General features: G+C 45.9%; 1 protein-coding gene across 1 annotated transcript; it reads left to right on the plus strand.

The window, feature by feature from the left end:
* The first annotated feature begins 6091 nt into the window (after positions 1–6091).
* On the plus strand, positions 6092–35767 carry LOC125532822. Its single transcript, XM_048696720.1, has 10 exons — positions 6092–6280; positions 32762–32901; positions 33192–33321; positions 33911–34037; positions 34123–34169; positions 34254–34554; positions 34630–34742; positions 34908–35102; positions 35369–35401; positions 35501–35767. The coding sequence occupies exons 1-10, from the start codon at positions 6092–6094 to the stop codon at positions 35591–35593; spliced, it is 1368 nt and encodes a 455-aa protein (XP_048552677.1). The 3' UTR covers positions 35594–35767.
* Positions 35768–72089: the final 36322 nt, after the last annotated feature.

Genomic DNA, 72089 nt, shown 5'->3' on the forward strand with positions numbered 1-72089 from the left:
CAGCATGGGAGACTCAGACCGGTCGTTGCGCCGCATTAATAGTGAGTAATGAGCAGTCAAATCATAAGCCCCACATTTCTCACTATAAGTTGCTCAGAAGAAGCAACCATCAATACGCTCTTCTTTGAATCCGCTCATACTACTCCATCCGTCATTGTTTATAGAGCGCGCTTCAGAAAAAGAGAAAATCTCTGGGACCAAGGCGACTAGCGATCGGCCTAAAAAATAGCATTGGTAGTTATAGCACAGCGTCTATTACTAGAGGAAATAATGCGTACACACATGCATGCAGTGCTTCCACCCCGGGTACACACATGCATGCACGTACTCCACTCCGTAGTACTACATCGAGAGAAACTGCGGTTACCACGCCCTAATTAATTGAGCATTAAACCAAACGCGTCTAAAGTCTCTATGGTGGTGGAAATGCATTGAGAGAAATGCATCATAATGAAGCATGCCCTGTAAACTGTGACGAAGGGAGGAGTAGTATGAAGGTGCAAAACCAAGTATGCGTATGGCCAGTCGGTCAACGCACCTCCTCTTGGCATATCACTGACATGTGGGACCGGAGTGTGAGCAAACCGTCTCAATTGACGGCAAAATGGCCAACCCGCCGTTCCTTGAGAGAGACGAGGAGTGAGAACACACAAACGAGCTTGCACGGAGGCCAAGATATATTCGAACATGGTTGATCGATATCATCATTACATGTTGCGCTGTCGTTTTCCGGCCTTCTCCAGAATAAATGTGTACTTTATCAAAGATTAAAAAAAAGAGTACAGAGGCTCCACCATGCGGTTCTAGTAGTAGTACTACTCGTACTACTAAACCTTGCGCTTGGCTCTTCGCCTCTTCGTGAAGTCAAACAATGATGGTACTCCGCATGTTCGGTACTACAGTGTATGCCTCTGGCAATCTGACACCGAATGAACTGATGCATGTCCACCGCCTGGGCGAGGGTATGTTGCGTTAGTCAAAAGGCGCAAGCGAGCTTCACCTTATCATGCAAGCTTCTCCTCGTTCTACGAGTTGACGGGACACACCAACAAGTAGTGCTAGTCCATACTCCCTCCTTTCCGGTTAATATGGCTTAATCTTTTTTGCGGGTAAATGAGAGAGCTTTATTCATATATATATAAGCATTCTTAGGACGATCAGCCAAGACACTGGTCACTAGGAAGCGAGGTACCCCGCAAAAAAAGAAGTAGGAAGCGAGGTGTTTCATCAAGCCAGCTCTCGGCCACATTCAAAGTGCAGCAAGCACGGTTCGCACAAAGATGTGCCGCAAGGTTTGCTGACCTGTTTACATGCTGAATAACAAAAAAAGAGGAAATATTACCGAGCGCTCCTATTTGTAACAGGATATGAGCCAGAATTAAGCGAGAATTGTGGCGAGTGTTCCATGGAATCAACTTCCATTATCACATGCGAGAACCCTCAAAGAGAACCAAATGTGTTGAAGATTGCTTTATCACATTTTAAAAATATAATATGAGTGCAGACGCTCCTCCATCCGGTTCCTAGTACTACCTCTATAGACTATAGTAGTAGTAGTAGTAGTACTAGTACCAGTAAACTTTGCGCTTGGCTGTTCGCCTCTTCGGGAAGTGCAACAATAATAGTACTACTAGTATAGTGTATGCTTCTCGCAATCTGACACCAAATTAACTGTTGCACGTCCACCGCCTGAGCGAAGGACAGTTTGCATTATTCAAAAGTTTCTCCTTGTCCTACGAGCCACCGCGCGCAAGCTTCTCCCGTCCTGCAAGCTTCTCCTCGTTCGGCAAGTTGACGAGACACAGCAAAGTAATGCCAGTCCATACTGCCTCCTCTCCGGTTAATATGGCTTAATTTCAAACGAGATAAATACACTATCTGTCACTGTATATTTGTAAAAATACGGTCAGTGGACTTCATAATACGCTCATTGCACCCAATATATACATTTTCCGGTGTTTATACGGTCACTAGCTCACCCTGGCTGAGTATGTGTGTGCATGCACTTGTAGGTTGAGCACTTGAGCGTGGCCGTGTGTGTTCCGTCATGTGCTCGGACATGCATGCATTAGGGCATCGCGCATGTTTTTGCGTCCATGTGTATGTGTGACTTTTGCATACACGTAGGGGAAGTACGTGTAGGGGCCAGTAAAGGAGCAGTCAAATCACACAATAAGTTAGTCGGAACAAGCAACCATCATTTCACTCTTCAATGAAACGTACGCAATATAAAATGGTTGATATGGAGAGAAAAAGAAAACCACTATAGATACACTAGTAGGAGCCTAAGCTACAAGCCTACTTGCTTGGGTTGCTCTCTTCACAAGCATAGAACGACGGTGGCCACACCGCTGGTCACATATCCGGCCTGATCCCGCAGCTGGGGGAAGGGAACAATGTTCTACGTAGACGCGGTCGACGTCGGCGAGGGAGAAAATCCACAGTCGGTGCGTCCCAATCGGGGGTCACCGCGGTATGGGCTGATGCCGCGTCCCAACCACCCTTCTAGCTACAGCCCAACGTCCGTTTGAAAAATATTAGTGCATGTCAACAAAAATTCTGTTCCGTTTCGAAAAAAAGCATATAAGTTGTTACTTCTTACCCAAAGGATCTTTATATCCAACAGACACAAAATATCCATTCGACTGTTCGAAATTACTTTCATTATTGATCTGATGTCAAGGTAATTGCTGCATCGCCACTAAAACCCACCATCTCTTAAGCTAAAGTAGACCGAGCTAATCCCTATATTAGCATATTACTAAGATAAACAGAAGGCACTGTAGAATCATTTAGGACGTGAGCTTGTCAATCTGAATGTGGAGGGACACCATCTTAGCCCCAGCCAGCAGCTTGGGCGGAACTGTGAAGAAGGTCAGCTCCTGCATGGCGACGTCGCCAGGATCCCTGCTGCTTGTCACCTCCATTTCCACCTTGACAGCGTCGGTCCTGCCTTTGGGCTCCCCCGGCGGGCCATTCGCCCACAGCTTGGCCATGTAGTGTGGCAGTGGGGATGCCTCCGCTCTGATGCAGGCGAATGACACGGTGATAGGCGCGCCGATGTTGAGCACGCCGCCTACCAAGAAAAACACGCAGCCGTCCTCCTCCACGAACAGCGAGAGTCATGGCTCCGACAGTGGCACTTGCAGCTGGAGCGCTTTGCCGTACTAGATCCTGTGCACGAGCATGGGATGCACGGTGCTGATGTGGTGGGAGAGCACCGGTGGCGGGCCTTCATAGCCGCAGACGGGCACGGGGCATTTGCAGGGCGTGAGCGGATACACGCTCTGGTGATCGGTGAGCTTGTGGTAAGTGACGTAGAGCCCACAGCCTTCGTGCGGGCACTCCATCCTCACCGAGGAGAGGACAGCATCCACCGCCGTGTTCAGTACGTCGAAGCCACCGCCGCGCTCGCACTTCTAGCACTGCCGCTGGTTCTCGGGGCGCTCGACGCGGCAGTCCATGCAAGCCAGGTGCCCTCCCTTGCACTGCACAAATCAATCGAACAACACATCAATCAAGAAACATGTACCTTGCTCGATCAGCTGAACGGACGAGGTGTATTCGAACCTCATACACTGGAGGGTTCAAGGGGAGGAGGCACAAGGGGCAGTGGCGCAAGGTGAGGTCCATCGAGACCATAGAGAGCTCCATCGTCGGGTCCTGTTCCGTCTGCATGATCTCGCCCTCCTCATGCACAACCATCTCTCGCTTTATTAGGGCTGGGGCATTACAAAGCTTTACCGTCACATATTCATACTACTTCAAGGTGCATTAAATCAACACATGCAAGTATCAAAAGGAGAGTCACGGCATGCATGCATGCGTTGTAATTAATGCATCGGTAAACGCAAATTATTGAAATATATCGAGTGCAGTGCTTTGATGTGTTGCGTCAACTCGTACAAGACCGAGAAGTTTGATTACTACAATTCCCTCTCGCCTTAACCGCACATGTCTTTGGCTGCATGACAGGTGGGCCACCGACCTGTTAGGCCCACCTGTCATGGATGCAAAGGCAGGAGCAGTAAGTCAATGAAGCTGTGTCCCTCCCTTGCCCATGAGCGTGGTGGCTGGCAGGACTAGGAGAAGCTTTCGTTCGCTACACACTCTCCCTCCTGTACGCGGTGGACATGCAGCAGTTCAATTGGTGTTAGATGGCCAGAAGCATACTGTAGTACTCCTCCACTGTAGTAGTACTCCATCATTGGCCCTGGTTGAATCCACGGATTAGAGTTAGTTTGGGTTAGTTTGGACTCAACTAACCCAAAAATATCCAAACAGGACGGTTAGTTTGGGTTAGATGCATCTAACTCATCCAAAAAATCTGACCCACCCAAGAGGTGCTTATTTGGGTTAGTTCTTCTCAGGACCACTAAAAAACACCTTTTTCTCTCGCTCTTCCCGAGGCAGATCCCTCCTCACTTCCTCGAAGCTTCTTGTCCTCTCCCTCCCTCCCTCTTGCACCGCCCATGAAGGCGCCTCGCCGTATCCGCGCTCCATCTAACCCTGCTATCCAAACACCTTTTTGGTTAGAGTTAGCTCAGGGTTAGTTCTGGGTTAGAATCTAACTCTAACCTCTAACTGAGTTAGAGTATCCAAACAGGGCCATTGTTCGACTTCCCGAAGAGGCGAAGAGCCAAGCGCAGTCCGGACGCTCATGTGGCAGTTTCATGTGTAGAGTAATCTAGGATAGCGTGTACCATGCCTGTAAGCTTAAGGGCCTGTTTGGTTCCAAATAAGTCACCAACTTATAAGTCGAAAAGTGAAAAAAGTGACTTATTTTGCCAAACAGACCCAACTTATAAGTCACCCCCTTTTGCGTGTGTCCCATCACCTTTACATAAAAAAACAAGGTGAGAAGGTGTGGTCAGGTGACTTATAAGTCAGATGACAACCAAACAGGCGTGACTTATAAGTCACTGGTTTTAAGTCACCTGACTTATAAGTCAGGTGACTTATTGGAACCAAACAGGCCCTAAAATTGTTGGGGTCAGCTCCATGCTATATTTTTTGGTTAAAATAATCTTTTGGCCCTACCTGTCAACCTGGTGATTCTAGTTTGCACACTCATCTGGTCAAGACAGGAATATATATTTTAATTTGTGGTGGGGTAAATGTTAGAGGTTGCAGCAAATGGAGTATTGTACATTGTGGGCCTTTCAGCCAAGTTTAGAGGCAACCATGTGGGGCCAGTGCTATGATGTGTCGCGTCAACTCGTATAACGAGGAGAAGTTTGATTTTACTACTACTACACGCCTTCTCCCTCGCCCATGCGCGCGGTGGCTCATAGACGAGGACAGGCTTTTGCTTATCCCTCCCGCTCGCGGTGGACGGACATGCAGCAGTGGATTCGAACATGCAACAGTGGATTCGATACTGTAGAAGCAGCAGTAGTAACACCATTGTTCGTCTTGTCGAAGAGGCGAAGAGCCAAGTGCAACCCGAACATGGCAGTTGCGAACCTTGGAGCACGCATATAGCCAGGCTCTTGCATGAGACAAAATTGCTATGTGATCCCACCATTGTAGTACTACTTGCTAGTATAGCCCTGTAAACCAGAAAGGAGTATTTTCCTTTCTAGAGATTTCAACAAGTGACTAGACTACACCGAGACGGAGTACATATGGAGCAAAATGAGTGAATCTACACCGTAAATAAATACGTAGTTCTCTCATTTTTCCTCTCGGCCTTGGTCGCGGTGCACAATATTGAGTATACTAGTAGTATCATCTTGAAATTTATGAAGTCACCATAGGCACCTCGTCATCGATGGGAACGTCACCCGACACGCGATAGACGTGAGCGGCAGTCGCCTCGCCTCCATAGGTGCTTGAATGCCAAGGAGGGAGAGGGTAGCGGTTCCCAAGATGTTGAACGGTCAATGATGCATCCTCAAATTACTCTACATGCAGAGGGAATTAATTGGAGAACCAGAATAGAGACAGCATGATGTGAATGCAACAGAGTTTGGATTCGCATATAAAGGCGCCCCACCACTCCAATCCATCTACTCCTTAGTCTCTGCGCAACACTGCTCACTCCAATCCAAGACCAAGTGACCAGGAGCCAGAAGCACCTATGGAGGCGATGGTCGTGAGCAGCAGTCGGTTGTGCCAAATCATCCAAGGCGCCGGCCTACGGCCCTGCACCGCGCAGCATTTCCAGACGGTGCTGGCGACCGCCGGCGTCGTAGCCCTCGCCGACGCCGGCTTCGCCTCTCGCATGGATGACATGATGGTCAACTCCATCCGCAAGTTCACCGCCGTCAAGAAGCGTGTAGCGAAAGCTCCTACTAGTCCTGCCAGCCACCACACTCATGCGCGAGGGAGGGACACAGCTTCATTGACTTACTGCTCCTGCCTTTGCATCTATGACAGGTGGGCCCAACAGGTGGTTGGCCCACCTGTCATGCAGCCAAAGGCAGGTGCAGTTAAGGCACCGGAGCTCATCCCGCGAGGGAGAGGGCATTGTAGTAATCAAACTTCTCGGTCTTGTACGAGTTGACGCGACACATCAAAGCACTGCACTCGATATAAGTCTTTTTACACATTTCAAATGGACTACTACATACGGATGTATGTAGACATATTTTGCTTCATATGTAGTCACTTGTTGCAATCCCTAAAAAGACTTATATTTGGAAACGGAGTGAGTACAACACATGCATGCATGTCGTGACTTCCCTTTTGATACTTGCATGTGTTGATTTGATGCACCTTGCCAAATTTTGACTACAAATTTAACTAACCAAATTTTCATGCATGTCACAAAAAATTAGGGTTGTTTGGATTGTGACTATGTTTGTCTTATGTTGCCACATTATTTTTCCCACACTTGCCACACTTGCCTAACTTGAGTTGCTCAAATTGTTAGACACACTTTGGCTTGCCTAAGGGAATCTTGCCACACTTTTTGTGTCTATGACATGTGGGGTTCACTGCTAATAAAAAATTATTGTCTTAGGTGTGGCTAATAAAAAAGACTTATATTTAGGAACGGGGGAGTAGAAAATATAAATAATAATGCATGTTGGGGCAACCCACGTTTCCGATCATTTTAGCCGTTGGCTTGTTCACAATTTTTACGAGGGGGTGGTTGTTCATTTAATGGAGGGACTTGTACCATACTTGAACGATACAAAGTGCGACCTGGCACACCGTAACACCACTTGGAACAAGCGGGTAGCTATCTCAAAAAACAATCAACAACTAAAAAAATGGCGACCTGGCACGTAGTACAAAATTTTAAACGATTGTTTTGATGGAGTGAAAAAGGAAAAGTACCCCACTACGTATATATAGGCTAGAGCCTCCGCGCTTGCTTGCTAGGGTTGCCCTATTCACACACTCTCATCCTCTCCAGATCTAAACAAGATAGAGGTGGTAACACTGTCTTTCTCCCTTCAAAAAACACCGTCTTTCTATCCTCACCGCTGGTTACAGATCTGGACGTATCCCCCTCCGCCGGTGAAGGGGAGGAGGGGCAGCGTTTAGGCCGTCGTCGACAGCGAGGGAGGAGACCCGCTGCCGGCCGCACCGTTATCTCTGGCCAAGCGCCGGCGCGAGAGGTCCTCTGATCCCTTCGTCGTTGCCCTAGTGTGGGTGGATCCGGCCTCCCGCCGCCCACCTATCCACATCCCGACGACCTTCAGGTATATCTTCCTTCGAAACCACCTTAGCTCTACTTCCCCAGCTTGCTACGTCGCTGCATGTGCATCATTTTCTACCTCTCAGACCCTCTCGATCGGATAGTCCAATGTCACCTATTTTTTTCTTCTATTGTTAGAGCCTCTTGTACTTGGTTCAAACAAGAAATAAAGTGGGGGTGGGGGAATTTAGTATGTAGTACATCAGACTTGGTACAAACAGGAAGGAAAGGGGGTGAAAGTAGTACAGACTGGTCATCCAACCGGTCTCTTGGTCGAAAAGGGAAATATAGGGGTAACGTTGTACACAGTGGTATGACCAGGACTAGATTTGCTATCCACACATAGGAGTAGGTGGCTAGAGTGAACAAAAATGGGACCAACCCAGATATGTTTCTTGGATGTTTGTTTCTCAGGGCAACAAACTATGAATCACCACTTTATGCCCCTGTTTAGGTACATGGTGCTGGACTGCTGGTGCACCCATTGTCCCATGCCCTTATACCAAATATTTAGCAGTTCTTAATCTAATGCCCCTGGTAAAAACGAAGCCATGCCACTGTTATAAGCCATGACAAGTTTAGCCAAATGTTTTTGCCTGTAATTGTTTGAGACTCTGATTGTTTCCTCTGTGCTTTTTGTGCAAACAGGGATATCCATTTCACCTGGTTGCTGTTGTGACCTTTTGGTGCACTACACAAAACTCTTCTTAAAAGAAGTGACTTGTGTGCTGTTTAACTGGAATGTCAGAATGGGATAGTTGGTTCATTTCGGTGGAACTGCACAAAGGGAGATCTGTGTTCCAATCCTCATCATCCATATTGGCACCATAACCTTCCTTTAGGTAAGAATGATATTTAATGCATGTTTTCATCTCTATTTTGCGACTGCCATGAGAAAATAATGCTATTTTTACTAGTACACTTGTACTCCCTCACTAGCAAAACCAATTCTGAAATAGAAGGCCAATCATGTACTTGGTTTCACCAACTGGTGAGGAGACTGAGAAACAGAGCATGAAGAGGAAGAAGAAGAAGAAGAAGAAGAAGAGGAAGAGTAAACAGTGCCAAGGCGATCTTGCTAAAGCCAGAGGCCTCGGTGGAGAACATTCAAGGGCTCCGGCAACGACTACCTTACATGTGAGACGATCCTCCAGGGAGCCCTTCCACTTCTGCTGTCTCACTTAATTAATTAGGAGTACTTAAGTACCACTAATTTATTGCTGCCTAATTTTCCTGTCGGAGTTAAACAAATCTTTAGTAGCACCCTATGCTGAATCATGTACGTGTGTATGTTTGTCTATGAGGTGAATCATGTGGTGGAGCAGGGAGGGAATGCTAACTTTACCCATTAAGATAATGAGGGTGCTTCTATTTGTTAGTGTATGTTTCATCAACTAGTCCCACTATTACAGTAATCTCACTCTCTCAATATATGTGCCAACAGGGATGCTCGATTTTGGTGGAACTGCACAAAAACTTTGGGTGCTTCATTGCCTCAACAGATTTCTTCCTTTCCTGTTAGTCGCTAATCTCGGCCTGCATTCTTCCTTTGTTGTCAGTCGCTTGGCTTGTCTCAGCTTCCAGTCAAAGGAAATAGTAATTGATATGCTACCTCACACAGGTTGGTACTGGTCTTTATCCTGATTATTGTGCTTGTCATATGTATTGGTAATTTGGTATTGTGCTACTGTTTGCCGATTTCATAAAGGAGTAACTTGGAGCCTGAACTCGCAGGCAAATCATTACATCGGGTGATTTCAGTAGAACTGCACAAAAAGATCAGATGTACAGGTACTTATGCTGCTGCTATGTACTCCAAAGTTCACTCAGACAAGCATCAATGTTGACAAGAAGAAGTGCCTATATTCATTCGAGTATCAACCGGCGTCAACCAATTGTCAAACTCCAAGTATTAGGAGAGTGAACGCCAAAAATATTGCTTGGTGCATAGCCCAGAAAAACGTAGTCCAGTCTTTGGTCCCAACTTGTGCCTTTTGGTTATCTGCACATATCGTAGCAAACTGTATGGCATGGAGTCGAAATATTCCAGACAAGTTGGTTGACGCGTATATTCATCTGGCACTTAATCAGTCTACACGCCAGGGATGCTCCATTTCAGTTGAACTGCACAAAAAATTTGGGTGGTTCATTTTCTCAACCGCCTCCTTTCTCGTCTGCAATGTAGAATTTTGGCGAGATACAGGACCAAGATGAGCCAGTAAAGTAGTTGGATGAAAGTAGTGGCCAAGTTGCTCAAACCTCCCTCGGCACAAAGCCACTATTTGAGAATAAACCTACAAGCAAAGTTTAGATTGTCGGTGCTGCCTCTTATGTACTCGAAAGTTTACTCGTAGAAGCATTAATTTTAGCAAGAAGTACCTCCGACTGAACACCATTTACCAGTCTGCAATGTAGAATTTTGGCGAGCTACAGGACCAAGATAAGCCAGTAAACTAGTTGGATGAAAGTAGTGGTGTAGGATCGAAAGTATGTCTAGAGGGGGGTGATTAGACTACTTGACCAATTAAAAACTTAACCTTTTCCCAATTTTAGTTCTTGGCAGATTTTAGCTATTTTAGGACAAGTCAAGCAATCATCACACAATTCAAGCAAGCATGCAAAGAGTATATTGGCAGCAGAAAGTAAAGCATGCAACTTGCAAGAATGTAAAGGGAAGGGTTTGGAGAATTCAAACGCAATTGGAGACACAGATGTTTTTCCCGTGGTTCGGATAGGTGGTGCTATCCTACATCCACGTTGATGGAGACTTCAACCCACAAAGGGTAACGGTTGTGAGAGTCCACGGAGGGCTCCACCCACAAAGGGTAACAGTTGCGCGAGTACACACAGGGCTCCACCCACGAAGGGTCCACGAAGAAGCAACCACCCACAAAGGGTCCACGAAGAAGCAACCTTGTCTATCCCACCATGGCCATCGCCCACACAGGACTTGCCTCACTAGCGGTAGATCTTCACGAAGTAGGCGATCTCCTTGCCCTTACAAACTCCTTGGTTCAACTCCACAATCTTGTCGGAGGCTCCCAAGTGACACCTAGCCAATCTAGGAGACACCACTCTCCAAGAAGTAACAAATGGTGTGTTGATGATGAACTCCTTGCTCTTGTGCTTCAAATGATAGTCTCCCCAACACTCAACTCTCTCTCACAGGATTTGGATTTTGTGGAAAGAAGATTTGAGTGGAAAGCAACTTGGAGAGGCTAGAGATCAAGATTCATATGGTAGGAATGGAATATCTTGGTCTCAACACATGAGTAGGTGGTTCTCTCTCAGAACATATGAGTTGGAATGGTGTATGTGTTCTGATTGCTCTCTCTTCGAATGAAGAGGAGGTGGAGGGGTATATATAGCCTCCACACAAAATCCAACCGTTACACACAGTTTTCCAATCTCGGTGGGACCGAATCAACAAACTCGGTCGGACCGAAAAGGTAAACCTAGTGACCGTTAGAGATTTCGGTGGGACCGACATGCAACTCGGTAGGACTGATATGGTTAGGGTTTGGGCATAACGTAATCTCGGTGAGACCGATTACACAAACTCATTGAGACCGAATTTGGTAATTAGCTAACCAGAGAGTTGGTCAGGCAAACTCGGTGGGACCGATTTGCTCTTTCGGTGAGACCGAAAAGTTACAAAGGGGAAACACTGAATTTACATTGCAATCTCGGTGGGACCGTTCGCTCTTTCGGTGAGACCGAAAAGTTACGAAAGGGAAACAGAGAGTTTGCAATCCCATCTCGGTGAGACCGAGATCCCTATCGGTAGGACCGAATTTCTAGGGTTTGGCAGTGGCTTATGACAAGTGAAACTCGGTGGCGCCGGATAGGAAGAATGGGTAGGACCGAGTTTGGCTTAGGGTTTAGGTCATATGTGGATATGGGAAAGTAGTTGAGGGTTTTGGAGCATATCACTAAGCACATGAAGCAAGAGGCTCATTAAGCAACACCTCATCCCTCCTTGATAGTATTGGCTTTTCCTAAAGACTCAATGTGGTCTTGGATCACTAAAATATAAAATGAAGATTCTTGAGATTTTGAGATTGAGCCAATCCTTTGTCCTTAGCATTTTGAGGGTTCCACTTTCACATCCATGCCATGCCAATCATTGAGCTTTCCTGAAATAATCATCTTGGAATAGTATTAGCTCAATGAGCTATATGTTGTTATGAATTACCAAAACCACCTAGGGATAGTTGCACTTTCAATCTCCCCCTTTTTGGTAATTGATGACAACATATAGATCAAAGCTTCGACAAATGATAATAAGCATGAAATATATCGTCGCTTTGAGAAGTATGTGATAAGTAAGAGCTCCCCCTAAGTTTGTGCATATTTAAAATTTGCTTTGGACTGCAAATGCACAAGGAGTTAGAGTCATGGGTTACTCTTCCATGTCACATACATCTTGGTGGAGCGCTTAAAATGATAAGAATGAAATACATGCACTCATCACCAAGAATAGTGAATGATCACATAAGATAGATAAGATAATAGCATTAAGCAAGCATTAAGTGTAGCTTATGATCAAACACATTATCATCAATGTCTCACAAGCAATGACATAGTATCTCAAGCACTCAAAAGCAAACAAGTTCGAAAAACCACCAAATAAAGCAAGAGAGAAAAAAACAACACTCTCTCTCTCGAAGCCTATGATCTATACATCTTCTCCCCCTTTGGCAACAAGTTACCAAAAAGTTCCTAGAAAATGCATAGTGCTAGATCGATGCTCAGGCTTGATCTTTTGGTGGTGGTGGAGTCCGGATCACTCCAAGGACGAAGGCTTCTATAGATGCTGAAGTAGATGCTGGAGTTGGTGGAACTGAAGCTGTAGCTGGTGCAGAAGTGGTGGCTCTTGTGTCAGCAACTGGCACGGCAGACGACCTCGGACCTCGTGGCACTCTGGCAAAGGCATGAGTGGTAGTCCTGCCTCTCCTCTCCTGCATGTCATCCTGGAGCTGCTCCACTGCAGTCTGAATCTCTGTCACCTTGACATCCAAGTCATAGAACTTTTGTTCCATGATTATCTCTAGGCTTGCCTGGTTTTGAGTTAGGGTGGCTAGTCCTTTCTCAATCCGCAGGGTGGATGCAATCAGGTAACCAAGCTGCTCTTGTTTGGTCTTCAAGAAATACTCAGATGCCTCCTCTTGAGTTGGCATCTTGGCAGCTTTCTCCTTCCTTGCCTTCTCCTTCTTTGCTTGTGCTTGGGCAGACGATGGCTCATTCTCAGTCATGACAACTTGATTGTCCTCAAAATCTGGACGGATGGGCAGGTGTTCCTTGTCCAATAAATATATGCCCGTGCCCATCTTAGAGTTGATGAGCTCCTGAATTTGAGGTGCATATCCACAGCTCCTCTTCTGATCTGCTGCAGTCCTCTTGATAGTCTCTACTATGAGGCTCATGACCTTGAACTTCTGTGGCACATCAAATACGTGAAGCAAGTTGATTGCATGGCCTCTGATCATCTTGTGATCTCTAGACTTGGGCAAGAGAGTGTGCCTCAATATCCAATTGATTGTTGGCAGCCCTGACAGAAGATAGTGCACTGAGCCAAATTTGAAAGTGTCAAGAGCTTCATTTGGAATTTCCTTATACATGTTGGACATTGAGTTATGATCCATCTTTTTCTTGGCATAAATGTCCAAGTCATCTGCTTGCTCCTCTGGGGCATTGATCAGTTGAGCCCATTCAGCAACTGTAGATTGGTACCTCGTACCCTCAGACATCCAAGTTATCCTCCCATCTGGATAAAAGTGTGCCGTGGAGTAGAATTGCATGATGAGCTCCTCGTTCCACTTTGTGAGCTTCTGCCCAACAAAGTCAGCAACTCCACAGGCACTAAAGCTGTCATACACTCCAGGGTAGTGTTCCTCATTTTCCTTCATGTAAGTCCAGTCGACCCATCTCATGTCACAAACAATGGGCTTCTTACCTAGCAGCACTGTCTCATAGAAGTCCTGTTGTTCCTTAGTGTGAAATCTGTAATCCACAGCAGTCCTTCTCCTTGAAGCATACGGGTCTGCTTCTCTCCACTTCCTCATCCCTGAATCTCTCCTGAGCTTCATGTCCTCAGCCACAGGATGAGCATCATTGTGGTCTGGGATCTTGGGCTTGAGCTTTCTAAGAACTTGCTCTTCATCCTCTTCTTCAGCAATAGTCTCAGGCACTGGGCCTTGTTCTTCTCAGCTGCAGGAAATGCTCCTTGTATTCCTCTTTGGTTTTGGCTTGGAGGCAGCTTTGGGCTTAGATGCAGTAGCCCCTGATCTTATGGCATCACCCATCAGCTTGGGTGCCTTAGGTGCTGGTGCAGCTACCTCTTCTTCCTCTTCCTCTTCCATGATGGAAGCCTTTCCTAGCACTCTGGCTACGGTCTTTTTGACCCTTTCCTTCCTCTTCTTGCCTTCTTCAGCAACTGGCTCTTTGGGAGTGGGCTTCTTAGTTGAGGCTCTAGCCTTTGACATAGGCTGCCTGCCTGCTGGCCTTTTGATCTTTAGACCTGGCTTTGTGCCTTGAGCTGGCTCAACTCTCTTTGATGTGGCCTCTTCCTCTGCCACATAATCTTCATCTTCGGAGTCTGAAGTTCTCTTCTTCCTCTGTCTGGTGGCAACTTTTGGCAGATTGCTTGGGGTACTTCTGCTGCCACCATCTGAAGAGCTGGAGGGACTAGTGCCCTCACTCATCTGCACTTGCTGCTCTGACAAGTTCTGGCTGTCACTCTGATCAGACATGCTGCATGCTCTGACTGCTGACCCTGTGAATAGTTTATAGATGAGGTAGAATAGATGAGCGTCACAAAATGCAGAGATTTTTGCAAAAGAATGATCCAAAAATTTAGTTTTAGTTTCCCACTGAAATCATCTCGGATCTACCGATTTTTAAACTCGGTGATACCGAAGCAGTTTTGGAACCTAAACTAGTGAACTCGGTTGGACCGAGTCACAGTTCGGTGGCACCGAGACTGCTAGGGTTTCACAGAGTTCCAAAATCGATCACACCGATAAGTAATTCTCGGTCAGACCGAGTCTCACTTGTGCAATGGCATAAGCCAAATCGGTGGGACCGAGTTTTTCAACTCGGTGGGTCCGAGATGGTTTCGGCGGAAACCTAACCCTAAAATTTTCGAATCAAAGCTAATCTACGGGCGTATTGACTGGATAGGAGTGTTTCAATCGTGGCAAGAATCATGATGATCACAATGTGCTGAGAATTGGATTGGAGAATAGCACAAAGATCGAGTCCATACCCTAGCTCGGCGGAGACTCGCTACGGCGGCAACGGCGGGGCAGAATTCCCGTTGACGGCGACGGAGACCAGCGACTGGAGGCGGCTGGCGGCGAGAAGACGATCCGGAGACCACGTTGGCAGAGCAGGCTATCGCGCGGGCGAAGGGGTTCAGAGAAATTTCCAAATTTTGCCCGTGACTATATATAGCCCGACCCTGTCGGTGTGACCGAGTGGAACAACTCGGTGGCACCGAGATTCATAACTGCATGCAGTTACTGAAACTCGGTGTGACCAAAATGTTCAAATCGGTTGCACCGAGATCGAAAACCTATATCAACTTAATGATCTCGGTAGGACCAAAAGTGGGGTATCGGTCAGACCGAGAATCATAAAGAGGTTTTGGAAGTTTAAGTCTATGACGAATCGGGGACTCCGAGCGCTCCTCACACAGAGTGGTTCGAATCTGACTTGATCAAATTTTGTGATGCAGCATGAATAGAGTTTGAGACGAGAAAAGCATAGATAGATAGAGGAGGTTCTTAGGCATTCTTGTCCATCCACTTGGCAAAGGAAATAAACCCAAACGATCAAAACAACAAGTGGATGTCCTCGAATGAGTAAAATATGCAACCAGCATGCTCACATAATAAGATGGCAAATGAAATATGTGGCAAGGCATGCACAACCAATTCTAGCATCTATCAAGCAATTTGCGATGACAAGGTCATCTATATATGAGTATATTGACTTAGGAGTCAAGTGAGAACACTTGATCATAGGTCATACTCATCGTTTAAGCTCAAGTGGGGTTACCACTTTTACATAAAGCATTGTTGTGTTCACATCTTTAGAGTTGCTTTAGCTCAAGTCTTAGAGTAAAGCTCCCCCTAGATGTGATATCCCCCCTTGGAGGGATGAACTAACCTTGGGTTTCGTCGATGATGACTTCATGTAGATGTTGAAGATGTGGATGCTCAATGTTGATGTAGATCACTTGGAGCTATCCATTTGAGTGAATTGCACTTTCAATACCTACATGGGTTAGTCCCACAAGGAACAAACAAGGATATCCATAGACATAGAGTGATGCACGCACAAGATGATGTCCATGAAAACTTTTAGGTTACCTTGTCCCTTGTCTTACCAACAAGAGGGTTTGTGACTCCTTGAACTAGTGCAGGATGTGGAAGTTGATTGCACTTGTTCTTGCCAAAATGATAAGAGTGAAGTATGTTGGTGGAGTCACCCTCAAGGACTCTCTAGTTCTTCTTCTTTTGGATCCACATCATCTTGATGGGAATCCTTGGAGTTGTAGTCGTACTTGATGAAGTGGAACTTGAAGTAGTCTTGGGAATCCACTTGACTAAGGTCTTAGGAGCTTCTTCAAATGCGTCAATTTCCTCTTCAAGCTTGTCCTTGCCTTTTTGCTTGTAGTCTTGTGGTGGAAGATCATCTTGAGCTTGTGTCCCCTTGAAAGGAGTATCATACTTCTCTTGTTGAGGAACAAACTTTGTCTTCGGGTATTGATCTTCTTCCCACTCAACTCCATTGGAATTGAACTTTCGTTCAAAACCAACGCCTTGATTCTTCCGGTGCATTCCTTGCTTGCGCACAATTTCCTCGAATTGCTTGCTCCCGGCAAGGCTTTTGTACACTCCTTTCTCTATAATTCCCTTCAATAAGCTATTTTCTTGCTCAAGTGTAACTTGGCTAAGAGAGTCATTAGTGGAATCAAGAGAACTACTAGAAGCAACAATATTGGATTTAGCATGATTAAGTGACATTTCATCATAGTATTCATCACTAGAGTTGTCAATAAGCAAATCATCACCTAACCACTCATCTTCATCACTATTGAAATCAACATACTCGGGGTGTGTTACCTTAGGACCTTTGGCCATGAAGCATCTTCCAATTCCTTCATTTGGTGAGTCAAATATGTCGTAGGAGTTGGTTGACACAAGTGCTAGACCGGCAACACCTTCATCTTGAGTATCTCGGAGTCGGAGTGATAACTTCTCTCGGAGTGGCTGTCGGAGTCGGAGCCGGATACCCATTCACCAACATGAGCTTGATGTCTTCGTCTTGTGTAGCTCCTTGATGATTTTTCCTTCCTTTCCGAATCCTTGCTTCTCCGTGAGTATCTTCGTTCATAACGATCATCTCTACTCCTTCTCTCTCTTGGTGGTGATTCTTTGCTTATTCTTTTTGGAGAATCTTCTCTTCTCTTGTAGGGAGCCGTACACTCATTGGAATAGTGTCCGGGTCTTCCACAACTATAGCAGTTTCGCTCTCGACTAGAAGATCTTTTGTCATTGTAGGACCTTGACTTGAAGCTTCTATCTTTGCTTCTACTCTTGTAGAACTTGTTGAAGTTCTTCACCATTAAGCTCAATTCTTCATTGAAGTCTAGTTTCTCACTTGATGATGTAGGGGCTTCACATGAGGCTTTATAGGCACCACTTGATTTGTTGTGAAGTTCCTCTTTATCCTTAAGTGACATCTCATGAGCAACAATTCTTCCAATCACCTCCGTTGGCTTGAGATCTTTGTAATTGGGCATCATTTGGATCAATGTGCACACGGTATCATATTTTCCATCCAAGGCTCTTAGAATCTTCTTGATGATGAATCTATCGGTCATCTCTTCACTTCCTAAGCCGGCAATCTCATTTGTGATGAGAGCAAGCCTAGAGTACATTTCAGCGACACCTTCACCATCCTTCATCTTGAACTTGTCAAGTTGGCTTTGAAGCACATCCAACTTGGATTCCTTGACGGAGTCGGTACCTTCATGCATATCAATCTAAGTGTCCCAAATTTCCTTCGCATTCTCAAGACGGCTGATTTTGTTGAATTCTTCGGGGCACAATCCGTTGAAAAGAATATCACAAGCTTGAGCATTGTATTGCAACATCTTCAACTCATCCGCGGTAGCTTCACGGTTTGGTTCTCTCACATCAAAGAAGTCACCTTGCAAACCAACACACACAATAGCCCAAACGGCGGGGTTATGTCCAAGAATATGCATTTTCATTTTATGCTTCCAACTAGCAAAATTAGTACCATCAAAGTAGGGACCTCTACGGTGATAATTTCCCTCGCTAGACGCCATACTCTCCTAGGTTGTGAAACCAAGGCTATGACCACCAAAAGCTATGGAGATCAAAGCAAATGGAGACCAAAGCTCTGATGCCACTTGTAGGATCGAAAGTATGTCTAGAAGGGGGTGATTAGACTACTTGACCAATTAAAAACTTAACCTTTTCCCAATTTTAGTTCTTGGCAGATTTTAGCTATTTTAGGACAAGTCAAGCAATCATCACACAATTCAAGCAAGCATGCAAAGAGTATATTGGCAGCGGAAAGTGAAGCATGCAACTTGCAAGAATGTAAAGGGAAGGGTTTGGAGAATTCAAACACAATTGGAGACACGGATGTTTTTCCCGTGGTTCGGATAGGTGGTGCTATCCTACATCCACGTTGATGGAGACTTCAACCCACAAAGGGTAACGGTTGCGAGAGTCCACGGAGGGCTCCACCCACAAAGGGTAACGGTTGCGCGAGTCCACGCAGGGCTCCACCCACGAAGGGTCCACGAAGAAGCAACCACCCACAAAGGGTCCACGAAGAAGCAACCTTGTCTATCCCACCATGGCCATCGCCCACACAGGACTTGCCTCACTAGCGGTAGATCTTCACGAAGTAGGCGATCTCCTTGCCCTTACAAACTCCTTGGTTCAACTCCACAATCTTGTCGGAGGCTCCCAAGTGACACCTAGCCAATCTAGGAGACACCACTCTCCAAGAAGTAACAAATGGTGTGTAGGTAATGAACTCCTTGCTCTTGTGCTTCAAATGATAGTCTCCCCAACACTCAACTCTCTCTCATAGGATTTGGATTTTGTGGAAAGAAGATTTGAGTGGAAGAGTGGAAAGAAAATTGGAGAGGCTAGAGATCAAGATTCATATGGTAGGAATGGAATATCTTGGTCTCAACACATGAGTAGGTGGTTCTCTCTCAGAACATATGAGTTGGAATGGTGTATTGTTTCTGATGCTCTCTCTTCCGAATGAAGAGAGGTGGAGGGGTTATATAGCCTCCACACAAAATCCAACCGTTACACACAGTTTTCCAATCTCGGTGGGACCGAATCAACAAACTCGGTCGGACCGAAAAGGTAAACCTAGTGACCGTTAGAGATTTCGGTGGGACCGACATGCAACTCGGTAGGACCAATATGGCTAGGCCGATTACACAAACTCGGTGAGACCGAATTTGGTAATTAGCTAACCAGAGAGTTGGTCAGGCAAACTCGGTGGGACCGATTTGCTCTTTCGGTGAGACCGAGTGGAACTCGGTGAGACCGGAAAGTTATAAAGGGGAAACACTGAATTTACATTGCAATCTCGGTGGGACCGTTCGCTCTTTCGGTGAGACCAAAAGTTACGAAAGGGAAACAGAGAGTTTGCAATCCCCATCTCGGTGAGACCGAGATCCCTATCGGTAGGACCGAATTGCTAGGGTTTGGCAGTGGCTTAATGACAAGTGAAACTCGGTGGCGCCGGATAGGAAGAATCGGTAGGACCGAGTTTGGCTTAGGGTTTAGGTCATATGTGGATATGGGAAAGTAGTTGAGGGTTTTGGAGCATATCACTAAGCACATGAAGCAAGAGGCTCATTAAGCAACACCTCATCCCTCCTTGATAGTATTGGCTTTTCCTAAAGACTCAATGTGAACTCAATGTGATCTTGGATCACTAAAATATAAAATGAAGAGTCTTGAGATTTTGAGCTTGAGCCAATCCTTTGTCCTTAGCATTATGAGGGTTCCACTTTCACAATCATTGAGCTTTCCTGAAATAATCATCTTGGAATAGTATTAGCTCAATGAGCTATATGTTGTTATGAATTACCAAAACAACCTAGGGATAGTTGCACTTTCAAGTGGACAAGTTGCTCAAAACTCCCTCGGCACGAGGCCACTATTTGAGGATAAACCTACAAGCAAAGTTCAGATTGTCTGTGCTTCCTCTTGTGTACTCGAAAGTTTACTCGTACAAGCATTAATTTTACAAGAAGTACCTCCGACTGAACACCATTTACCAGTCTGTACCCAAGGTAATTAAAGTTCGTCCATGGATCATATTGGCTGTGATCTCAATCATTTGGATACATAAACATACTGAACATGTGTATATCTGAATCTTTTTGTGAATTATCGATGAATATTGTTGTGTGATCTATCAATCATTTGGATCCATAGACATGCTGAACTTGTGTATATATGAATCTTTTGAGTTGTTGATAGTGAATGTTGGCTATGAATATGAACGTGTCCTGTGAACCTGAGTTTGATACGAATGTTTACCTTTTCTGTTGTGCTTGTGTGTGAACTTGTTAGTATGCCTACTGTGGGGTATGTGACCTGTGGGTGTCAACGGCACACCTTCTTCCCGAGAAGAATTGCACCTGCTTTGTTAGGGTAGCAATGGCACATCAGCTCTTTTTAATATTTTTGCTCTGTCTTTCCCCCTCCCCTGCTCAACCCCTGTCGTAATGTTTTCGGCCTCAAAACAAACATAGTACGGCGTTTGTTTTGGGGGCTTGATGAAAAATCGAGTGCTGGTTTCTGTAGGTTGGCCCGCCCAGCAAATGGGTTGCTGGTCCACCACGGACTGGGAGGCTAAAAATACAAGTTGTATGGTGCAGAGGCAAGTAAAAAAAGCCATCGAGAGCCATCCACTGAAGAAAAAAATCTCTCCTGATGTGCTTCTTCAGTCATGACGCCGGCCCCCTCTATAATCCAGTTCGCTCGGGGATCTGGTATCATTTTTTTCAGAGGGCGAACAAGTATCAGCTAGGCCTAGGTTTTGTATTTTAACATGCGTAGCCCATGACATACGGGTGACAGTGGTTTCAACTTATTTTTTTGAGGTCCATACCAGCCTATGGGTTTTTTCTTAAAGATCGGCAGCCCAATGTATTTTTTTAACCACATTATATATATTTATATTATTACTATTATCGTATATTTTATAGAGACTTATATATACATTATGAAAACATCACATGTGTTATTAACTTATAAAAGTAAATGTTTAACAGAAGTTGGCAAGGAAAATCCTGGTTGTTTTTGACTCATGGGCAACGAAAGTCCTTGTGATTGCGTACAAAAGCGTGCGAAGATTTTAAGAACCAATGTAATAATAACGCGCTCATTTTTATTTTGAGCAATAACTCGCTAATTTGTTAATTATGTATATAAAAATGTGCCTCTCCGGTTTATTTTTGATATTAATTGCTCCTTCTAACATAACATTATATATATAACGAGCCCAGCTAATTCATGTATTCGAAGGAAGTGCAAATGGGTTGGGATTTCTTAAATAATATAAATGGGCCGCATTGACGCAAAATTATTTGTTCACCCAGCCCAGCAAATGGATTGTACATTCTAGAAAACATGGGTTAAATATATGCCACATTTTTGCAGGCTGGCATGTGGGTCAATAGGTCAAAGCCTACGTAGGCCGTTGTCAACTTGGTCGGCATGCACCTTCAATCTCTCGTCTTCTTCCTCCAGCATCGCCGGGACCGCCTGGTCCGGCCTCCGGTGGCTAGCGGCTCTACTTAGCACGCATCACTGTGAAGCGCTACCCCACAGCCGGCCAGGCTATCCCTCCACCCCTCCACACCTCCTGTTATTCTCCACCGACTGCAGCCCCACGCTGCACCAGAACCAGTTATAACCCTTCTTCTCCACTCAATCTGCGACTCCACTGCCGCGTCTTCCCATCTCCGAGTCATTCCCGTCCGGGGCCTCGCCGTCGTCCACCGCCTCGCTGCGCTCAGTGCAGCGTGGTCAACAAACGAGAGTCATCGGAAGAGGACTGTACGTGGAGAGCCTGACGGCTGGGACCCACGAGGTCCATGGTCACACGCAAGGAAAGTTCCTCCTTATTAAGATGAAAAAAATGTTTCCTCCACCTGACAGCTGGGACCCACCGGCTGTATCTTCGCACGGAAGGAAGTGCCTCCTTGTTATTCGAAAAAAAATATTCCTCCCGTTGACAGCTGGGACCCGTCAGATTTGGTGGCTGACTTGTGGGCCTACTAAGCGGACGTGTATGCAGGGCTTTGTCAACTTAATCAACAAATGATTCTAGCAGCTGGACCATTGGATGTTAATCCAATAGCCGTGCTCCTTCAACCTCTGTTCTTGCTCCTGTCTCCCATGGGCGGCTGTGCTACCGCGCACCTGAACCAGTCAAGTTTCCCACTCCTCTCCATCTGCGACTCCACTGCCCCGTCTTCCCCATCTCCGGGTCGTTCCAGTCTGGGGCCTCGCCATCGTCCACCGGCCTTTGGTGCGCTCGGCACGGTGTGGTCAACGTGGTCAACAACCGAGAGTCATCGGAACATGACTGTACGTGAGAGGCTGACAGTGGGGACGCACCACGCCCATGGACGCATGCATGCAATGGAACGCGACGTGGTCAACGTGGTCAAGGAACGACTTCCATCGGAAGTGTACTGTACGTGGAGAGGCTGACAGCTATGTCCACGCCCGCAGCAAGGAAGTGCCTCCTTATTACGCGGAAAATAATGATTCCTCCACCTAACAGCGGGGACCCACCGGACGGGCCACCGTATTTTGTGTAAAAAAACGTTTCCCCCCTGACTGCTGGGACCCATCGGATGGGTCACCGTATTTCACGGAAAAATGTTCCCCCCGCAGTCAGATCTGACCCACCAGAAGTGCCTCCTTATTATGCACAAAAAACTGACTACTCCCCCTGCTAGTTGGTACCCACGTTGGTGGGTGGCTGACTTGTGGGCCTACTAAGTTAACGGGGATGGAGTGCTTTGTCAACTTAGTCAATATGAACGACTCTAGCTCCAGTGATCGTATGATGTCCATCCAACGGCCGTAGTGCTTCTTCAACCTCTAGTCTTCTTGCTCCAGCCGCCCAAAGCAGCGCCGGTCGTGCCGCATGCTCCTGCCTCCCGTGGCCGGCTGTGCTGCCGCGGAGACCTCACCGCCCCCTACTATTCCCACTGCTGGCCAGGCCCTGCGGTGACGACAACCTCACACCGCAGCCGAACCAGCGAACCCTCGTACTCCTCTCCCTGCAGGCTTCCACTGCCGCGTCTTCCCCATACCCTTCCTAGGCCTCGCCGTCGTCCATCGCCCTGGTGCTCTCGGTGCGGCATGGTCAACGTGGTCAAGGAACGACTTACATCGGAAGAGTACTGTATGTGGAGAGGCTGACAGCTGGGTCCACGGCCGCAGCAAGGAAGTGCCTCCTTATTACGCACAAAATAATTATTCCTCCACCTGACAACGGGGACCCACCGGACGGGCCACCGTATTTCGTGCAAAAAATGTTTTCCCCTGACTGCTGGGACCCACCAGCTACAACGTCGCACGCAAGGAAGTGTGTCCGGGCAAAAAAACATGATTCGCCCCCTGACTGCTGGGACCCACCAGCTACATCTTCGCATGCAAGGAAGTGCATCCGGGCAAAAAAACTATTCGCCCCCCTGATTGTTGGGACCCACCAGCTACATCTTCGCACGCAAGGAAGTGACTGATAGTCGGGACCCACCTGGTCAAAGCGTACGTAGTGTTGTCATTCTGGTCACGAACGTGTACGTACATACTGGTCGATGTAGAGGCGCGCACTTGTCGTAGTAGAGGCGTGCACGTAGCATGTACATGTACGTACAGTGGCCAGGGTGCAAGATAGTAAATACGGCCATGTATGTACATATGGGCGGGGTCTCGAATGCCTACTCGCACGTACGTACGGCCAGGGCTCATGTACATGGCTGGGTCGGAACGGAGAAACAACGTCATTGTCGTGTTCATGGGGAGCCAACCGGCTGGGTCAGAACCGAATGCGTCGTCGTGTCCATCGGAAGGGCTTGGATGGAACAGCCAATGGAAACGAGGCCTGGTGTACCACAGAATGGAGGAAACGGCCTTGTGTTCGACCGGCCACATTCGAAACGGGATCCTGTTCATCGGGAGGGGTCTGGCGTACCGCAAAACGGAGGAAACGAACCTCCTACGGTCGAAACGGGGGTCCTGTTGATCGGGAGGGATGTGGCATACCGCAAAACGGAGGAAACGGACTTGTGTTGGAGCTCTACGGTCAAAACGGGGGTCCTGTTCATCGGGAGGGGTGTGGCGTACCGCAAAACGGGGCTCCACGGGATACTGTTCATCTCCACCATCGACCCCCTCCAGCCTCCACGAGCTACTGTTCATCCACCGTCGACCTCCTCCAGCCTCCACCTGCGACTGTTCATCCACGGGCTCCTGTTCATCCAACCTCCACCGCGCGCTACTCCACCAGCTACTGTTCAACCAGCCCTCTCCACGGGCTCCTGTTCAACCACCCCTCCACGGGCTACTGTTCATCCAGCCCTCCACTGTCTACTGTTCATCCTGCCCTCCACGGGGTGGTCCTGTTCATCCTGCCCTTCACGGGGTCCTGTTCATCCAGCCCCAACCGGCTCGATCGATCGGGGCCCTGTTCATCCAGAGGCAACACCACGGGGTCCTGTTCATCCACCCCCACCGGGAACTGTTCATCCAAACCCCCCAGCAACGCTCACTGTTCATCCAGAGGCAGCATCGATCGGCTTCAGTTAGCAGCAATAGCGAAGGAATCGCTCGATTGGGTTCAGTTAACAGCCATCGATCGATCGCTCGGGTTCAGTAACACGTAGCCTGCAGTGCAATCGCTCGGGTTCAGTTAGAGCCCAACGCCTCGCTCGGGTTCAGTTAGAGCCTAACGCCCCGCTCGGGTTCAGTTAGAGCCCAACGCCTCGCACCCACGCGCGTGCGTGTACGAGAGAAACGTGCATCGCTCGTCCCCGACCACCCACCGTAACCGGGAACACCCCAATATCCTCGCCCTCGCTTCTACCACGGTTTTTTCATCATGGACGGCCCAAAGAATGTCATGCAGCTGCGTCTCCGGCCCACCCAGGACGAAAAGCCCATTTTCTGTCATGATTTTTTGTCATAGAAGTAGGATCCCACCACATCTATGATGATACCGGGTTTTGTCACAATTATCATCATAGAAGTGTCATAAGTATGACAGAAAAAAATTCCGTTCGGCCCAAAATGTCACGGATGTGTCTTTTTTTGTAGTGTAGTAGGTTTCCAACAAGAGAGAGGGAAGGAAGGAGAGGGGGAGAGGGAGAATGAAAGGGGGGCACCGTCCCCCCTTCCCTAGTCCAATTCGGACCCAAGGGGGACGGGCGTGCGGCCTGCCCTAGCCGCCCCTCTCTCTCTCCACTAAGGCCCATGAGGCCCATTAGTTCCCCCGGGGGGTTCCGGTAACCCTACGGCACTCCGATTTTACCCGAAACTTCTCCGGAATATTTCCGGTGTCCGAATATAGTCCTCCAATATATCAATCTTTATGTCTCAACCATTTCGAGACTCCTCATCATGTCCGTGATCACATTCGGGACTCCAAACTACCTTCGGTACATCAAAACACATAAACTCATAATACCGATCGTCATCGAACGTTAAGCGTGCGGGCCCTACGGGTTCGAGAACAATGTAGACATGACCGAGACTCACTTTCAGTCCATAACCAATAGCGGAACCTGGATGCTCATATTGGTTCCTACATATTCTACGAAGATCTTTATCGGTCAAACCACATAACAACATACGTTGTTCCCTTTGTCATCGGTATGTTACTTGCCCGAGATTCGATCGTCGCTATCTCAATACCTAGTTCAATCTCGTTACCAGCAAGTCTCTTTACTCGTTCCGTAATGCATCATCCTATGACTAACTCATTAGTCACATTGCTTGCAAGGCTTATAGTGATGTGCATTACCGAGAGGGCCCAGAGATACCTCTCCGACAATTGGAGTGACAAATCCTAATCTCGATCTATGCCAACTCAACAAAAACCATTAGAGACACCTGTAGAGCATCTTTATAATCACCTAGTTATGTTGTGATGTTTGATAGCACACTAAGTGTTCCTCCGGTATTCGGGAGTTGCATAATCTCATAGTCATAGGAACATGTATAAGTCATGAAGAAAGCAATAGCAATAAACTAAACAATCATAGTGCTAAGCTAACGGATGGGTCTTGTCCATCACATCATTCTATAATGATGTGATCTCGTTCATCAAATGACAACACATGTCCATGGCTAGGAAACTTAACCATCTTGGATTAACGAGCTAGTCAAGTAGAGGCATACTGGGGGCACTCTGTTTGTCTATGTATTCACACATGTACTAAGTTTCTGGTTAATACAATTCTAGCATGAATAATAAACATTTATCATGATATAAGGAAATATAAATAACAACTTTATTATTGCCTCTAGGGCATATTTCCTTCATCCTGCTCCTGCTGGTCCTCTTGCTGGTCAGCTTCGTCTGCCGCATCGTGCAAACACTGATGCAACAGCCAGCACGGTAGCTCAAAGGCCTCAGAAGCATGCTTGTGTCCTGAATGACAGAGTGCTTCTTGTATCACTTCACCGGAAGTAGGATAGGCATCATGACGGGCTGAAGCACCAGATGCAGAGTCTTCTAGTTGATGTCAACCGCATACGCAACCTTGCAACCAAGAACTCATTTGTTGCACATGAAGCCTGTCAGCGGTCCTAGAAGAGCCTCACAATGCTCTGTTCTGAAGACGATCTTCGAACAGATGGCTTCACTGAACGTTTCAAGTTTGACTCCAGGCCTCCCCAATCAGCAAGTTTTCGTCCAACTCCTTCCCTTGAAGATTCTGAATATTCATCTTTGGCTCCAACTGTTGTTGCGCGAGTTATAGATGAAGAGGACGATGCCACTTCTCCAGCGATGGCTTCACTGCACCATGATTCTACATCAGGCCCCTCTGCACCGCCCAACTCCAACATCGACCCTGCTGCCCCAACATCTTCACCGCCTAGGAACGAGTAGACACTCTATGTCTTCAAACATTTTTGGTCATTACTGACAAAAGGGGGAGAAGCATATGAGTTGATAGTCTTCAAGTGGGTCCATATGGGCCAAGTGCTTATTTTTGCTAAGTTTTTACAACTCTCATTCTTGAACTATTGGCTTTTGAGTTGTAACACTTAAACTTGATGGTCGTCTACCACTTTTTCTTCTACCGTATGATTCGATGATAAATCCCGCATGAAGTCATCATACAGGCGCCCATTTCTCATTGTGCATTTCATTATCTTCATTACATTTGTGTATGCATGATGAATTGTCTTCATGTGTTGAAGAAGTTCTCCACAAAGCAAAACCTGACATGTGCATTTGCATTCAAAGGCTAAACATTTATATGCACATCTTCAAGGGGAGCCTCTTTCAAGCTATGAAGCCAATGCCCATGTACTTTAACTTTCACATAATTTTATCCCCGTTGAAAACTTCAACTAGTTTGTCATCAATCACCAAAAGGGGGAGATTGTAAGTGCATCTAGTGCCACCCCTAGTTGGTTTTGGAGTATTGACGACAAACATGGTTAAGGGACTAATGTGTTTGTGAGAATTGCAGGATAACACAGGTAGATGTCCCTCATTGATTCGGTTTTCCTTCCAGAGATGACCCCTAAAAATGTAAGAAGACATTGAAGACAATGGCGGTTCGTGAAGACATTCACGTTGAAGATAATGACGTGTGAAGACATTCACTTGAAGACTATGGAGGGTGAAACATGGTTTCTTTCGTAGTTTCCTTTTCTTCTTTATTGAGTCATAGGAACCACCGAACTGTTAACTGGGGTCCAAGTGAACAAAGTCAAATGACTGATGTGATGCTCAACCAAAATACTATGTCTTTGGACGAAGACAATGAGAGCAAATCTTATCCAAAGTTGGATGAGTCAGCTTTGCTTATAACCCAAGCCAAGCTGCCATGTGTGTTTGAAATCCGACCATTAGACACGTGTCGGTTCCTTAGTGACCCAGGGTCATTTCAAACATCATGTCAGGTTGCCTCCTGGCTACAAATAGCCCACTCCCTACACCATAAATTGGTGGCTGCTCAGAGTTAGTGCACGGCTTTTGTTGTTTAGGAGCGACCCACCTCCGAAGCTTTTGAGAGAGAGAGAGAGATCATTGCGAGGACAAAGCCCAAACACCCAGAGCCAAAGAGTGTTAGGCATCACTGAAGTCTTTCTGTCCGCGTGACCTGAAGACTTGTTACACTTGAGGACTGTGCATCCTCCATCCAGTTAGGCGTCATGTTCTGAGGATCCAAGAGTCATTGTGGATCGCCAGTGAACAGAGTCTGTGAAGGTTTGGAAGTGTACCTTGAAGACTTACGAGAGTGATTGGGCAAGGACTGGGTGTCCTTAGCTCAAGGGGAATAAGGTGAAGACACAGTCTTCTAAGTTCAATCTCAGCCTCCCTAACCAGAAGTACAGTTGTCACGGCAACTGGAACTGGTCTACCAAATCCTTGTTTCACCAAGCTACTGGTTCTATCCCCTACCTCCTTTACATTTCAGTTTGTCTTCTTGAAGTCATTGCTTGCCTGCCTGATATGTTTGAATTCATTGTGCGAAGACTATTACTATTTGGCTTCATACTGTCTTCCATTCCGATCTGCACTACCTAGCTGCTATTAGTCTTCATGCTTTCATTGAATTGCTTACTTGACTATGGCCTGTCTAGTGTAGTTCATCTTCCGCTGCATATCATATAGGTTCATATTGATTGTTTGTCTTCAGAGACCTCGTGTTTTGAAGACTTTCACAAAAATCTCCTATTCACCCCCCCCCCCTCTAGTCGATAACTAGCAGTTTCATCTTCCCGCCGACAGGCCTGGAAGGCGACTCCGAGCCAGAGACTGCTACCTCTTGAGCATGCGTTGGTTTTCCCTTGAAGAGGAAAGGGTGATGCAGCAAAGTAGCGTAAGTATTTCCCTCTGTTTTTGAGAACCAAGGTATCAATCCAGTAGGAGACTACACGCAAATCGCCTAATACCTGCACAAACCAATAAGAACCTTGCAACCAACACAATAAAGGGGTTATCAATCCCTTCACGGCCACTTGCAAAAGTGAGATCTGATAAAGATAATAAGATAAATATTTTTGGTATTTTTGTGGTATAGATTGCAAAATAAAGATTGCAAAATAAATAGTAAACTAGAATTGTAGATTGGAAACTTATATGATGTAAAGTAGACCCGGGGGCCATAGGTTTCACTAGTGGCTTCTCTCAAGATAGCATGTATTACGGTGGGTGAACAAATTACTGCCGAGAAATTGATAGAAAAGCGCATAGTTATGATGATATCTAAGGCAATGATCATGAATATAGGCATCACGTCCGTGACAAGTAGACCGAAACGATTCTGCATCTACTACTATTACTCCACACATCGACCGCTATCCAGCATGCATCTAGAGTATTAAGTTCATAAGAACGGAGTAACGCATTAGGCAAGATGACATGATGTAGAGGGATAAACTCAAGCAATATGATATAAACCCCATCTTTTTATCCTCGATGGCAACAATACAATACGTGTCGTTTCTATTTCTGTCACTGGGATCGAGCACCGCAACACTGAACCCAAAGCTAAGCACTTCTCCCATTGCAAGAAAGATCAATCTAGTAGGCCAAACTAAACCGATAATTCGAAGAGACTTGCAAAGATATCAAATCATGCATATAATAATTCAGAGAAGAATCAAATAATATTCATAGATAATCAAGTTCATAAACCCACAATACATCGGATCTCGGCACACACACCGCAAAAGAGTTACATCGAATAGATCTCCAAGAAGATCGAGGAGAACTTTGTATTGAGATCTAAAGAGAGAGAGAAGAAGCCATCTAGCTAATAACTATGGGCCCGAAGGTCTGTGGTAAACTACTCACACATCATCGGAGAGGCTATGGTGTTGATGTAGAAGCCCTCCGTGATCGAATCCCCCTCCGGCAGATCGTCGGAAAAGGCCCCAAAATGGGATCTCACGGGTACAGAAGGTTGCGGCGGTGGAAAAGGTGTTTCGTGGCTCTCCCGGAAGGTTTCAGGGTATAAGAGTATATATAGGCGAAAGAAGTAGGTCGGTGGAGCTGCGAGGAGCCCACGAGGGTGGGGGGCGCGCCCTCCTGCCTCATGGCTTCCTCGACGTCCACTCCAAGTCTCCTGGATTGTGTTTGTTCCAAAGACGATCCTCGCGAGGGTTTCATTCAGTTTGGATTCTGTTTGATATTCCTTTTCTGCGAAACACTGAAATAGGCAAACAAACAGCAATTTGCACTCGGCTTTCGGTTAATAGGTTAGTCCCAAAAATAATATAAAAAGGTATATTAAAGCCCATTAAACATCCAAAACAGATAATATAATAGCATGGAACAATCAAAAATTATAGATACGTTGGAGACGAATCAGAGACATCTCTCACTCACTCACTCACTCACTCCTCGTCTTGGCCATCAGCGGCAGGAGAACGGGAGCATGGCGAAGAGTTTGAGACGAGCAAGGAGCGAAACGGAATAAGGTAGGGTTTTGAAACCCCCAGTTTCCCTCAACTTATAAGGTGTCCGGACCCGAGGCGTCGTCCACCCCCAGTGGAACGGACCACTTTTCCGTTGCCTTGGGAAGGTTTTCCTTTCCCTCCTTTTTTGCAGGGAATAAAGGCGATAAATACAGCTGGATCCTCTCTTAAGGACTCGCGGCGGATACAGACTACACCGAATCGGCGTCCAAACCGATAGGGCAACCGATCCCTTGGGTACGCCGGACTCCGAGGCTATCCGAGCTCTTAAGAAGCAAGACGATGAAGGAGCCCGCTGGAGGTCTTGCGGTCCTCACTGCGACCTCCGCCACTCTTGGGGGCTACTAACGGGGTCCTGTACCGGGGGTGGCTAAATGCCAAGGAGCCCAACCTCGCCAACTACAAAGGGGCCCAATAGGCCCACGGTATGGCGCTAACCCTAGGAGGCCAGAAGACCTTCTTGATGCCCGAGACTAAATGGTGGCGCCCAAGAGATGCATCTGGCATGTAAACCATATACATTTCCTATCTATATAAAGGGAGGTCTAGGGTTCCTCTTGATCATCTATCCTCAGATACGAGAAACTCTCGGTAGCAACATCAAACACCATTGTGGCCCCTCGCACGAGGTATCACTCCACTATGAATAATCAAAACCAGCAGGACGTAGGGTATTACTCTCAGGAGGTCCGAACCTAGATAAACCCCTCGTGTGACCTCCAATCCATGACTTCCAGCTGTGCTTGGAACCCCTACCGAGGGATCTGGCGAAAATTTGCTCCGTAGGTGATCCGACATTTTTTTCCTTTGGTAGCTGCTGTGATGGTGCGAGAAGCGGGTAACGGGCGTTGGTGTCAAGCTCAGAGATTTCTTCGGTCTTGATTGTAATTTTACTTCTTGACTAGTGTTCCTTTGTGTAAAGGCTAGCGTTTCGCAGTTTTTTCAGTTTTGTCAGGTCGATATGTACGTGGCTTGTACTATGATCTTTATGATACAAAATAAGGCATGTATTATCATGCAAAAAAGTTGTCATTTTAATCGTAAAAAATACTGAATAGGCTCTTCTAGAACATTGAGCGAGATTTCAATACTGAGCGAGATTCTAATCGTGAAAATATTGTGCGGACTTTCAATACTGAGCAAGATTCTGATCGTGTAAATATTGAGCGAACGCTCGATAGATTGTTCTCGAGCACAACATGTTTTGCACCATGTGATCTAGCCATGCATGGTTACTCGGTTGGTGATGCCGGTGATATGCAGGGAAAGTGGCAAGCAGATGGAGTGGTAGCGCTAGATGCTGGTCGCATGGTAGCACAGTTCTTAACCGATTTCATGTAACATACAAATACTTGTGAAGAAAATATAATGTTGGTAAAAAAATTGCTCTCTCTATTATTGGGGGCGACCACAGAGCTTATAATGAAACTACATGAAAACTAACATAAACCATCGAATTACATCCGGATGCCATAGATTTCACGAGGAAGGACCGCTATATTCATGTCTAAGTTTCAGTGCAAGTTTGTTATACTCTAGAGGAGACCGATAATTTTCACTTATAAGCTATAAAAGTTACAAAACAACAAGTGCTCTCAGTCTTCATACGGACAATGTAGGTTGATTTTTCTTCTATTTCATACAAGAGCCTTTTCTATCGTACGAATCCTATTAATATTTATCAAGAGCATATTTGAGTTAACACAGCAAAGAGAAAATAAAGTTGTTACTTCCTCCTTATGGTTTAGAGAGCCTATGTTATTTTCTTATTTATTTTTAATTTTGTTTGTCATTTTCATTGTCCACATCACATGCTCAGATTTTGAGGTGCATTAAATAGCTACAAGCAATAATCAAAAGAAAATTCATTGATATATGTAAAAGTCCTTGATCATTTAATGGTCACACATACATACATTACAATTAATGCGTCGGTAACATGATTTTTTAAAAGAAACAAGCACACTAATTGAGTATTTTACAAATTAGAGAAATTATTTCACCACTCACCATCTGCCTTGGATGTGAAAATTTTCAAATTTAACCCACACAACTTAACGGAGGGAGTACTATTTATTAATTATTTTAAAAAGATAAAAGCAAACTTATAATTAAACACTATAATATTTGACTGCACGTAATCCAACAACAACCCATAAAATACAATGATACCTCAATGACTTGTCGCATCAATAAATATTCTTTCATATCTAATGACTTGTCACATTAATTGATACTTGTATGAAAAAAGTTAGATGAGACATCCGGTGAATCTTTCAAAAAAAACATTACACCGGATGTCACGGCTAGTTTCAAAATAGTTAACTTACTTTGAGGTCCGGAGGCATATAGAAGGGGAAGGAGAGGCCTCCCCTTCAAATTTTCTGCCGTGGTGGGATTCGAGTTGCACACTGTCACCCTGGAAGCTCTCGCCTTCATCTTCCTCCCTTCGCGCGTCCTACTACCCTCCACGGCCGGGCCACGGTGAGCTCCAGCACTAAACAAGCCTCTCGCCTCTCCCCGTATCTCCCGCTGTCGCCTCTCGCCGCTCCAGAAGATATGCCTGTTCTTGCAGTCCCCGCCCTGCCCTGCTCATCCTCTTCCCCCCCGATATTTCTATAAGTGGAAATTTTACTTTATCTATGTTCTGAGATGAAAAAGATCGGGTTTTTTGTGCGTCTCTCTGCACGAAAGACTGCGTTTTTTTATGCAGAGGAGGGTCAGATTGCAGGGGCAAAATTCTTGCATTCATAAGCTTTCCATTTCTTTGACAGCGCGGCGGCAGCAGCAGCAATGGAGGCGGGCGCGTCGTCGGGGACAGGGAGCTTTCCGGCCGAAGACGGTGAGATTTGGGTGCCCGTGCTGTCCGATCCTCTGGATGGGGGCTCGAATTCGCCGACCCAGGTAAGGCCCATCTTTGCTTCCCTCCATTTTCTTTATCGCCTCTGAAGAAATCCATTCCCGTGGAAGATTATTGTTCTTTTCCTAGCGTTCATGCTTCTTCTCCTTTGCCTTTTTACTCTTTTGCTTTCTTGCTTCAAGTACTCTCTGTGCAAAACTGGTGTTTCTTTCTTTTGTTTTTCTTTTTGAGATTTTTTTTGTGCTATTCTTTTTGAGAATGGGAACGATGTGTTGCTCAACAAGCGTCGTGTTGGACTGGCATCCACCTGTACAGTTTGTCATTCATCGAGCGCACGAAACAAATCCCTATATGTAAATTCGTTATTTCACTCAAGATTCATGAGTTATCTGAAAGAAGAGTTTTAAGCACAACCAAAATGGTCAATACAAAGTACTGACGCTTAATTATTCCAATTCCCTGGTTTCATGAACTTTCTGTTTAACTGGATGCAATATATGTGGGCTAGCACAGTTCAGACATGATCCAAGTTCTTCAGATCTTATCGAATATGACTTGGATATATAGAGTTTGCAGTGGGCTCATCGAAATCCTCACACGAAACCGACGTATATTTCATTGTTTTGATGGCAGGCGGAGATTGAAGTCTATTCAGCATATCTGGATTATGACGCCATGGACTTCCAAGCAGTCTTAGAAGGACCCCAAGATGAACACGATATTGAAAAATTGTTTGGAGGTGCAATGTTTACTTCTTGCGGTATATTCCAAACTTTGTTACATAAGCAAGCAAGTTTTATCCGTGGTTTCCACTTTGAAACCAATGTATGAAGCTTTGCTTGCAGGTGCACGCAGTGCTACTTATATAAAGGAGGCGAATTTAACTCATGAGGCATGATTTTGGCACATGTAAAAGTATAACTTGCTAAATAAATGATGTGACAAATGTTACTGAAAATATGTTTCATCTTGGCAGATTGAATGTGAATTTTATTCACCAACTAGTGATCATGGCATGATACAAACACTTGCGCCTGCGTCACCAGAAACCAAGGAGATAAGGGGGAGGAGGAGATCTGCGCCTGCCACGGCGCTTCCTGAGAAAGAGGAGGCCCCTGTCACCATGGCCCTCGGTGGAGGAGGAGAGGAGGACAAGAAGAGAAAGGGAGGAGGGAAAGGGCACCCGCTGCCTTGTCAACGGAGAAGCATGAGGCTTGCGCTCGCCGCCACGCCGCTGGAGGAGGGGGCTTGTGCTACCTTCATAGTAGACCTGCTAGGTACGAATTATGAAGGTTGATATATATCACTTGCCATAGTCTCAAGTAGTTAAATACATATGTTATATGCTTCAGATTACATGCCGAAAAGTGGTTGGAGGCACCGAAGTCACCTGAGAAGTGCACGCAAGAGAGGAATATGGTCATTAAACACGGAACAAACTTTCCTTCTGCCTAACCATTTAGGGGTAAGAATTATGTTTATTATCAGGTAGAAATTCAACAAATTAGTATGTGTGCAACGAGTTCTTTATGTATTCATTCTTTGCTTTGTGCACTTTTTGAGCTCAGATTTATTATCAGCCATCCATCAATGGAAAAATGCTCATAACTATGTCGGTTATGTTTCCTAGAATGCGACATGCTTTCAGGACATGAGCTCTATATGTAAAGGCAAAAAATGTGAGCACAGAAAAAACAATGACCACTGGACATACGAAGAGATGAAAAAACTAGTGGATGCTCTGTATATATCTGGGGTTGGAAATTGGACGAAGTTGAAACATGAGAACTTTTCAACATCAGTTCGAACAGCAATGAATCTTAAGGTATGGTAGATTGGTGTATATTGCACCCTAAAGCAAATGCATTATTAGATGTTTTCTTTGCTTGTGACAATGTTTTAATTTATTGTATTTTAAACTTTTTTTGTTAATCTTCTATGCATCTATAATTTTTCCGCCACGAAAGATACAAAATTTTATGTTTGGTACATGTGTTCTATGTTATCAACATATAATTTTACTGTCACCAATCTCTCCTTAATTCTTTGTCCTAGGTCCACACTGACACCAATCTATTTTCTAATGTTTAGGATAAATGGAGAAATCTTAAGAAAGCCTACACGGTCAGGCCTACTTCTAAAAAGAATGTTGTATACGATAAGTTTTTTGAACTCAATATGGAACACCACTGATTTTCATTGCTTACATTCGTTAAATTCCAGGGAAATGCTAAAAAAAGGATCTTGCCGACTCTAGACAAGGATTGTGTCGAAAAGATCCAGAAGCTAGCCTCCAAAATGAAGCTGCACTTGTGAATGATACAAGAAACATTGTATAGTACTTTTGGTGTAGGAATGAATCAGCAACAGGAGTTCTGTTATTTTTTCTAGGACAGCAAGGCATAGGCCGGCTGCCATATTGAGTGTGTAGAGAGTAGAGATTACCAGCTTATCCTTCCTAACTGCTTGTAAAGTACTCTCTTATTAATGAGGGGGGGGGGGGGGGGAGGTCTCTTAATCAACTTTTCTTGTCAATACATCATGAGATGCATCACATGAATTTCATCACATCAGATACTCTGGTACAGATATATACAAAAGGTACTTAAGCTGAAGCCCAAAAATTATTTTATTTTTTCTTGCATTTGCCAATGGTAAGCATTATGTAGATTGCTTCCGCTATATTTCCCTCGGGACAAGCAAGAGGAAGAGACTGCGGTATCAAAACATCCAGCTGATGTCGGGGATGAGAATGGTGAAACTGTAATAGATGAAAGGAAAATAAGAATAAGACCTTTTGCCTGCTGGTGCAGCAGATAGAACAGTGGCTGCAGCTCCTCTTGATCTTCCTCTTTTTTTTAGAAAAGGAGGAAACACCCCCGGCCTCTGCATCTGGGAGATGCATGCGGCCATATTATTTATTATTCACAAAGACCTTACAAAGAAATACAACAGTAAGCCCGAGGCCACCATCTAGACGACATATATCGCTACTCTTATCCTCTTGATGAAGGGGTGCCGAATGTCCGGGCCAAATACCAAATAGACATCACACAAAAGCCTAACATCTAACGTTGGATGCCCATCCAAGCCACATAGGCGGGACTGGGTAACACTCTGGTCCGGCGCACTCTCAGTGAGTACCACACGCACACGCTGCAAAGGACCGTCACCTCCGTCTTCCCTCGGTCCATCCTCAAAGCATGTATTGACGCATTGACCTTGTCAAGCCTCTCTGCCATCGACGCCACCACGACGCCAGACAACGTCGACCTCCTGCGCGTGTCCATCGCCACACATCTGACGCCAAGTCTCCACTGCTCCATGCTGCCGAGAACCGCCGCCATGAATATGTAGAAATAAACACCGCTCCACCGAAGAAGCTATCCGCTGGTCCCTCGAGCCCGAGTGCCTCTCCAAGAATGCCGCCCCCAAGGGGGTAACGACACATGAATGCCGCCGTTATCCGATCAGCTGATTTAGGGTTTCCCCCGGAGGTATTGGGTGTGGGGTTGGGGTTGGGAGCTTCACCTCGATGATGCCTTCATGAAGGAAACGATGATAAGGGCATTGTCATCACCGGCTCTGGCCAACGACCGAAGACCAAGTTATCACCCGGATTCGTCCCAAGAAATCCACCCGACAACCTATGCACTGTCCCGACCGCCTTCAAAGCCCCAGATCTAGCCGCCTAGATCCGGCGACCAACCGCAACAACAGTGCCACTGTAGGAGCCCTGGCGCACCGGCCACTGCCTGAGTGTGCCACCACTGGAGCCTGGGAGGAGGGCTCTCACCCCACCTCGCCAAACCGCGAGAGCCGCCGAGATGATCCCGCACGCTCATCGTCGTCTCTGATCTGAACCAATCCACGGCAAAACCATGAGATCGGCGATGCAGATCCGCCTTGGATAAGGACAACACCACGCCATGCCGCCACGGGAAGCCCGAGCTTCACCCGCCGCCACCTTCCAGGGCCGCCGCTCCGGGATCTAGCCGCCGCCGACAGGTCGAGACGCCAGCCACCGCGACCATGGCCGCCATGACCCTGCGAGCCCATCGAACGGCCGGTGCAACCAGGTCTTCCTCGAAGCCTAGCAGCTCCGCCGCACCTGCCCAGCACTACGCCGCCGCCTTGCGCCGTCGCCTAGACGCGCCACCGCGACGCGGATCGGGGGAAAGCGCCCCGGCGCCATGGGTGACCCGCCTCACCTGATCTGGCGTGGGAGGGAAGAGAGCCTCCGCCGCCGCCATTCGCCGCTTGGGGCTTCACCCGGCGACCTCCTCTAGCGGCGGCGGAGGGGAGGGGGAGGATGGACGTGCCCGGCGGCGGGGGCTAGGGTTTCCACCCGAGCCGCTCTAGCGGGAGGGTGGCGCGGGGGCTAGCCACGAAGGTTACATCAAAGAAGTTTAACATCTTCCTAGACTCTTCAATCACTGGTAGAAAAACACATACAATGTATGCAATAGGTAGATTTGCAATTCATATGTGGTAATCTGAAATTCTGAATTCTAGCTATGTGCTGATGCTGATTCATAACTTAGGGCATTATGCATCATTGTTGGTCTTAGTCAAACAGCTTAAAATTGACCTGTTCATCTTACTTTGTGCAGAATGACTTGCCTCTTTTTTTTTATTGAAAAACTATCTTTAGCTTGGCCGAAGTGTTGGGTTTTCTGTGCTCTCTGCGTTTCTTAACATTAATTCTTATGTGCATTGGCAGTAAGTACATAAGAATGATGTTCGCTTGTTCAAATTTCAAACATACATGAAGGCAACTGTTCCGTAACTCTATTATTTTAAAGTCTTGGTATAATGGTTTTACGAAACTGAGAGATGAATCTGCACAAATATAACTGAAAACAAGAAAATATACAGAAAAGCAACCAAGAATGTTTGATTGGTTTACAGGGAATACTTGCTCAATATTGTATTGCATAAATCATATAAATATGCTTCCGAATATTGTTTTGTCGTTCCCTCTTAGTATATAGTAATTCATGATTTTTAGTTTTATGTATTGTTATTTTGCCAGTCATAGAAAAGAGAATCAAAATATATAAGGCATAAAATGTGAATTAGGTTCATTCTAAAAGCAGGATCCTTTCTCTTTGCAGGAGTTTGAACCTTTGATTCAGAAGGCATATACTATTATCTATCTCCACTCGACAGCAACATTATAACGGCAAGTGTCTGATAGAAAGAATGTCTACTTGATCCCATGAGGTTTGGAGCCGGGACAACATCCCCTGTTCCAAAGGTGGGCTGGTTATTTATCTGGTTTAAAACCTCACGGGTTATGTTATCACGGCTCCAAACCTGTGCGGGTCAAGTAGACTTTTTCTGCTGCTAAACGTTCGCCGTAGGCTGAAGGAAAATCCATATTCGCTGTTACCAGTAACTTGTCAGTTCTGTACAACAACAACATCAACAAAGCTTTTAGTCCCAAACAAGTTGGGGTAGGCTAGAGGTGAAACCCATAAGATCTCGCAACCAACTCATGATTCTGTCACATGGATAGCAAACTTTCACGCATCCCTATCCATGGCTAGTTTGCTGGTGATACTCCAGTCCTTCAGATCCCTTTTTACGGACTCCTCGGTCTACCCCGGCCTCTCTTGTCAAATTCTGGTGTAACTTGTATGTTCTGTGCTGTAAGGAATTTTCTTAATCCATTTCCGGGAAACCAGATTTAGGATCCATGCCGGTATCTCCGTTCTTCTCACTATGTAACATATTTATCTCATAATAAGTTAGGTTTTCTGAAAGTTTTCACTATATAAGGGGATTCATATATTCCGCCCAACCTTTCGGGTTGAGAACAGCTATTTTGGCGATGCAGCTTTTGATTGATGGAGAGGTACCTCCTATTTCACCCCATATTTACATTTCTTTTTAATCTTATAATGTGTTTCTTAAGCTTTAGCATCTTCCTTTTTTAATTAGGTATGAAAGAAAGTTGTGTCTGTTGACAAGCTGGTGCAACTGTTCAGATATGTACAAGAGCTTAATCCTATAGGTAGGGGCTTAATTGTGAACCAAGAACAGAACGTATCTATCGGAGCTTATTCATGTCGCTTCTGTGGCCCAAAGCAATGTTGTTTGCCAAAAAAAAAAGGCAAGCAGGCAATGCATATATCCACAGCAAGGAATGGTGGGTCTTCAGTGCTATGCTGTTCGTTTGCTTGGTTTGACTATAGGCATAGATGTACGATGCTGTACACAGAATTGCTTTTACGCGACAAAAAAAAGTCTAGGGTCAGTACCTTTTAACTGCATAATCTATTTTCTGTTTTCTCAGTTACATTCCGCGGGCATTAGGATAACAAATGCCGAATCTTCACTCACTTCATGTTTCCAGATTCTCAATCTACAGTACATCGTGCGCCAAGTAGTCTTGCTCAAATGTTTTCCGAAGTTCATACAGGCTAATATTACTAACCATAGTGTTAACAAATAAAGCAAACTTGTCATGATCATCCATTAATCACTGGTAAACACACTTAAGGAATTTTTTCTACTAACTAATCTCAAATTGGACGATAAAATTGGACAACTGGTTAGCTTCTCACAGTTTACTGAATGCAGCACACATACAACCTTCCATCACAGCTCCTTTTTAAGTTGAAGAGAACATGAGAGAAACTAGCTTCAGCATCCATCCCCATCCATCACCGAGCACCATCAACACCCAACTCTGTTTATACTCACTGGTACCTCAGAATGCGTGAGCGCACAATACATAAAGTCTACTGTGAAAGACCCCGATGTAGTAAGGTTCCAGCGAAACACATTCCGACCTTGTGTCAAATTGATAAAATCCAGACGGGATAAAAGATTATGCAATGACGTAAGACGGGGGCCAATCAAATCCCGCCTAAACGAAATATTGGGTGGGAATGAACTGAGCACCTGCGCAATAGTTGTATTCTTATCGCGAGCGATGTTGTACAAGGCTGGATATTGTTCTCGGAGAGTGGCATTGCCTAGCCAGATGTCTTCTCAAAAATGAATCTTCAACCCGTCCTTTATTGCGAAAGACCCAAAGCGAAAGAGATGTTTCTTTGCTGCCATTAGGCTAGCCCAAAAGTGCGAGTCACCAGGTTTTCAATATGCCTTAGACACCGCCTTTTGACCTAGATACTTATTGCGCAGAATGGTTTGCCAAACACCATCCTCAGTAAGAAGTTTAAACAACCACTTACTAAGTAGGGTCTTATTCTTGACTTCCAGGTCATGAATTTCAAGGCCACCTTGGTCTGTTGGCCTACAAACCACACTCCATTTGGCCAACCTGTATTTTTTCTTTTCACCATCTCCTTGCCAAAAAAGTCTGGATCTAAAATAGTCCAGTCTTTGCAGGACCCCTTTTGAGAGTTGGAAGAAAGAGAGTATATAAAGAACCATATTTGTGAGGACAGAGTTAATCAAAACCAATCGTCCTCCAACTGAGAGCAATTTGCCTTTCCAACTGCTCAAACGTTTCTCTAGCTGCTCCTCTACATGTTTCCACTCCGCAATGGTGAGACGCCGATAATGAATCGGTGTACGCGGTTGGAGCAGGTGGTTACGGAGGTTTTTACCCAACATGGGTGACAGCATAATCTCCGGGTCGGTCCACCACCCCTCTCGACATAGGCATAGTGTCAGTCTATATGACTCTACTGTCGCCCATTTGTCGTCTTTTTTTCTTTCTTTTTATCAGACTTTAGGTGATTGACTGTGTGCATCTTAGTTACGTAAAGGCCGGATGTTACTCATAATGCTTTGTATCCTCTTGATGCTACTTTTTGAGATAATAAAAACGCCCTTTATCGAAAAAACAACCAGCGCTGCTTTCTATGAAAAAGTTCAGTTGGCACTTGGCCTTTCTGATTTGCTCCACCAAACTTTCACTGCATGGTGTAGTTGTCACTTACCAGAGGAAAAAAGGCTCAACTCAGCAGATTTGTATTACCAATTTGTTGGAATTTTGATGTGAGATTGTAATTGAAGAGAAAAGGGGGAGCCTTTTACCCCACATGCGTGCCATGCTCGGGGCCACCAAATCCAGCTGTTGGTTTCGGTCCTGGCTCCTTTAGCGCCACCTATATAAAGAGCAGATTGTACCCCTTTGTGGGATACACATACCTACGGATCATACCCAAACTCCTAACCACCGACCCTAAAATGAGGACACTCAAGGTGATCAGAAGACCGATTACCACCGCCGGCCACTGCAAGGTCAGTGCCGGCGGCAACCTATGCGTCTCCTACGTCGCCCTCCTGCTGCCCTTCTTCCTGGCCATGTCCTCACTCCCAGAGATCCCAAGATGCAGCCATGGGCTATTGCTAATGGACTCAGCCGATTCTAGTTAGCAATCGTCCACTATATTTAGGGTGTTCTATAATCAGGGATCAAGATCCTATTATGGTAATCCCAAGGAATTAATCTGGTAACACAATTCACTCCACTGAGTCAAATAAACAGAAGCAAAAATCCTCATTCACAGTGGATACACAGCTATGTATTCAGGTACAAATTTAAAAGCCTTTTGGCTACATTATGTGTAACAAAACTGCATATCAAAGCAACATATTCTCTAGTTGCACCCAAATGTAAATAAACAGCATTAATCAGAGCCAGCATCGCGCGCCACAATGTCAGATAAAAGGGGGATTACATGTTCAGCCTGCATATCGTCGTACATGTTCAGAGAACTCACATAACTTACCAGAGTGTGTGCTACCTTGTTGCAGTTCCTATTAGCAAAACTAAACCTACAAGCAGCAAAGTTTTGCCTCAGGAACAGCTTCAGTTCAGCCATAACATTGCAGGCTGGTGATCGATCAGTACCATCCCTCTCAATCTCAAACCCTTGTGGTAGCACCAGGGAAACAGTTTCAAAAGTTAAAGACCTGATTTCCATAGAGGCTACATAGTGAGCACCAAGGAGCTGCAAGCGGAGGCAAAGGCTCTTGAGCTGGCATCATGGATCGCTCATATTCTGCAAATTTAAGAAGGCAAACCTCATTTTGGACAACCAGACAGTGGCTGAAGCGGCTGCAGGAAGAGATCTTCAAAACTTCCCAGGACATTGGATGATCAAGCCATATATCTCCAGTTATCTTCAGCTCATTGATCAACAAGATGCTAGAGTGTTCAAAATTGATCGCAAGAACAATTCAAATGCACACAGGCAAGCTCAACGTGCTTATGGACTACATGATGTTGGCACCTGTTTGTTAATTGTGTAGGTCTACATCATCGAGATGACCAGTGTCCTACTAAGGTCATGGTGACCTCTCATAATGTGCAATGTGTTGCACATTACTTTCTGTAACTTGTGAGTGAACCCTGGAAGTATGGAATAAATCTGTTAAAAAAAAGGAGCTGCCGTCCTCCGCGGCCAGTGTCGCCGGCGCAGGTGTCGCTGCCTACACAGTCCGGCTCCCCGCCACACGATTGGCATCGTCGATGAGGCTGCCTGGGCCAACGCCGCGGTCAACCTTGCCTGCCCCACGGGCGTCCCTCACCTCGGCCATCCGCGGTGAGGGGAGCTTCGGCGCAATGCGCCTCTTTCGCTGCCATTGGGAGGCCCGCCGGACCTGCTGGATGTGGCCGTCTCGCTTCAGGAGTCGACTGCCTCCGTGGCGTCCACCGCCGCAGCAGCGCCGTGGAGGACGGAAGAGTCGTTTGCTGTCAGAGTAAACGTTTGCTGTCAGAGTAAAACGAGATTGAAAGAAAGCGAATGCACTCCATATACTGGAAGAGGAAACATCTCCAACGCCCAACGCTCACCCTCAAACCTCTGGCAAATCGTCTGGAACACACTGTCCGGACCAAGAAAGCCCACCAACACGGTCTTATATCGATTCACAAAACAGTCTATACATGATTTCTTTTGCAAATCAGAGACAAAAGTGAGAATGTTTGCGGGAGTGTGGACCAATCTCAAACCTGCTTCTGATCGACCTAGCTCACCCAAAACCCCCATGTCCCGCGCTTTTCATCCCACGTCTCTCGCCGCTTGCCGCGGCGCATTCATGCCGCCTCAGAACACGCATCGGCCGGCAATAATGTCGTGATTTGACCAAACGGGAAGGCGGCGCGGTCGGAAGCGGCCTTTCAAGCGTAGCCGCCGTTTCAGTGCAAACGCCGCGTTCTGAGAAACCAATTCTGGCCGCTACGCCCCATTGAAGTAGGCTGACTGCCCCTCCGCCTGCCCTGGCCGTGGCCATTTAAGCCACACTCCGGCATTGTTCAGATCCGCACCCTCCCGAGCACCGCACTGTCCTCCTCCCCCTTCCTCCTCTTCGGGCGCAGCAACGATGTCGAAGTCCTGGTTCTCCGCGTTGGCTGGCGGCATCGATGGAAGTTCGTCGTCAAGTGGATCCTGACGTCGCCGCCCTTGCTCACCTGGACCATCCGCATCCACGGCGGTGGGCTCCTCCGGCAAGGAGGAGATAGTCCTCTCCTCCGGCGACAAGGAGGACCAGCCGTAGTAGCAGCCACGTCTATTCTCGGAGGGGGCTCTTCGTCCATCAAATGGAGATCATAACAGAGAACTCGCTCAGTCAGATGGGTCCGGCACCATTGTCGACGGTGCGCGTGAAGAAGCCACCCTCCCCCTTCGCGGGCCCGCGTTAAGAGGAAGCCAACATCCCCACGCCGGCAGGTGAAGGACGAGCCAACGTCCCCGCCGGGCAGCCTCAACCTCCACATCGGCGGCCGCATGAAGCAAGACCTGATGTCCTCCAGCGCCTCCGTCGCGTGAAGGAGTTACACAGCCGCTACGTGCAGATCGACGGGCCCTCTTCGCCACCACGGCGCAAAAGCCGCCGCCCGACGAAGGAGGAGCTGCCGCCCGCGATCTCCAAGGCGCGTGGCCGCATCCTCCACTATCTCGGAGGCAGCGGTTACGGTAGTGCCTCTGGCTCTTGAGCCGTGGTATCTGAGGCCGAGCACGCGGTGTGGCAGCAAGCGAGGTACGATCGGCGCAATACCGGACGCCACTCCGAGTTTGCCAAGACGGACGTGGCGCCAGAGTGGGTCCGCAACGACCCCAATCTCACCGCCGCGTGGGCACTCGACCGCTCCATCACCACCGCGGAGACGGCTGCCAGGCACCGCTTCTACCTTGACGGCGAGCTCGCCGAGATCATGAGGAGTGGTCGCCCAGCGACTGCTCCGCGAACGCCGGTCGCGGTAAGGCCGCCGTCCGAGCTCCATAGTGGCAGTGGCCACGGCGGCCCTACGCACTGCACAACAGGAGGCAGGGTGGCTCCTCCGCGAGCGGCAGGTAGCCGTCGGGCAAGGCTGTCGCGGCCCTCCGATGTTGTTCCGCCATTGGAGGGACCACGACGACAACGACGACACTGACGGGGCGGCGGTGCGGCAGGGCAAGGCGCCACGCATGCGAGCTGGTCGTCAAGTATAGGGTTTAGTTTTTTGGATTTTTTAGTTAAACGACCAAAATATCAATCTTTTTATGTAAATTATATCCGAACTTGAATGAAAACCTTCCGCTTTGATCGAATTTCATGAGGTTGTTTTGAATTGTTGGCTGGATGTATGCGGCTAGCATTGGATGGCCGTCTCCTGCATTCGTGTCCACGGACTGATCACTCTGTCTGCGGATGGATGCAAAAGGATTTTTGTGGATTGCCATTGAAGATGCCCTTACCGCGTCTTTTATTTATCGGTATGAATTCTATTTTGAGTTTTAAAAAGAGATTGTATTTCATCTATACAATTTTATATTACCTCTGTATCAAAATATAAGATATTTTTATAGACTAGTTATACAAACGTTTTATATTTCAGCGTGAAGATAGTACTTCCTAAATAAATATACAATCCCCGGCACTTCACTCCTGAGAAGGTCACAAGAAGTCTTCAAGCGTTTGTTATGAGTATAATGTTTATTTAGAAATCATAAGATAGCGTCAAAATTATTTCATCATGCCTTGTACTTTAAAATGATCATATATTTCTATATTTATACCCACGAGGGTCAAGTAATACACCAACGATTCCACCAATCCTTTTCTATCCCTTCTAACATGGTATCAGCCTAACTGATCTAAAACCCTAGCGCCGCCACCGTTTCGGCACAATGCCGCCCCCCGGGCGGTTGATCTCCATGATCGCCGCTGAGGCTGCACCGCCCGTATCTAGGATTCGTCTGCCGTTGTATTGACCGGCTGCCCTAAAAAGTCTTTTACTCGATCCATTGATTTGGTCTTTTTCTCTCTCACCAATTGGTTGATCAGTGTTCCTTTTTTGTTTTCCGGTCTACGATTGGTTTAAGTCACCCACCGCCATCTGTAGTCTACAATATGCATCTGCTCCACCGTCGGCATTGATCTCCATCGACAGCTTCGTCGTCTCTGACATGACCTATGCACCGCAGCAGGAGCGCTGATGTGGTGGCCGGGCGCGTAGTGCACTCCGATACGGCGTGGCCCGACGCGCGCCCGACTGCCTTTGTGGAACATGCTCACGTGCATGGCATGTGCAGCCGCTTGCTGCACGAGCACATGCATCGTCCTGGATGCTGGATGTGGACGTTCGAACCCCGCAAGCTGCACCCATCTACATCACGCGCCGTTTTCTCACAGGATCCTTGCAGGCTGTCCTCAAGTGCCGCGTGCTTCACCTTCGCGTAACGGGACAGCGGCCACGTCACCGTCTGTGCCGCCGCCTGTGGTCGTCACCACCGCCGACTGCTTGATCCAGTGAACATCATTATCGAGCATATGTGTGCCTCCACTGATTGAGCATTGGGTTACCGTTGCGTCGTCCTTTTGAGTCACAGCGTCGCCGACGCATGGTTCTTCCCATGCGCTGCTGCTGGGTTGCCTTTTTGAACCGTAGTGCTGTGGCCTACCGTCCATCGTCGTCTCGAAGACATCCACTTTAGGCCGTCACCATAGCTGCACTGACTTTCATGTTGCCGCTGTGTCGTCCCACCAAGCCGGAGCGAGGGTGACACGTGGTCCCAGCTGTCCCCATGTGGTTCTTTCCGCGGCTGTATTGACCCGTACGCTGCCGCTGCGTCGCCCCTTCGGGCCATAGTGTCATAGCCCGCGGTCCACCGCCTCCCCGAGACCGTCTGCTCTAGGTCGTCTCTGTGGCTGCACCGACCCCCACGTTGCTGTCGCGTCGCCCTATCAAGCCTAGCGAGCGTGGCGCGCGGTCCCTGCGCCGCCCTGAGGTCTTTGCCGCCGTCGCCCTGATACGTCTTCAACGAATCTATAATTTTTGATTGTTTCATGCTATTATATTACCTGTTTTGGATGTTTAATGGACTTTAATATGTTTTTTATATTATTTTTGGGACTAACCTATTAACCGAAGGTCCAGTGTCAGTTTCTGTTTTTTTGCCTATTTTAGAGTTTTGCAGAAAAGGAATATCAAACGGAGTCCAAATGGAGTCCAAACGGAACGAAACCTTCGCGATGATCTTTCATGGACCAAAAGCAATCCAGAAGACTTGGAATCGAAGTTTGGAACCCCACGAGGAAGCCACGAGGCAGGAGGGCGCGGGGTAGGCGCGCCCCCCACCCTCGTGGGCCCCTCGTAACTCCACCGACGTACTTCTTTCACCTATATATACTCTTATATCGTAGAAACATCGAGGAGAGCCACGAAACCACTTTTCCACCGCCGCAACCTTCTGTACCCGTGAGATCCCATCTTGGGGCCTTTTCCGGCGATCTGCCGGAGGGGGAATCGATCACGGAGGGCTTCTACATCAACACCATTGCCTCTCCGATGAAGCGTGAGTAGTTTACCATAGACCTTCGGGTCCATAGTTATTAGCTAGATGGCTTCTTCTCTCTCTTTGATTCTCAATACAAAGTTCTCCTCAATGTTTTTGGAGATCTATTCGATGTAATACTCTTTTGCGGTCTGTTTGTCGAGATCCGATGAATTGTGGATTTACGAACAAGATTATCTATGAATATTATTTGGTTCTTCTCTGAATTCGTATATGCATGATTTGATATCTTTGCAAGTCTCTTCAAATTATCGGTTTAGTTTGGCCTACTAGATTGATCTTTCTTGCAATGGGAGAAGTGCTTAGCTTTGGATTCAATATTACCCTGTCCTTCCCCAGTGACCTTAGATTGATCGTTTGTTTCGCCTTCATGGCTAATACTCCCGAAATTCTCAATTTTAAACAAAGGGAGGGAGAAAATCTAAAAGATGCTTAGTATAGAATTTGCAATGCTCAAAATAGATCTACTAGAAAGCAATCCACTTTCGTTCTTCTTCGCAATTTTTACGTAGGCATCACTCCTTGGAATAGATATATTCTTGACACTATTACCGGAGGGAATTTCTTGGGAATCCATGCTTTTGATTCTTATAATGCTATGATAGATTTGTTAGGCCCACCACCTCTTTTGGTCAATGGAACTATTTTAGTTTTGGAACATGTGATGCAAAGGCTTGATATTATTGAAAATAAAATTGCCACTGTAGAGTTAATTAAAAATATGAATAAAAAGATCCACAACCAAATTACCCAATATGGATCTAAGGTAGGAGTTACTCTGAAAAATCTTAGGGAGAAGGAACCCATAGTTAATGAGAAGATAGATCAAGATTCCACTAGAATTGATAAACTCGAAGATATTATTACCAACTTGGGGTCTGCTTTTTCTGCCATTAAAAATACCTCAAATCCTCCTCCTACCAAAGTTGCCAAGTTTATTTATGTTCCTAAAAATACGGGTGAATCTTCTAGTAAGGAAAATGAAGACCTCAAATCAATAAGTGTTCATCCCAACTTTTTTGATATCATTAAGGAACCTTTTGCTGCAAATGAATTTCTTGATTTCTTGCCTAGGAGTTTGATAATTAGCAAAACCAAAGAACCTCCTAAGGGTTATGTGTGTTCAATTGAAGAATTGCATACCAAAGATGGCAATACGTAGATCTATTATTGTTTTTACGCCTAGCTAGGGGCGTTAAACGATAGCGCTTGTTGGGAGGCAACCCAATTTTATTTTTGTTCTTTGCTTTTTGCTCCTGTTTAGTAATAAATAATTCATCTAGCTTCTGTTATGATTGTGTTTTTATGTTTTAATTAGTGTTTGTGCCAAGTAAAGCCTTCAGGATCTTCTTGGGTGATAGTTGTTTGATCTTGCTGTAAAAAACAGAAACTATTACGCTCACGAAATTAATTTTCATTTTTTACCAGAGAGCGATAAAATACCTAGTCCATTTGCAGTAGATCAATATACAAATTTCTCAAGCCTTCCTAATTTTTCAGAATTTTTGGAATTACAGAAGTATTCGAAAGTTACAGATTGCTACAGATTGTTCTGTTTTTGACAGATTCTATTTTTTGTGTGTTGTTTGCTTATTTTGATGAATCTATGAGTAGTATAGGGGGTATGAACCATAGAGAAGTTTGAATACATTAGGTTTAACACAAGTATAAATAAAGAATGAGTTCATTATAGTACCTTAAAGCGGTGGTTTATTTTCTTATACTAACGGAGCTCATGAGATTTTCTCTTGAAGTTTTGTGTTGTGAAGTTTTCAAGTTTTTGGGTAAAGATTTGATGGATTTTGGAATAAGGAGTGGCAAGAGCCTAAGCTTGGGGATGCCCAAGGCACCCCAAGGTAAAATTCAAGGACAACCAAAAGACTAAGATTGGGGATGCCCCGGAAGGCATCCCCTCTTTCGTCTTCGTCTATCGGTAACTTTACTTAAGGCTATATTTTTATTCACCACATGATATGTGTTTTGCTTGGAGCGTCTTGTATGATTTGAGTATTTGCTTTCTAGTTTACAACAATCATCCTTGTTGTACACACCTTTTAGGAGAGACACGCATGAATCGGAATTTATTAGAATACTATATGTGCTTGACTTATATCTTTTGAGCTAGATAATTTTGCTCTAGTGCTTCACTTATATCTTTTTAGAGCACAGTGGTGGTTTTATTTTATAGAAATTATTGATCTTTCATGCTTCACTTATATTATTTTGAGAGTCTTTTAGAACAGCATGATAATTTTCTTTGGCTATAAAACTAGTCCTAATATGATGGGCATCCAAGATGGGTATAATAAAAACTTTCATATAAAGTGTGTTGAATACTATGAGAAGTTTGATTCTTTATGATTGTTTTGAGATATGAAGATGGTGATATTAGAGTCATGCTAGTAGAGTAGTTGTGAATTTGAGAGATACTTGTGTTAAAGTTTGTGATTCCCGTAGCATGCACGTATGGTGAACAGTTATGTGATGAAATTGGAGCATGATCTATTTATTGATTGTCTTCCTTATGAGTGGCGGTCAGGGACGAGCGATGGTCTTTTCCTACCAGTCTATCCCCCTAGGAGCATGCGTGTAGTACTTCATTTCGATAACTAATAGATTTTTGCAATAAGTATGTGAGTTCTTTATGACTAATGTTGAGTCCATGGATTATACGCACTCTCACCCTTCCACCATTGCTAGCCTCTCTAGTACCGCACAACTTTCGCCGGTACCATAAACCCACCATTTACCTTCCTCAAAATAGTCACCATACCTACCTATTATGGCATTTCCATAGACATTCCGAGATATATTGCCATGCAACTTTCCACCGTTCCGTTTATTATGACACGCTCCATCATTGTCATATTGTCTTGCATGATCATGTAGTTGACATCGTATTTGTGGCAAAACCACCACTCATAATTCTTTCATACATGTTACTCTTGATTCATTTCACATCCTGGTACACCACCGGAGGCATTCACGTAGAGTCATATTTTGTTCTAAGTATCGAGTTGTAATTCTTGAGTTGTAAGTAAATAAAAGTGTGATGATCATCATTATTAGAGTATTGTCCCAGTGAAGAAAGGATGGTGGAGACTATGATTCTCCCATAAGTCGGGATGAGACTCCGGACGAAAAAGATAAAAAAGGAGGCCAAAAAAGAGGCCCAAAAAACAAAAAAAATGAGAGAAAAAGAGAAAAGGGACAATGCTACTATCCTTTTTCCACACTTGTGCTTCAAAGTAGCACCATGATCTTCATGATAGAGAGTCTCTTATTTTGTCACTTTCATATACTAGTGGGAATTTTTCATTATAGAACTTGGCTTGTATATTTCAATGATGGGCTTCCTCAAAATGCCCTAGGTCTTTGTGAGAAAGCAAGTTGGATGCACACCCACTTAGTTTCTTTTGTTGAGCTTTCATACACTTATAGCTCTAGTGCATCCGTTGCATGGCAATCCCTACTCACTCACATTGATATCTATTGATGGGCACCTCCATAGCCCGTTGATACGCCTAGTTGATGTGAGACTATTTTCTCCATTTTGCCTTCTCCACAACCACCCCTCTATTCCACCTATAGTGCTATATCCATGGCTCATGCTCATTTATTGCATGATTTTATGGGTTTCCACTGAAGATGCCCTTACCGCGTCGTTTTTATCGGTGTGAATTATATTTTGAGTTTTAAAGAGAGACCGTATTCCATCTGTACAATTTCATATTACCTCCGTATCAAAATATAAGATGTTTTTATAGACTAGTTATACAAACGTCTTATATTTCGGCGTGAAGATAGTACTTCCTAAATAAATATACAATCGCCGGCACTTCACTCCTGAGAAGGTAACAACAAGTCTTCAAGCGTTTGTCATGAGTATAATGTTTATTTAGAAAACATAGGATAGCGTCAAAATTATTTCACCTTGCCTTGTACTTCAAAATGATCATGTACTTCTATATATATACCCACGAGGGTCAAGTAATACACCAACGATTCCACCAGTCCCTTTCTATCCCTTCTAACATGGTATCGGCCTAACTGCCATCGCTTCCGCACAGTGGCACCCCCGGGGCGGTCGATCTCCACATGATCACCGCTGAGGCTACGCCACCCGTACCTAGGATTTGTCTACCGTCGTGTTGACCGGCTGCCCTAGAGAGTCTTTTACTCGATCCATTGATTCATTTTTTTTCTCTCTTGCCGATTGGTTGATCAGTGTTCCTTTTTTGTTTTTCGATCTATGATTGGTTTAAGTCGCCCGCCGCCATCTGTAGTCTACAATATGCATCTGCTCGACCGTCGGCATTGATCTCCATCGACAGCTTCGTCGTCTCTGACATGACCCATGCACCACATCAGGAGCGCGGGTGTGGTGGCCGGGTGCGTAGTGCACTCTGATACGGCGTGGCCGACGCGTGCCCGACTGCCTTTGTGCAACATGCTCATGTGCATGGCATGTGCAGCCGCTTGCTGCACGAGCGCATGCATAGTCCTGGATGTTGGATGTGGACGTTCGACCCCCGCAAGCTACACCGATCTACATTACGCGCCGCCCTCTCACAGGATCCTTGTAGGCTGTCCTCAAGTGTTGCATGCTTCACCTTCGCGTAACGGGACAACGACCACATCGCTGTCCGCGCTGCCGCCTATGGTCGTCTCCACCGCCGACTGCTGGAACCAGTGAACATCATCATCGAGCATATGTGTGCCTCCACTGATTGAGCATTGGGTTACCGTTGCGTCGTCCCTTCGAGTCACAGTGCCGCCGACTCATGGTTCTTCTCATGCGCTGCCGGTGGGTTGCCTCTTTGGACAGTAGCTCTGCGGCACACCATCCACCATCGTCTCGAAGATGTCCGCTCTAGGCCGTCCCCGTAGCTGCACCGACCTTCACGTTGCCGCTGCGTCTCCCCACCAAGCCATAGCGAGTGTAGCACGCGGTCGCCACCGTCGCTACATGGTTCTTTCCGCGGCTACATTGACCTGTGCGCTGCCGCTACGTCGCCCCTTCGGGCCATAGTGTCACAGCCCGCGGTCCACCGCCTCCCCGAGACCGTCTGCTCTAGGTTGTCCCCATGGCTGCAACGACCCTCGTGTTGCTGTTGTGTCGCCCCATCAGGCCTAGCGAGCGTGGCACGCGGTCCCTGCCGTTTCCCTAAGGTCTTTCCCGCCGTCGCCCTGATATGTCTCCAATGTATCTATAATTTTTGATTGTTCCATGCTATTATATTATCCGTTTTGGATGTTTAATGGGCTTTAATATGCTCTTTTATACTATTTTTGGGACTAACCTATTAACCGAAGGCCCAGTGTCAGTTTCTGTTTTTTTTGCCTATTTTAGCGTTTTGCAGAAAAGGAATACTAAACGGAGTCCAAACGGAATAAAACCTTCGCGATGATCTTTCTTGGACCGAAAGCAATCCAGAAGACTTGGAGTCGAAGTGGAACTCCACGAGGAAGCCACGAGGCAGGAGGGCGCGCCCAGGGGGTAGGCGCGCCCCCCACCCTCGTGGGCCCCTCGTAGCTCCACCGACGTACTTCTTTCGCCTATATATACTCTTATACCCTAAAAACGTCAAGGAGAACCATGAAACCACTTTTCCACCACCGCAACCTTCTATACCCGTGAGATCCCATCTTGGGGCCTTTTCCGGCGATCTGCCAGAGGTGGAATCGATCACGGAGGGCTTCTACATCAACACCATTGCCTCTCCGATGAAGCGTTAGTAGTTTACCACAGATCTTCGGGTCCATAGTTATTAGCTAGATGGCTTCTTCTCTCTCTTTGATTCTCAATACAAAGTTCTCCTCGATGTTCTTGGAGATCTATTCGATGTAATGCTCTTTTGCGGTGTGTTTGTCGAGATCCAATGAATTGCGGATTTATGAACAAGATTATCTATGAATATGATTTGGTTCTTCTCTAAATTCTTATATGCATGATTTGATATCTTTGCAAGTCTCTTGGAATTATCGGTTTAGTTTGGCCTACTAGATTGATCTTTCTTGCAATGGGAGAAGTGCTTAGCTTTGGGTTCAATCTTGCGGTGTCCTTTCCCAGTGACAGTAGGGGCAAAAAGTTACATATTGGGTTGTTGCCATCAAGGATACAAAGATGGGGTTTATATCATCACTACAAAAAAATACACTTCCGTGATGATACGTGTTTGTCACAGTAGGTCACGTTTTTTGTCATGCATGTACATCCATGACAATTTTATAAAGAATCAAGATAGTCATACTTGTGCTGTCGTAGAAGTGTTCCATGACATTACCAAAATTATCATCACGGAAGTGTCCAGTTCCATGATGATAAATCGCGCGTCACAGAAGTGCTTTCGTCAAGGGTGACCGACACGTGGCATCCACCATAACGGGTGGCCGTTAAGCTATCGGGTCCGGTTTTGGATCGATAACCCGTTAACAACCCGGACCAATGGGAAATTTCCATGTGTAAAATTCTGATTGGCCGGAGGAAACACGTGTCAGCTCGTCAGTGGGTCAGATAGGCACCTACGATATGTCGACATGTGCAACGGCCCACCACCGGCCCATTTAGCTTACAAAGGCTGACCCGTTTGACTTGGTCAAAAGTTAGTGGGCTGGCACATGAAAAGCCCGTTAACGGTCTCTTCGCAAATAGCCCATTTTACAACCCGGTAACTCACGGCCCGTTAGGGCCTACCCGAAATTGGCCCAACAATGTCATGTGGGCCGTCGAATATAACACCAGCCTGTTTCACTTTCGGCCCATGTATGGCCCACGACGTCTTTCGACCCATATGAGTCCTTCGTATCTTTAGGCCCTTTAGAGGCCCACGGTGATTCTAGCCCATAATGAACAGTAAATTTCTCTGTACCCATTAACGGCCCATGATTCACATGGGCCGTTTCCAGGCCGTGTTAGCTTTCGGCCTACTGCGGCCCATACGTTCTTGGGCTCTTGATACATCCATTTTGCATCATGCTTTTATATCGATATTTGTTGCATTATGGGTTGTTACTACACATTATGTCACAATACTTATGCCTTTTCTCTCTTATTTTACAAGGTTTACATGAAGAGGGAGAATGCCGCCAGCTAGAATTCTGGGCTGGAAAAGGAGCAAATATTAGAGACCTATTCTGCACAACTCCAAAAGTCATGAAACTTCACGGGAGCATGTTTTGGAATATATAAAAAATATTGGCAAAAGAATTAACCAGAGGGGGCCCACACCCTGGCCACGAGGGTGGGGGCACGCCCAACCCCCTAGGCGCGCCCCCTGTCTCGTGGGCCCCTGGCAGGCCTCCGGTGCCCATCTTCTGCTATATGAAGTCTTTCGTCCGAGAAAAAATAATAAGCAAGCTTTTGGGACAAAACACCGCCGCCACGAGGCGGAACCAATCTAGGGCTCCAGCGGAGCTGTTCTGCCGGGGAAACATCCCTCCAGGAGGGGGAAATCATCACCATCGTCATCACCATCGATCCTCTCAGCGGGAGGGGGTCAATCTCCATCAACATATTCACCAGCACCATCTCCTCTCAAACCCTAGTTCATCTCTTGTATTCAATCTTTGTCCCAAAACCTAAGATTGGTACCTGTGGGTTGCTAGTAGTGTTGATTACTCCTTGTAGTTGATGCTAGTTGGTTTATTTGGTGGAAGATCATATGTTCAGATCCTTTATGCATATTAATACCCCTTTGATTATGAACATGAATATGATTTGTGAGTAGTTACGTTTGTTCCTGAGTACATGGGAGAAGTCTTGCTATAAGTAGTCATGTAAATTTGGTATTCGTTCGATGTTTTGATGAGATGTATGTTGTCTCTCCTCTAGTGGTGTCATGTGAACGTCGACTACATGACACTTCACCATCGTTTGGGCCTAGGGGAAGGCATTGGGAAGTAATAAGTAGATGATGGGTTGCTAGAGTGACAGAAGCTTAAACCCTAGTTTATGCGTTGCTTCGTAAGGGGCTGATTTGGATCCATATGTTTCATGCTATGGTTAGGTTTACCTTAATACTTCTTTTGTAGTTGCGGATGCTTGCAAGAGGGGTTAATCATAAGTGGGATTCTTGTCCAAGGAATGGCAGTACCCAAGCACCGGTCCGCCCACATATCAAATTATCAAAGTACCGAACGCGAATCATACGAGCATGATGAAAAATAGCTTGACGATAATTCCCATTTATCCTCGGGAGCGTTTTCCTTTATATAAGAGTTTGTCCAGGCTTGTCCTTTGCTACAAAAAGGATTGGGCCATCTTGCTGCACCTTATTTACTTTTATTACTTGTTACCCATTGAGGGAGTCCTGGACTAAGGGGTCCTCGGGCGTCCAGCCTGTTAGCTATGGGTTGGACTGATGGGCTGTGAAGATACGAAGACCGAAGACTGCACCCGTGTCCGGACAGGACTCTCCTTGGCGTGGAAGGCAAGCTTGGCGATTAGATATGTAGATTCCTTTCTTTGTAACCAACCTTGTGTAACCCTAGATCCTCCCGGTGTCTATATAAACCGGAGGACTTAGTCCAAAAGGATACTCATTATCATAGCCATACAAGCTAGACCTCTAGGGTTTAGCCATTACGATCTCGTGGTAGATCAATGCTTGTAATACTCATACTCATCAAGATCAATCAAGCAGGACGTAGGGTATTACCTCCATAGAGAGGGCTCGAACCTGGGTAAAACATTGTGTCCCCTGTCTCCTGTTACCATCGACCTTAGACGCACAGTTCGGGACCCCCTACCTGAGATCCACCGGTTTTGACACCGACATTGGTGCTTTCATTGAGAGTTCCACTGTGCTGTCACCAAAAGGTTTGATGGCCCCTTCAATCGTCAATAATGACGCTGTCCAAGGAGAAACTTTCTTCCCAGACAAATCTTTGTGTTTGGCGGCTTCGCGTCGCAGGCCAATTCGTTTGGCCATCTGGAGCAGATCGAAAGCTACCCCCTGGCCATCAGGTCATATTTGGGAGCTTGAACTACGCTGCGGATGTCCGTGGAGACTTGATCTTCGCCGAATTCGGGACCGCGGCTACCACTCCCAGTCACCCCGAGAGACATGGCCTAAATCTGTCATCGGACTGCATCCAGGAGACAGCTCCCGTAACTGCTCTGGCCTTAGATCCGGAGCAGACTGCGCCATCCAAGGATGGGAAGCTCAGCCCCGCCACGGAGGCCATAGATTCCCCGGTGTTCGAGCCGCACATAGACTTAATATCACACGATACATGTGCCACCGGAACTCCGGGCTCGTCTCTGGTCGTAAGTTCCGAACCATGTGAGCCCGTGGACGGCTAACTTGATCGTTTATCGATCTTCGAATTCAGCCCGCAGACATCTTCCAGCACTCGCCTTTGGGCGACATGCTAAACTCATTGAAAAACCTGTCCTTGGCGGGGGACTCACAATCGAACTATGTTCGGTTCGAACTAGGGGCTGATGATGGAGAATCTTGCTTCCCACCCGCCACCCACTCCATAGCCACTGTCGAGGACTTAACCGAAATGCTCGATTACGGCTCCAAAGACTTCGACGGTATAGACGGCGATGCCGAAGAAGAGCAGGGCCGAAACCTGCCACTCATTGGACGCGGGATGGTCACTTGTTCATATGACGTATACATGGTGGATACACCTAAAGAAACTAACGATGATGACAAAGAAGATCCAGTTGAGGATGAACCTCCTGAGACACAGCCGAGACGCCGACGTCAGCGGCGCCGCTCTAAGTCACGTCGTGCAAAAGACAGTAATACCGGCATCGGAGAAAACAATACCCCGGACGATGCCAAAGACAATGAAGCCCCTGTTGGGGCAACATCCGAACAGGATGAACTGGAAGACGGGCACGATAGCCCACATGAACAGGCCATACACGAAGACTCAGAGGACAGTAATTATCTTCCGCTCTCCGAGGATGAGGAGAGCCTTGGCGACGAGGATTTCATTGTGCCTGAGGAACCTCTCGAGCAGGAGCGCTTTAAACGCCGGCTATTAGCCACTGCAAGGAGCCTGAAAAAGAAACAACAGCAACTTCAAGATGACCAAGACCTGCTCAACGATGGATGGATAGATATCCTAGTGGCCAAAGAATACGACCCCAGGTGCACAACCAAGGGTTACCCGCAGCGCAGATTGCTACCTCAGCTCGATAAGGAAGCGTCGGAGCCTGTACCACACGGTCGGGACAATGCGGCTAACCGACCACCATGCAGTCGGGATAAAGCGGCAGCTCAAACCAAACAGCAGCCCACCTCACCCAAAGAAAAAATAGAGATAAAACAGCTCGGGGTCATACATACGACCCTCGGCAGGACCTGGACAGTAGAGCAGGACATACCAGATCAATCTACGGATCGCGAGGACGTGCCTCGACACGCAACGTCGGCTACCTATTCGGACGGGACAAGTCTAGTCACGCCCGGGCCGAAAACCGCAGACGGACTCCATCTAAGCTACGTCGCGACTTGGCCCAATACAGAGGCGCCACACACCCACTCTCCTTCACTGACGAAGTAATGGAGCATGAATTCCCAGCAGGGTTTAAACCCGTGAATATCGAATCATATGATGGAACAACTGATCCCGCGGTATCGATCTAGGATTTTCTTCTCCATATTCATATGGCTCGAGGAGACGACCTTCATGCCATCAAATACCTCCCACTAAAACTCAAAGGACCAGCAAGGTACTGGTTAAACAGTCTGCCTGAAAACTCTATCGACAGCTGGGAAGATCTGGAAGACGCCTTCCGCGACAACTTCCAAGGTACATACATCCGGCCACCAGACACTGATGACTTAAGTCACATCATCCAGCAGCCCGGAGAGTCAGTCAGGAAGCTCTGGACTAGGTTCTTAGTTAAAAAGAACCAAATCGTAGACTGCCCGGACGCGGAAGCCCTAGCGGCCTTTAAACACAGTGTCCGGGACTAGTGGCTCGACCGCCACCTCGGTCAGGAAAGACCAAAATCCATGTCACCCCTTACCACTCTGATGACCCGCTTTTGCGCGGGAGAAGACAACTGGATCGCTTGTAGAAGCAACAACGCTAGTGACCCGGGCACTTCCGAAGTTCGAGACGGCAACGGGAAACCACGACACAATAAGCACAAACATGGCAATAGTAATGGGGGAGCGCACGACACAACGGATAATGCCGGATTCAGTGGGCCCAAACCCGGTCAACGGAAGAAGCCATTCAAGGCAAACAGAGACGGACTATCCAATTTGGATAAGATATTGGATAGGCTCTGCCAGATTCATGGCCACCCCAATAAACCAGCTAACCACACCAACAGAAGTTGCTGGGTCTTCAAACAGGCCGGCAAGTTAAACGCCGAATACAAGGGGAAGAAGCCGCCCAGCGACGACGACAACGAAACTCGCCAACCAAACACCGGGGGTCAGAAGAAGTTTCCCCCGAAGTAAAGACAGTGAACATGGTACACATGACACAGTCCCCTACAGGGGAACGCATGGAGTGCTCTCTCCGTGCAAAGGATCACACTACGGCTATCTCAGCCGAACTACACAACGGGGGCATTACACCACATACCTCGTCGTCCATTAAGCCACCGGTCTCCATTCAACATGATCATTCAAATCCCATACATGACTAGCAGTTCGGCTTCGGCCGTCCGCCGCATATAACCGGACAATCTATACCGCGCATACATAACTATGCACTTAAAATACCCTGGGCACCGGCGAAAGCACAATACGGACGGACGTGAAAGTACCCCCATAACCTTCCTTTTTTACTATTTTTTCTTCTTCCTTTTTCTTGTTTCCCCTCCACAGGTGGCTCAATGGCTGGCCTCGGACTCTGTCGAAGTTCAGGTTCGTACACTCACCCAAGGGCTATTTCCGTCAAGGAGTCCCTTCACCTAGGACAGGCGGCGCAGACGTGCGACACGAGGTCCAAAATAACTTTTTGTATACCGCACTCTCTATTTCGATCCTGTAAAGTGCCTTTCTCCTCCGCCTTCAACCCCTGGCATATCAAATAGCCAGGGTTGTGGCTTTGTTATCTATATACACGATTGTCACATCACTCGGATCCCAGTAAAAATAATCCATTCTTTTCTAAAAGGACCGAGTTTTGCCCCTACGGTCGTCTCAAACGTACGCCTTGACATAACTTGCCAGAGGCTCGGTATGGGAACAAACGAGTTGCCGACAAAGTCTGAACAGCTCTATAGCGTACTTCGGCATCACGAGTTTGGCCTTATGTGCATCAGCTCCGAATCATGTCTTGGGTCAATAGTTGGGTTGCCCGGCTCCTGTGCTTGCTATCCTACGTTCCGCTCTATCGGCTAGGGTAGTAAAGGGAGAACTACTGCGATTGTGCTTCCGGTTCACCTGGTTAAGCACCTCAGTAGAGAAAGCCGAAAACTGACTGTCATGATGCGGCGAGAGCTGGTCAACCACTCGATGACTTATCGGAATCTTTCGTGATTCCCTCCTGTCACACGAAGGACCTCTTTCCGGTCAAATATGTAAACGCATCGTATGAATAAGCCGCATACATACCAGGGGCTATGTCGTAGACCCACCATAAAACTCTTATGGCTAAGTGAAAGTGTTAACGCCCTATAGTTTGGTTGCCTGGTTCGCCGCATTGACACCTCCTTCACGGACCAAGACGTTGGGTCAAGTGTGATCAGATGCTTTTTTGAACACCCCCGTACTTCCTACAAGGGGGCTGAAGCCGACAACTGGAAAACTTTCAGTTCATATACAAATGGTCGCACAGGAGGAACAAAAGCCTTTAGGCAAAATCAAAATATAGACTGATTATAACAATTGTCTTTTACAACTCGTAAAGAGTTCACTCGAATATTATGCCTTTCGAACATTGACCCTCTATCAAGCGGGCAGCCTCTAAGACGTCCTCAAAGTAATGCTCTGGTGTGTGATGGTCCTTGCCCTTGGGTGGACCCTGCGCTGCAACATTGACGGCCTTTATCTTCCCCCAGTATGTCTTGACTCGGGCAAAGGCCATCCGTGCACCTTCAATGCACGCTGACCGCTTCACGGCGTCGATATGTGGCACCGCATCAGCAAGCCGCCGCACCAAGCCGAATAGCTATTCGGAATCGTCTCAGTCGGCCACAGCTGAAGTATGACATTCTTCATGGCAGCGCCGGACATCTTGTGAAGCTCGGCCCATTGGGACATCTATTCATTTAGCAGCAGAGGGCGTTTTGATGTGCCAAACTGTGACCAGAAAAGCTTCTCCGTTGCATATCCCTCTTGCGCTTGGTAAAACTGTGCCGCATCGGATGAAGTCTTCAGCAGGTCCAAAAACACGTCTGGAGAACTCCACACTTGGTTAACCTGAGCATAATTCGGATCGCCGAACTTAGTCTGTAATAAAAATGGCTTACCAGCCGCAATCTCCCCAGCTTGCTAGATCTCCTCACGGGCCGCTCTAGATTCGGACCGCGCTTCTTTCGCCTCTCGCAAGGCATTGTCAAGCTCAGCCGCTTTGGCTTTATTCTCCTTCTCCAGGAATTCACAGCGGCTGGTAGCATTTTTTAGTTCGAGCGCCATCGAGGATATTTTCTCCTCGTCTTGGTGCCGAGCAGATTGTTCGGCCTTTAACTCGGTCGATGCCTTTTCGGCAGCCGCATTACTAAACCGAGCCTGCTCCTTGGCCCGGGCCAGTCCGCCCGAAGAATCTCAACGGCGGCGGCACCATCTGCAGCCATGCATATTCCAGTATGCAACTTTCAGCGTCACGCTTATATTACAAACACGTATATGTAAGGATTGCTCCGAACACGTACCTTGCGACTCGTCAAGACGCCTGTGGATCAACACGATATCAGTATCTGCCTCATCAATCTTGTGTTGCAAATCCGCAATCTCTACAGCCCGGACAGTTTCTGGGGAGGTCACAGCCTGTGTTCCAATTAATCATGTTACTTCCTGGGTATATCTTTTGATCCTCTGATCGCCTCCCTGAGGAAGCCAATCAGAGTCTCAGGGGCTACTATCTATACACAGCTGTATTCTTGAATAAAACACAATCGGGCATATTACGATACAAACCTCGAAGCCTCTTAGCAGGCCCATGAAGGCCTCATTCAATCCGCTTTTTGCGGCCAGGACCTTTTCGACCACCATGCCCATCAAGGAATGATGTTCCTCTGAGACGGACACCTGTCGCAGCATGTTCGTCAATATATCCTGCGCCTCTGGGTCTCCTGAGGCTGTTGTAGGAGTACGACCTCCCTTTGAAGGGGTCCATTTATTCGTATCCGGCTGTAGACCGGAATGTTCAGGGCCTTTATTGTTGGTCCCTGGACCCTGGGCCACCGAAGTATCACCTTCGGGTTGTGTCTTCATCATCCCTCGCACCACTTGTTGATCGGGAGAGGCCCTCCGCGACGACACCTCGAAGTCATCTGCCCTGGGCGAGGATATTGGTGGAGGCGTCTCGCTTTCCATCATATCCGGGAGAAGATCCCCCAAGGAAGAGGATTGTTGAAGAAGACTACGTGCCGAACTGCAAAAAAACATATATTCTAGACATTACAAGAAAGGGGCGGGACGTGTTTAAAACACCCTTGTTCACTTACGATTTGGCCTGAGGCTTGTCCTCGTCATGGGACTGCGCGATGACGTCGTCCTCCAAGCCCGAGCCACCCGACGAAGGCATCTTGCCTCGCTTAGGAGCCTTTTCCTCCCAATCTTCGGAGGCGGCCCTTTTCTTCCCATGGGGGGAAGAGACGTTGACTTCCCAGTCATTTTTGTCTTCGGACGATGGAATCTTGTCTGGCACACCTTCGGGATGGGGGCCATCTTTGGTCCTCTCTGCCTTGCCCTCCTTCACAGGCATCTGGTACGGTGCCGGGGCTAGCATCCTTGTTAATACAGGATCCGCTGAACCTTCGAGGAGGGGGGACAGACACCTAATCAGCTCCGCTTTCTTTATCCAGCCCTGGAAGGAGATAGTTTGCTCAGTAATGTATTACGGCATACTTAAAAAAAAGGGTGTTCAGAAGTCAAGTGCTTACCGGGGTATCCGGACGGCGACAGTCGAGGCCTGTGTCCTCAGTAGTGTCCGGCCAATGTTTTCATTTTTCAAAAAACAACTTCCACATCCCTTTGTGCGTAATGCCGAAGAAGTGTTGGAGGGTTCGTGGTCCTTCTGGATTGAACTCCCACATACGGAGAGGCCTACGTTGGGATGGTAGGATTCGGCGAATCAGCATTACTTGAATCACGCTGACAAGATCGATGTCCCTCTCGAGGAGGGTTTGGATGCGGCTTTGTAGAGTCCTCACTTCATCAACTGATCCCCAATCCAGCCCCTTGTTGGCCCATGATGCAAGCTGTAACGGCGGGCCAGGGAGAAACGTGGGTGCAGCTACCCACTTGGTGCTGCGGGGCTCCGTAACATAAAACCACTCTCGCTGCCATTGATTGGAAGTTTCGGCAAAAGAGCCTTTTGGCCAAGGAGTGTTGGTGAGCTGGCTGACTACAGCACCGCTGCACTCCACCTGTTCCCCGTCGACTACCTTTGGTTTCACACTAAAGGTCTTGAGCCATAAGCCAAAGTGTGGGGGGATTCAGAGGAAGGGCCTCACACGTAATGATGAACGCTGAGACATGGAGGAAAGACTCTGGGGCTAGATCATGAAAATCTAGTCCATAATAGAACATTAGCCCCCAGACGAAGGGATCAAGATCGAGCCCTATCCCTCGAAGGAAGTGTGATATGAATACGACCCTCTCGCCATATCTGGGCGTCGGGATAACCTGCCCTTGAGCAGGAAGCCTGTGGTGGATCTCCGCGGTCAGGTATCTGGCTGCTCGAAGCTTCGCAATATCCTCCTCTGTAACGGAGGAAGCCGCCCATCAGCCTTGAGGGCTGGGTCCGGATATAATGGGGAAGCCTAAAGCAACAAAATCGAACCTTGGGTGCTAGAAATCGAGGTTGGATAAGCTGAGGAGAAGTTTGGCGTAAAAAGGACGACCCTTGGTTCCTTTATAAAGGCAGCGGGGATTAAACGCCTCCTCCTGAGCCTGAAAGCCTGCCTATTTCTAAGGGATCTTTCCAATAGAACGGTTGGGTTACCCACACTCGTGTTAATGAGAATACCGCAATGAGGGGACACGATCTCTGTTTCGACAGAGCATGCAAATAGCAACCGCGCCTCGAAATGTGGAACAACGGGATGGGGAACGGTTCGAAAAATCGGGCGAGTGTGGCATCACGTTATAAAAGTTGTCATCAGATCGGACTCGTGGAATATTATATTCTCTTCGCAGTTGTGTGTAGTGTTGTGTTACAGGTCCGGACACGTTCAATACATCCGAAGACTACCCTGGAGTTCGGAAGGAGGAACCCGCCTTGCAATGCCGAAGACAGATCTACGCGTCAGATACCTTATCATTGAAGCCAGGTTCAGGGGCTACTGAGGGATTCATGGACTAAGGGGTCCTCGGGCGTCCGGACTATTAGCCATGGGCCGGACTAATGGGCTATGAAGATACGAAGACCGAATACTGCACCCGTGTCCGGACAGGACTCTCCTTGGCGTGGAAGGCAAGCTTGGCGATTAGATATGTAGATTCCTTTCTTTGTAACCGACCTTGTGTAACCCTAGATCCTCCCGGTGTCTATATAAACTGGAGGACTTAGTTCGGAAGGATACTCATTATCATAGCCATACAAGCTAGACCTCTAGGGTTTAGCCATTACGATCTCGTGGTAGATCAACTCTTGTAATACTCATATTCATCAAGATCAATCAAGCAGGACGTAGGGTATTACCTCCATAGAGAGGGCCCGAACCTAGGTAAAATATTGTGTCCCCTGTCTCCTGTTACCATCAACCTTAGACACACAGTTCGGGACCCCCTACCCAAGATCCGCCGGTTTTGACACCGACACCCGTTAGAAATTACCTTATCACAAAACTATCTGTTACCGCTAATTTCAGTGCTTGTAGAGAATACCTTGCTGAAAACTGCTTATCATTTCCTTTTGCTCCTCGTTGGGTTCGACACTCTTACTTATCGAAAGGACTAAGATAGATCCCCTATACTTGTGGGTCATCAAGACTCTTTTCTGGCACCGTTGCCGGGGAGTGAAGCGCCTTTGGTAGGTGGAATTTGGTAAGGAAAAATTTATATAGTGTGCTGAAATTTACTGTCACTTGTTACTATGGAACATAATCCTTTGAGGGGCTTGTTCGGGGTATCTTCACCCCGACCAGTAGAGCAAAGAGTTGCTCCTCAACCTACTGAACCTACTGAAAATGGTTACTTTGAAATTCCTTCGGGTATGGTAGAGAAACTGCTAGCTAATCCTTTCACAGGTGATGGAACATTACATCCCGATTTGCACCTAATCTATGTGGATGAAGTTTGTGGATTATTTAAGCTTGCAGGTATGCCCGAGGATGTTATCAATAAGAAGGTCTTCCCTTTATCTATGAAGGGAAAGGCATTGACATGGTTTAGGCTATGTGATGATTTGGGATCATGGAACTACAACCGATTGAAATTGGAATTTCATCAGAAGTTTTATCCTATGCATCTGGTTCATCGTGATCGTAATTATATATATAATCTTTGGCCTCGCGAAGGAGAAAGCATTGCTCAAGCTTGGGGGAGGCTTAAGTCAATGTTATATTCATGCCCCAATCATGAGCTCTCAAGAGAAATTATTATTCAAAAAATGTATGCTCATCTTTCTCTCAATAATCGCTCCATGCTCGATACTTCTTGTACTGGTTCTTTGATGATGAAGACTATTGAATTCAAATGAGATTTATTGGAAATAATTAAATGCAACTTTGAAGATTGGGATCTCTACGAAGGTAAGGAGTCAGGTATAACACCCATGTTTGATTGTGTTAAATCTTTTATGGATACCAATGTTTTCCGTGAATTTAGCACTAAATACGGACTTGACTGTGAGATAGTAGCTTCTTTCTGTGAATCCTTTGCTACTCATGTTGATCTCCCTAAGGGAAGTGGTTTGAATATAATCCTCCCATTGATTTAAAAGTAGTTGCGCCTATTAAAGTTGAAGAAAAGACTATCACTTATAATGTTGATCATGTTGTTCCTACTGCTTATATTGAGAAACAACCTTTCCCTGTGAGAATAAATGATCATGCTAAAGCTTCAACTATGGTCGTTAGAGTAATACTAGAACACCTACACCCCTGAGAAAATTAAAGTTGAACCTAGTATTTCTATGGTTAAAGATCTCTTGGCCGATAATATCGATGGGCATGTTATTTACTTCTATGATGAAGCTACTAGAATTGCTAGACCTGACATTAAAAATAAACATAGACCTGTTGTAGGCATGCCTGTTATTTCTGTTAAAATAGGAGATCATTTCTATCATGGCTTATGTGATATGGGTGCCAGTGCAAGTGCAATACCTCATTCCTTATACAAAGAAATTATGCATGATATTGCACCTGCTGAGATAAAGGAAATAGATGTTACAATTAAGCTTGCCAATAGAGACACTACCAGTTGGGATTGTTAGAGATGTTGAAGTCTTGTGTGGGAAAGTTAAATATCTGGCTGATTTTCTTGTTCTTGGTTCCCCACAAGATAACTTTTGTCCCATTATATTTGGTAGACCCTTCTTGAATACTGTTAATGCTAAGATAGACTGCAAAAAGGATATTGTTTCTGTTGGTTTACGGGATATGTCTCATGATTTTCATTTTGCTAAATTTCGTAGACAAACCCATGGTAAAGAATTACCTAGTAAAGATGAAATCATTGGTCTTGCTTCTATTGCCATGCCTCCTAATGATCCTTTAGAACAATATTTGCTAGACCATGAAAATGATATGTTTATGAATGAAAGAAGGGAAATATATGAAGTATTCTTTAAACAGGGACCTATTTTGAAACACAACTTTCCTGTCGAAATTCTAGGGGATCCTCCTCCACCCATGGGTGATCCCGTGTTTGAGCTTAAACCATTGCCTGATACTCTTAAATATGCTTATCTTAATGAAAAGAAGATATATCCTGCTATTATTATTGCTAACCTTTCAAAGGAGGAAGAAGAGAAATTATTGAAAACTCTGAAGAAGCACCATGCTGCTATTGTATATACTCTTGATGATCTTAAGGGCATTAGTCCCACTCTATGCTAGCACAAAATAAAATTGGAGAAAGATGCTAAACCGGTTGTTGATCACCAACGACGGTTAAATCCTAAGATGAAAGAAGTGGTAAGAAAAGAAATACTAAAGCTTCTGGAGGCAGGTATAATTTATCCCGTTGCTGATAGTCAGTGGGTAAGTCATGTCCATTATGTCCCTAAGAAGGGAGGTATTACTGTTGTTCCTAATGATAAAGATGAATTGATCCCACAAAGATTTGTTACATGTTATAGAATGGTAATTGATTTCCGCAAATTAAATAAATCTACTAAAAAGGATCATTACCCTTTACCTTTTATTGATCAAATGCTAGAAAGATTATCCAAACATACACATTTTTGCTTTCTATATGGTTATTCTGGTTTCTCTCAAATACCCGTGTCAAAATAGGACCAAGAAAAGACCACTTTTACTTGCCATTTCGGTACCTTTGCTTATAGACGTATGCCTTTTGGTTTATGTAATGCACCTGCTACCTTTCAAAGATGTATGATGGCTATATTCTCTGACTTCTGTGAAAAGATTGTTGAGGTTTTCATGGATGATTTCTCCGTGTATGGAACTTCTTTTGATGATTTCTTAAGCAACCTAGAGCGAGTTTTGCAGAGATGTGAAGAAACTAATCTTGTCTTGAATTGGGAGAAGTGCCACTTTATGGTTAATGAAGGTATTGTCTTGGGGCATAAAATTTCTGAAAGAGGTATTGAAGTTGATAAAGCTAAGGTTGATGCTATTGAAAAGATGCCGTGTCCTAAGGATATCAAAGGTATAAGAAGTTTCCTTGGTCATGCTGGTTTTTATAGGAGGTTCATTAAAGACTTCTCTAAAATTTCTAGGCCTCTGACTAATCTCTTAAAAAAAGACGTTCCTTTTGTCTTCGATGATGATTGTGTAGAAGCATTTGAAACACTTAAGAAAGCCTTGATTTCTGCACCTATTGTTCAACCACCTGATTGGAATTTACCATTTGAAATTATGTGTGATGCTAGTGATTATGCTGTAGGTGCTGTTCTAGGACAAAGAGTTGATAAGAAATTAAATGTTATCCAATATGCTAGTAAAACTCTAGATAGTACCCAGAGAAATTATGCTACCACTGAAAAAGAATTTTTAGCAGTTGTATTTGCTTGTGATAAGTTCAGACCTTATATTGTTGATTCTAAAGTAACTATTCACACTGATCATGCTGCTATTAAATATCTTATGGAAAACAAAGATGCTAAACCTAGACTTATTAGATGAGTTCTCTTACTACAAGAATTTGATTTGCATATTATTGATAGAAAGGGAGCTGAGAACCCCATTGTAGACAATTTGTCTAGGTTAGAGAATGTTCTTAATGACCCACTACCTATTGATGATAGCTTTCCTAATGAACAATTAGCCGTCATAAATGCTTCTTGTACTGCTCCATGGTATGCTGATTATGCTAATTATATTGTTGCCAAATTTATACCACCTAGTTTCACATACCAGCAAAAGAAAAAAAGGTTTTCTATGATTTAAGACATTAATTCTAGGATGACCCACACCTTTATAAAGAAGGAGTAGATGGGGTTATCAGACGTTGTGTACCTGAGCATGAACAGGAACAGATCCTACGCAAGTGTTACTCCGAGGCTTATGGAGGACACCATGCTGGAGATAGAACTGCACATAAGGTATTGCAATCCGGTTTTTATTGGCCTACTCTCTTTAAGGATGCCCGTAAGTTTGTCTGGTCCTATGATGAATGTCAAAGAGGTGGTAATACTAGTAGACGTCAAGAAATGCCTATGAATTATTCACTTGTTATTGAACCATTTGATGTTTGGGGCTTTGATTATATGGGACCATTCCTTCCTCTAATGGGTATACACATATTTTAGTTGCTGTTGATTACGTTACTAGCTGGGTAGAAGCTATTCCAACTAGTAGTGTGCTACGTCTTGAGCTTGCGTTGGTTTTCCCCGAAGAGGAAGGGATGATGCAGCAAAGTAGCGTAAGTATTTCCCTCAGTTTTTGAGAACCAAGGTATCAATCCAGTAGGATGCCATGCTCAAGTCCCTCGTACCTGCACAAAATGATAGCTACTCGCAACCAACGCGATTAGGGGTTGTCAATCCCTTCACGGTAACTTACGAGAGTGAGATATGATAGATATAATATTTTTGGCATTTTTGGTATAAAGATGCAAAGCTTAAAGTAAAAGCAAAGTAAAAAAGCAAAGCAAGATTAAAGTGATGGAGATTGATATGATGAGAATAGACCCGGGGGCCATAGGTTTCACTAGTGGCTTCTCTCAAGAGCATAAGTATGCTACGGTGGGTGAACAAATTACTGTTGAGCAATTGACAGAATTGAGCATAGTTATGAGAATATCTAGGCATGATCATGTATATAGGCATCACGTCCGTGACAAGTAGACCGAAACGATTCTGCATCTACTACTATTACTCCACTCATCGACCGCTATCCAGCATGCATCTAGAGTATTAAGTTAAAAACAGAGTAACGCCTTAAGCAAGATGACATGATGTAGAGAGATAAATTCATGCAATATGAAATAAACCCCATCTTGTTATCCTCGATGGAAACGATGCAATACGTGCCTTGCTGCCCCTTCTGTCACTGGGAAAGGACACCGCAAGATCGAACCCAAAGCTAAGCACTTCTCCCATGGCAAGAACTACCAATCTATTTGGCCAAACCAAATGGATAATTCGAAGAGACTTGCAAAGATAACCAATCATACATAAAAGAATTCAGAGAAGATTCAAATATTATTCATAGATAGACTTCATCATAAACCCACAATTCATCGGTCTCAACAAACACACCGCAAAAAGAAGATTACATCGAATAGATCTCCACAAGAGAGGGGGAGAACTTTGTATTGAGATTCAAAGAGAGAGAAGAAGCCATCTAGCTACTAACTATGGATCCGAAGGTCTGAGGTAAACTACTCACACTTCATCGGAGGGGCTAGGATGATGTAGAAGCCCTCCGTGATGACGGCCCTCTCCGGCGGAGTTCCGGAACAGGCCCCAAGATGGGATCTCGTGGATACAGAAAGTTGCGGCGGTGGAATTAGGTTTTTGGCTCCTGTTCTGATCGTTTGGGGGTACTTATGTATATATAGGAGGAAGGAGTACGTCGGTGGATCACCGAGGGGCCCACGAGGCAGGGGGCGCGCCCTAGGGGGGGCGCCCCCCACCCTCGTGACCTCCTCTTTGACTCCTTGGAGTAGGGTCCAAGTCTCCTGGATCACGTTCGGTGATAAAATCACGTTCCCGAAGGTTTTATTCCGTTTGGACTCCGTTCGATATTCTGTTTCTCTAGAACACTGAAATAGGCAAAAAACAGCAATTCTGGGCTGGGCCTCCGGTTAATAGGTTAGTCCCAATAATAATATAAAAGTGGAAAATAAAGCCCATTATAGTCCAAAACAGTAGATAATATAGCATGGAGCAATCAAAAATTATAGATACATTGGAGACTATCATAGTGCTGATCGTAACACCTCTATTAATATGCTTAAAGAAGTTATTTTCCGAGGTTTGGAGTCCCTAGATATTTAATGACGGATGGTGGTTCACATTTTATTCATGGTGCTTTTCGTAAAATGCTTGCTAAGTATGATGTTAATCATAGAATTGCATCTCCATATCATCTAGAGTCTAGTGGTCAAGTAGAACTGAGTAATAGAGAGCTCAAATTAATTTTGCAAAAGACTGCTGATATATCTAGAAAGAATTGGTCCAAGAAACTTGATGATGCATTTTGGGCCTATATAACTGCATACAAAAATCCTATGGGTATGTCTCTGTATAAGATGGTTTATGGTAAAGCATGTCACTTACCTCTTGAACTGGAACATAAGGCATATTGGGACATTAAAGAGCTCAGTTATGATTTCAAACTTGCTGGTGAGAAGATACTATTTGACATCAGCTCTCTTGATGAGTGGAGAACCAAGGCCTATGAGAATGCCAAACTGTTTAAAGAAAAAGTTAAAAGATGGAATGACAAAAGGATACAAAAACGTGAGTTTAATGTAGGTGATTATGTACTATTATAAAACTCTCGTTTAAGATTTTTTGCAGGAAAACTCCTCTCTAAATGGGAAGGCCCTTACGTTATCAAGGAGGTCTATCGTTCCGGTGCCATAAAAATCAACAACTTCGAAGGCACATATCCGAGGGTGGTGAACGGTCAAAGAATCAAACACTGTATCTCAGGTAATCCAATAAATGTTGAAACTAATGTTATTGAAACCGTAACCCTGGAGGAGTATATAAGGGACACCTTCCAGAACGTTTCAGCCTCCGAAAAGGAAGAGGTATGTGGTACGGTAAGTAAACCGACTCCAATACAGTTCTAATAGCAATTTTTCTCCGTTTTGGAATATTTAAGAAAATAGGAAAATAAGAAGTGATCTGGGAAGGACATGAGGCGTCCACGAGGGTGGAGGGCGTGCCCCCTGCCTCATGGGCACCTCGTGTGCTCTCCGGACTCCGTTTTCTTGCACGACACTTCTTTTGGTCGGTAAAAATTCGTTATATAATCTACCGAAGGTTTTGACCACCGTACAACATAAATATCCTTTGTTTATGTTTCGAGCTGTTTTTCTGACAGATCTAGATCACCATGACATCTCCAAGTGCCCCCAAGGACAAGTTCTTCGAGAAGGTCATCAACCCCGACCTCACGGAAGTGCTGCAACATCCTCAAACCATTGAGATGTGTGAGGGGTTGCTGCACATCCGCGATGTTGAGGGACCAAGGAGGACCGGAAGCATGGAGACAAGGCTCGAGGCAATGGAGCAACAAGTTTTCAAGTGCCAGGAGATGGTGGAACATGGACTCGACGCCAATCATATAATGAACACGGAGTTCACCAACAACCACAAGCTGGATGCCAAGAACATTGGGGAGGTCATCTTCAAGTTTCACGAGAAAATTGAGCGCCACCAAGCCCAGATCTATGACCTGCAAAACCAAAACTGTGAGTATGAATATAGATTCAAGAGGGTGAGTTTGGCTGCAGATTTGAGGATCCCGGAGACCCGATCATCCTTTTACAATGGTGAGCCTATGCCTTGGAAGATGGACGACAAGCCTACATCATCAACAACTCCACCATCACCACCCCCGAGGAAAGAGATATAAACACATGGGTATGGGCACTCCCCTTGGCAACTGCCAAGCTGGGGGGAGGTGCCCCGGTATCGTATCACCATCACACTCCTATCTTTACCATTTTTCTTAGTTCGATCCTTTTGGTAATGTCTTGATCTATTAGAATAAAGTTTTAGCATGATTTAGTTTTGAGTTTTGCTTTATGATCCTTCTATGTAATCGAGTTCGTGAGGTATATATAATAAAGATTAGTTTCCAGTCAAGGGCTTTGATTATCTTACTATGATCTTGAGAGAATAAAAGAAAGAATAAAAAGAAATAAAAAGATCATATTGATCTTATGCAGGGTAATGACTTCACACATAAAGAGTATGATGAATAAAAGTTGTTGAGAGTTGGCAAACATAGTTTTGGTCATCGTTGCAATTAATAGGAAGTAATAAAGAAAGAGAGGTTTTCACATATAAATATACTATCTTGGACATCTTTTATGATTGTGGGCACTCATTAAAATATGACATGCTAAAAAGTTGATGTTGGACAAGGAAGACAATGTAATGGGTTATGCTTTCTTACATCTGAAATAAATTATATTGTCATGGATCATCCTACATGTTGAGCTTGCCTTTCCCCCTCATGCTAGCCAAATCCTTTGCACCAAGTAGAGATACTACTTGTGCTTCCAAATATCCTGAAACCCAGTTTTTCCATGAGAGTCCACCATATCTACCTACCTATGGATTGAGTAAGATCCTTC

Source organism: Triticum urartu, chromosome 1, assembly GCF_003073215.2.
Source record: "Triticum urartu cultivar G1812 chromosome 1, Tu2.1, whole genome shotgun sequence".
Lineage (NCBI taxonomy): Eukaryota > Viridiplantae > Streptophyta > Magnoliopsida > Poales > Poaceae > Triticum > Triticum urartu.

Coding starts and splice junctions, on each gene's coding strand:
- LOC125532822 (XM_048696720.1), top strand. CDS start 6,092: ATGGTCGTGAGCAGCAGTCGGTTGTGCCAAATCATCCAAGGCGCCGGC. Junction 33,322..33,910: donor GCTCGAATTCGCCGACCCAG/GTAAGGCCCATC, acceptor TTTTGATGGCAG/GCGGAGATTGAAGTCTATTC. Junction 35,103..35,368: donor GAACAGCAATGAATCTTAAG/GTATGGTAGATT, acceptor TCTAATGTTTAG/GATAAATGGAGAAATCTTAA.